The following is a 72,089-nucleotide window of genomic DNA, read 5'->3' as shown; positions in this document are numbered from 1 at the left end:
TTTGCCGACTGCCAGTGAATTTAACGAAGGTTTCAAGCCATATTAATCTTTCTTGAACATGACTGTGTCACTAATTTAAAGGCATGTAAATTGTAAATATACTTTCTTTTGTAACATAATCTAATTTTTAAATATTATTGGGGTTTTTAAGCCTGTGGAACACTGTGATACACTCATACCCACTAATTCTGTAAACATCTTACTAAATGCAGAAAAAAGGTTGGAGGCCAAGGGAACTGAGGCTAAAGACTTTCAAAAAGAGAGAACAGCGATGATGAAGGTCCCAAGGAAAATTAGTTACACAGAGATATCATTCAGCAAGGGACATTTGGCAACTTTCCTGATGGTATAAATATGTTTTACATCTAAGACTAGTGTAAGATGTCATAAGTAGATCTTCCCAAGAAATTCCATACATATATATATATATATATATATATATAGGGACTGGGGTCTCTTGGGAGGTGATTTTCACTTGTTATGAGTTATCCTTAATCTTGGATTTCCCAGTAACCCTAACAACGTCACATTAATACTACTACTACCAAAAAAAATGCTTATGAACTGGGAAAAAAATATTTCTTATGCCACAACTTCATCTGGTTTAGATTTATGAAGTAGGATTCTGGTAGAAACACATCATTTCAAGGCGGATACAAATCACTCAGCCCATCTAGTCTGCCCATTATCCCTGCTTAAAAGACTCAATGTCCTTTTATATTCAGGGTAGCCATATGCCTATCCACGCATGTTTATATTCCCACATCGTATTACCCGCTACCACTTCTGCTGGTGCTTGGTGTACTTATTTTCTTTTAGGACGTTTTGATGGTATTTGCTGGTTATCCCACTAGTGGATGCACCTCCATTCTTACAATCTCTTCAATATATATTTTTAAGGGTCCTGTAACATCTTCCCAGAACCCTGTATATCTCCATAGATATAATAAACATGATGGTCTAAGTTGTGGGCACTGAGCACATTTCTAAACCCAAGATATTATAAAAAAAATATTATTCCATTACATTCCATATCACACAGTTTATACATTTTACACAGGGCCGGCCCAAGACATAATGCCGCCTGGGGCGAAGTTTAAAATGCTGCCAAACCCCCCCCCCCCCCCGCGGCCAGGGGTCATTATCTAACCTTCCTCTCCCTCCCTATTATCTACCCTATCCCCCCCCTTTGTACGTCACTTACCTTGCAGCGGTCCTGCGGCGAGTCTCCCTGCTCTGCCGCGGTGCACGCTGCTTTACTGCTGAGCGCCGGAAATGACGTCATCTTCCGGCCCTCAGCATTACAGGCCGGCACCCAGACCAAGCTAGAGGCCTCGCAGAGGAGAGAGAGGGGCGCCGAGTGGGTACTGCCGCCTCTTCAAAAGTGCCGTCTGGAGCAATTGCCCCACTCTGCTCCATGGTAGGGCCGGCCCTGCTTATACATGATGATTTAAGGCACTAAGACAGACGTCTTCATGGAACCTCGTTTCAAGTCACAACTTTGAGATAACTCAGGTATAATTATTCTATCTATTAGAAAACTAGTTCTAGTTATTTGAGAAGCCAAGATGTTAAGGTGAGAAAACTTACATAGAATGTGAAGGGAACTGTTTTATTCTGATTGTTTTGGAAGAATCCCCCCAGACTCAGGGTAAAGCATACTATAAGTCCCCACAAGATGAGGATGGATGAAAAATGCCCCCAGTGAATGATGGAAAAGCGGCAGATCCTCTTTCAAATGTGGCCTTTCTGATCTTTAAAAGAGGCAAAAACTGGACAAATTACTTGCAATCAATCATGATAGTTTCAGTAATCCATAAAAGCAGATAACAGATATCTGACATTCATCCCTTGGTCAACTGATACCAATCAGCTCTGCCCAAAACTACAGCTGGGAAATAGAACAGGGAAGAGTGTATAACTGCTAAGGTGCAGCAGAGAGAAAAGGAACCAAAATATTTCTTAAGGTAAATAATAACATTAACAAAGCACTAAACTAACATGGAATGTCAGACAACAGCTTAAATGTTGCAAAAATGGTACTTGCAACACTTTTGTTGTCTAAATAATTTTAAAGATTTCCCCTTTTTGTGCACCATGTCTGCTTTATCAGATAATAATGCTAGAAAACTACATACATAGATTAACTAAAAAGAGAAATATAATATTTTCCAAAAGGAAAAATAAATTATTAAATGATTATATATATATATATATATATATATATATATATATATATATATATATATATACTTACTAAAAAGCACTCATCATACCATGAAGGCAATTGAAAACCAAAAACCAGGCCAAAACACCTTTAAAAGCTCACTTGAGACTTTAGGGGTAAGGAGTTTATTGTACTGTCTGGCAGTATATTTATATCATATGCAGGGTACGGACAATTAATATAATATAGGAATGCTGGGGATACTAATAAGATAAAAACTTGCTTGACTCAATAGATTTCGTAAGGTATCATTATTTAAACATAATAAATATAAAAAAAAAACAAAAACGTGTACCTTTTCTAGGTACTTATAACAATATGTATACAGTGGGATGTTTTCCTTTAAATCAAGTACAGTTATCTCAAAGATCAACAAAAGACTGCATAGATCAGAAAGTGCAAGGGATTTTACTGGCAGATGGCTCTTTCACAACATTAGTAAATAGGGTAATGTGTATTCTGTGACACACAGGAAGACACATGTCATACATGAGGCTCCAAGGTTAAGAAATGCAAAGGACATGTAGAAAAATATACATTCTGCCTTAAACCCGGAAAATATATATATATATATATATATATATATATATATATATATATATATATATATATACACGTAAATGAGCTAGTAAAGTGTGGCATAAGTTGTGCCGAACTGAGCCAAAACTTGGCCTAACTTGTGATGTTGGGACACAGAGGTCTGGAAGTTTGAGACTCACTTGCCATAGAGTGGTGATCATCAGCCAAAGCCTGAGCAAAATGAGATATAACCTAACATGAGCCAGAGCACCTTTACTTTTCTTACTGAATGGGTTAAATTAAAGGGGAAGTACTGCATTAAACTCAGGGTTAGATTTGCTAAGAGCTGAAAAGTCTTAGGGGAAAGTCCAGAGTAAACTCCAGCAATATTCTGTGGGGGCCGATGATTCATCAAGTTGAATACTAAGCTCCCAAGAATAGAAAATTACATTTCACTCTTTAGTTCTTTCTTCTCCACAGATGACCAACTGTCTGTCTGCTGGACAGATGCCCCCCAGTCAACCACAAGATGATATATCTTGTAATGTATTGCATCAAACACATCAGACCCCAAACCTTATGACACTTACTGCTATGTGCCCCCCACATTAAAAGATACTTTTCCCATCCTGCCAATGGATCTATCACAAAAAAGTAAGTGTATGATCTAGGCATTCATAAGAAATCCTGTGTCTTAATCCCATTAAAAGGTCAGGTCAAGCGTGTGACATGTGAATAAATACACTAAATATTTTATGTAAAAATGAACATCTGGGGCATTTTAGAATTTATGGTGGGTCATAACCTCATGAAATCCAAAGGTCTATGGGAAGTCATTAAGAATCCTGTTTATCTATCACAAGTGATGTGCTTGTTTAATGGGGTGATTTGTTTTAATGGTCTATTCATATTACCCTGAACTGTGATAAACATCAACCTCTGGCTGTAGTTTCTCACCCACAAGAAGACATTTCAACCACACAAGGTCCCCTGGAATTAAAGAGGTAGTTAATGGATGAAGCTAGGAAGTGTCACCCAGCTTGCTCCTGTGATATTTGTATATCTGTCATCTTTAAGTTTGAGGTCAGGTAATTATAAGACAAGAAAAACTGCTTTTGGGGTTTTATTGTGGAAAAAGGTTATCTGAAGGAACCAAAATGAATGGGAGTCATACCTTTGTGTGGATATGAGGACTGCAGCACTGGAAGATTTAATTCTAAAACCCTTCCATGGTTTTTGCAGATAATTATAAATTGACTTTTCATAAGGTATAAGGAAAGAAGAAAAGTGTTCCCCAAAGTGTAAAACTGTCCCAGTCATCATTTTAGCTGGGAACGCTTAATTGTCAAGTGACTCAAAGGCACGCACTGATAGGTTGTTGCCATAGAAAGTTAAGGAGCATCTTGAAATGTTTATGATTACACCTCCCGAGGAAAGAATAAGATGTCAGATCTGCAGTTTATTTATGTCTAAGTGGGACAGCACCTTTATTAAATGCATTTTCTCCTGAATTTTTGAGCTCTACCGTATCAATTAAAACTTGAGAAGTTATTTTGAATATTTTACCCCAAATTGTAACCCTTTCCGTCATTATCACAATCATGATTGTCTATACATATAGACATGATTGATTCGCAGTGCTAAATAACTGCATGGACACTTACTGTAAAAGGGACAGAGCAGATGATGAAGATGATTGTCATGATGGACAGGAGGATGAGGTGGTCAATCTCCTCTGACATGGACACTCTTTCTCTCTTATTCACCATCAGCGATCCAAATCTTCGTGTCTTCTGGCGTCTGTGCATCCTCACCAGGCTGACCATTACAACTACATTGCACGATATGACCGCGATGATCAGGATGAGCAGGAGAGTGGCGTACAAAGTGGAGTACACATTGCTGGTCCGTCCATTCACATAATGCCCCCGCATATTTATAAAGCACCAGGTCCCGGGGCAATACTGTATATACCCCCCTACACCCATGGATGGCAGGAGGCAGAAGAAGATGCAGAAGAGGTAGATCACAGGGAAGGTGATGAGACCACAGCGTTTCCTAATGTACTTCTCATAAAAGTAGGGATGCCCTATGGCCAGGGCTCGCTCCAGAGCCATAGCAAAGAGGACAAGCATGGTGGCAAGGCTGAAAAAAGTCATCGCGAAGGCAAAGTAGTGGCAGACACTGGCATCCATGGCACACAGAGTGAGGTTTTTGGTGTAAGAGACCAGAACCACTGGGCTGATCATGCAGGTGCCCAGCAGGTCAGTGATGACCAGTCCGGTGACCAGGATGAGGAATAGGGAGGTTTGCCCCCTCTTGCGACTTGCCAACAGCACCAGGGCAATCAGGTTCCCCACTACCCCCGCTGCAAACATCACGGCGCTGATGGCCGGACTCTCGTTGGGGTCCAGGTGGGTCTTGTTAACGCAGAAGTCATTGGTGGTCCGGTTGCTGGATCCTGCTGCCCCATTCATGCTCCCGGAGGAGGCAGAGCTGTGGAGAAAGCCCCCTTCCAATATCAGCACAGAGGAGCCCGACAGCTCATGGCAGGGACCCCGGACCCTGTGTGTGTTCGGCAGCTCCGGACAGATTGTGGCTGAGAGGCACGGCGTGGGGATGCCTCTGACGTCACGCTCACTACTCTCCACCCAGAGCCCACGGGGAGGGACTGCGGACCTGCCACATTCCCTTAAACTTCCACGCTTCACGGTCTACTGTCAGAACTTTGCAGATCATCATTCTAATCATCCAGGAGGACTCCCAACAGTGAGCAGAACCACTTCTGTGCTGTTTGCCTGATCACTCTCTAAACCGTTCACCACCTAGAGAGATTACTCTTATGACACTGAGGCTCCATGAGAGCTCAAAGATCATTAATGACACTAATGTCTGCCTAGCTTCGGTGTTATGATACTTTAATGAATTGGTGAGTAGTGGCTAGCAGAAAAGACACAGTGGGTAGGGTGGAAAGATGCAATGTTCTGCAGCCCTGAAAAACTACAATAAATGGAGTATATTTTTGGTACTTAATATGCCATATTCTCTAGAAATTCTATAAATAAATCTCAGATGTGGTTCTGATGTTAACAGCACTTTATTCATATTTTCTCTGTGTTATCAGGAAATGAGGCGCATCTTTATGAGAAGAGAAGTGGTTGGAATATCATTTAAGATCATCTTGGCTTCTCCTGACCTCAGTCCTTTTTAGTGTCAGTGTTGAAAAGTTCCAAAACAGGGTGACATCTGCAGCAACCAGTTTGATGACACGTCTCCCATGAGTCTAGAAAGCCGTCCTAATCTTTAATGTTTTTTGTGCTGAAATTTGAGGGGTCTTTTACCCCAAATATTTAGGAGCCCAATGCAACCAAGTCCCCTCCATATAATCAAGCCAAGATTTTAGTGAATACACCCCTTGCAACCTCCCCAGCTGCAGGTCATTGACTATTAGTTATGTCCGGAAATATTTGGACACTGACACAATTTTCATCATTTTGGCTCTGTTTGCCACCACATTGGATGTAAAACGAAACAACCGAGAGGGAATTGAAGTGCAGACGTTTAGCTTTAATTCAAGGGATTGAAGAAAAAATATCATTTAGGAATTGCAACCATTTTCATACATATTCCCCTTAATTCAGGGTCTCAAATGTAATTGGACAAATCAACACAATCGCAAAGAAATTGTTCATTTGTTGAGAATCCTTTGCAGACACTGACTGCTTGAAGTCTGGAACGCACGGACATCTCCAAATGCTGGGTTTGCTCCTTAGTGATGATTTGCCAGCCATTTACCGCAGCTGTCTTCGGTTATTGTCTTTCTGCCTTAAGTTTTATCTTCAGCAAGTGAAATGCGCGCTCGATCAGGTGGAGATCAAGTGATTGACTCGGCCATTGCAGATTATTCCACTTTTTTCCCTTAAAAAAAACCTCCTGGGAATCAACTTCGCTGAATTAGGTTAAATCTGAGCAGATAATATATCCCTATACACTATCCGGCTGCTTCTGTCTCCTGTCACATCATCAATAAACACTAGTGACCAGTGCCACCAGAAGCCATGCATGCCCACGCCATCACGCTGCCTCCAGCGTGCTTTACAGATGATGTCGTATGCTTCGGATCGTGAGCCATTCCAAGCTTTCTCCATAATTTTCTTTCCATACTTTTCTTCCCATCATTCTGTTACAGCTTGACCTTTTGTTTCATCTGCCCCCAAAAATATATATATTTTTTTAGATGTTTTGTCTTCTCCGGACCTTTTACCTGCTAAATTGATGAAGAAATAACAAAGGAATATCCCGCACCTGTCCATGAAACAGCTTTTGAGTCAATTGTTCAATTATTTTTTTCTCTCGAAAAAAGGGGGGCTACATATTTAACAGCTGCAATCCCTAAACCCTTCCTCCAATTTGGATGTGAATACCCTTACAATTTAAGCTGAGAGACTGCACTTTAAGCCCGTATTTAACTGTAACTTAAATTCATTTCGGTATTTCTCAGTAAGAAGTGGGTAGGAGCATAACTTGCCAACCATCACAATGTAGTCAGGGCAATCCTGATAACTGGACAGCTTTCCCAACCAGTATCCCTACAGACTGGTAACCCCCTGTTCCCAGTGAAACATGTTTAGGGTTAGGTAGGACTTGCCAAACTTGGGGTGCTTTGACGCAGTGGTGGGCGAAGCGATATATGGCCATATAGTGTGACGGAATCCCCAGTATTTATGCCCTAGATAGTTGTTTGCTGGGTGTCCCCTGATACCGCAACTCCCCAAATCTGAATTTATTTGCTTTTTAGGGCGTGCTTCCCGTCTCGTATTTTTTGGAAACGTGTTTGAGGCCAGGACTTATCATGAGTATACTGCGGTGTCGCATCGCTGCTGACCCCATACACCATTTCCACATTACCAGAGAAGTCTTGAAAGGTGGCAGGTGTGATAATACTTTTCTGCAGGTGATCGTACAAAATACCTTTCAATGATTTGCCCTGCTTCAGCGCCATGAACTCAGGAACAGACTCGACAACTTGTGCTGTGTTTTCTATTTTCTGCAACCATCTACGACCTGTAGGTGCTTCTTTTTCTTGTATGCTGGAATACCGGCCATTTGTTCCCTATAGTGAGTCTAAGTGATGGACCTGGAGTTTGTAGCGGGTTGGGGGCTCCTAACAGAAATCCTACTCACCGATAGAGCTAGTGATGCCCAATACTTTCTGGTCACTATTGATAGTTGTGGTTGTATTCTGTGTGCATACCCTAGAAATTTGTTATTTGAAATCTCTATAAAAAATATAGAATTTGTAAGACCTTTTTCAAGATATATGCCAGTTCCATAAATGTTCCCTCACTGTATTAACCTCAACCACTTCTGCTGGGAGGCTGTTTCACGTATCTACCACACCCTTATTAAAGTAAGACTTCCTTACATCACATCTACTTATATCCAGTTTTTATGTTAATGTGTTCACATCTTAACAAGTTTTTACTTGAAGATTTCTTTTAGAGCTGTGTAAAAAATGTGATACCCCCACCATTCCGGTACGTTTCTTTGTTTTTGATGGGCTGCTTTGTTATTATATTAGACTTGTATTCACTTGTAAGGTAGAGTTAGAGTGTAGATGTTATATTAAGAGGCTATGCGTGGAAAGACTTTTGAGCCCTGGTTTGCAGAATAAAATATGTGCAATAACACTTGTCAGAGTACGCTGTGCATTGCAATAAATGTGTCACTAATTGCATCCATTAGGGGCAGACGTTCCCCTCCGCGCCAGTCTCCTGGAGTAGTTTAAAAACTCAGCGTGAATGGCACTAATGGACTGGCAGGAAGTTAAATAGACTAATTTTTAAAGATGGATCAGGAATTAGAAATGTTTGATTCTGCTTTGGATAGAAAACAATACTATATGATATATCATACCTCCCAATAGTCCTGGCTTTCACAGGACAGTCCTTATTTGGGGCCAGTGTCCTGCTGTCCCAGTTAGCTGCCCCACTGGTCTAGTTTCGCAGGCAGTGGGGATCAGGGACCAGTGGGGGAGATCCTCTTATCTCCGCGGACTGACCCAGGGAGCAGTGAAATCAATGATTATACATGTAATTCCTTGGTCTTCCTGATGGTGCTGGTGCACTGGGGCTTCTTTAATCTGAGGTCATGTGACCCTTTCTTTACACACACAGGTTGACTCCTCACCCTTATAGTTTGGTGCTATTTTAAAGAAAAAAACTGTATGGTAGGAGGCTCCCACCCTCCTTACCTAAACTTTAGTTTTGCAACGTTGATGTAGATGCAGCAGACTTGACCTCCACTTCCTGCACCAGTCTGCCTCATCTACATCAACGTTGAGAATGAAGAATCAGGGCGGAATGAAAGTTCCTGCTCGTGTTGCCTGGGGACCGCGTTTTTGCCGGACCGCACTACCCAAAGCGCTCTGCAGTCTTCTGATCCGGTCTTCCAGACACCCTAGAAAAGGTAAAAATGCTAAACCCTGATTATAGGCCGCACTCCCACTTTAAAGATTTAAATTACGGGAAAAAAGTGCGGCCTAAAATAGGGCCAATATGGTATTTATATATTGTGTGGTCACATCAGCCATGTTTTCCAGGACACATCATTTTAACATATTGCTGACTAGGGCTGCCCTGCCATATGGGAATTATAACCCCTACCTTGTAGACGTCAAAGGGTACAAATAATTATACTAGGCTCTACAGGTGCCTAGTCTAAAACTAGAGGATTTAAGGATTATATGCAATACAAGGAGGGTGGTAGATAAGTGAAACAGCTCTCCGACGCCAAGTGATAGTAGAGTTAGTGGTAGTAGAGTGAGGCAAGTTAAACATGCATAGGATATGCATATGTCTATCCTGAATATAAGACAAGACCAGGGACTTAACGGGCAGACTACATGGGCCAAATGGGCAGGTTCTATGTTTCCAATGTTATTCCTCGTTAACCTAGTCCATGAAGCCAAAGAGATATTTAAACATGTTTGGATAGCGTTTGTTTAAAAAAAAAAAAAAAAAAAAATTGGTTTAAAATAGCTGCGTATAATTCATTTACCACGCCGCTAGCAGGGACATGGGAGTTTTCCTGGATTTTGAAATAGAATCATTTTCAGACACCCACTTATGATTCTTGCCATGCTCATTTTTCCCACAGGGATGCACTTATTCATTTACAAAATACACAAAAACTGGAACTCCCAATGTGATAAGCAGAACTTTTTTGTGGTTCCAAAAATGTAGTAATATTTTAATTGGCAATCGAGACAGGACAAGGCTAGTCTTAAAATAGCATTATGTATGGCTGGTTTCCCATTTTCTTTTTTTTGTGTATCTCACTTTAGGGAGATTTAGCATTTTAGTATTAGGGTATTTTTATGTTATTTTATAATCCATTGTGTGTGTGTGTGTGTGTGTCAGTGGCGACTCTAGAAACAGTATATAGGGGGGGTACACAAGATACCACAGTCAAACTGGGGGGGCATTAATAATTCCCACCATTAAATCATACCACTGAAAAAACATATATATATATATAGTCAAAAGTAATGTGCTATGGAATGATACTTTTGTTATTGGACAATACAATACTTAATCATTCAACATGGGAAGCCTGAAGCCACAATTTAGTACGACTAATCCTTGAAATCCTTTAAACAACACAATACCTTAAATTTTCCACTAAATGATTTCAGGGCCTAATATTAGCTCCTGCTGCCCATATATATTAATATTAGCCCCAGTTGCCGATTATATATTAATATTAGTCCCTGCTGCCGATTATATATTTATATATATATGTATATATATTTACTCACAGAGTCCATTGCACACCATTCCAAATATTCCAAGCCCGGTGCTAGTAACCAGCGGTTTCCATGTAAAACACTTTCAAAAAGATGGTCAGCACTCCAGGTCTTTAAATAGACAATTTCATTTTATTCAAAGTCAACGTTTCAGTCATTACTGACTTTCATAATGACTGAAACGTTGACTTTGAATAAAATGAAATTGTCTATTTAAAGACCTGGAGTGCTGACCATCTTTTTGAAAGTGTTTTATATGTATATATATATATATAAATATAAATATAAGACCCTGCTGCCGGTAGCAGGTATAGATCAACACATTAACACACAAACCCAGCTTTGCATGTATAGATCAATTGAAATTCACTTGTGATCTCAGCACTGAAGGTATATATCAAATAAACAGAATCAGACATACAAATCCTGTATTTGCAGGTATACAATAATAATATATGAAATGTAGCATTGCAGGTATAGATCAAATCAATACATGGAAACAGCATTGCAGGTATTAATCAACTGAACAAGACATACAAACCCTGTATTTACAGGTATACATAAATAATGTATGGAAACATAGCATAGCAGATATGGATCTACAGAATAACACAGAAACCCAGCTTTGCAGGTACAGATCAATTAGAATTCACATAAAAACACGGCATTAAAGGTATATTTAAAACCCCCTAAATTACAGGGATAGATCACAGGTTGCACACCCCAAAGCAAGCCCTGGCGTCCACACTGTCCACATAGAACCTGGCCAGCACCCAGATAACACACATACGATTTGCCATCTTTGTCCCATATACACCCTGCCTGTGCCATCTTGGTCCCCAAGGCTCAAACATCCTGCTAGTGCCATCTTTGCCCTTCCACAATTATACATCTATGATACACACAATCACATTAACTCATGCTCTCCCTCATTCAGACAATTCATCCATTTTAAGAAACTACGCCCCTTGGAGCTTCAAATGAGGGGCTACATGTATTTCGAGGACAAAAGTTGAGTGCACAAATAATGATGGAATGTGTCGCTTTGGCTAGAAAATGTTTTTTCTATCCATAGCGACATGTTCATTTGCGTCTTGTGCACTCCAGGTTTGTACTAGAAACACATACAGCCCCTCATTTGATGCGCCAAGGGGTGTAGTTCTTGCAAATGTGTACTTTTTGTGCCATAATTTAACTTCCTACATGAGCAGTAATGCCACGTCAAGGCTTCAACCCTAATTACTGACCACTACATGCCTTTCATATCTCCATTCACTCGCAGAAGCACACACCATACTTTCCATACATTCACTCACAGAAGCACACACACCATTCTTTCCCCTTACAATCCCAAAGAAATGATGGTAAAGGGAGAAAAAAAAAATAAAAAATCACTTTTACAGAAAAAATAAGTTTTGCAGTAAAAATGCAATGCGCTCCAGGGATAAGATGGTTATTTTAATAATATTTGCAGTTCATCAGGATTTCAAAAATTGCCTCCCTCTACCGTTGGCTAAATTTAACCCCATGATCAAAGGGATCATGGGATTAAAAATTAGTATCGGCCATTTTTAAAAAGGAATGTGACTTTTATTAGCGGAGATGATGTACCCGAGAAATGGAAGGCTGTTCTTTTCAAAGTCGCATTTCTCGGCTTTGGCATAGAGACTGTTCTCACGCAGTCTTTGCAGAACGGAACGTAGATGTATACGATGGGTTTTGACGTCAGGTGAGTATACAAGGATATCGTCGAGGTAGACGACTACGCGGGAGAGCAACATGTCTCGGAACACGTCATTAACGAAGGCTTGAAACACGGCAGGAGCATTACAGAGGCCGAAGGGCATGACCCTGTACTCATAATGACCATATCTTGTATTAAAGGCGGTCTTCCATTCGTCGTTTTCTTTAACGCGTACTAGGTTGTATGCCCCTCTTAGGTCGAGTTTGGTGAAAATCGTAGCCCCCTTCAATCTGTCATAGATCTCCGTGATTAACGGAAGAGGATACCGTTTTTTTACGGTAATGCGATTTAGTCCCCTGTAGTCTATGCATGGTCGAAGGGAGCCCTCCTTCTTGGAAACAAAAAAGAATCCGGCCCCTGCTGGTGAGGAAGAGGGTCGGATGAAGCCCTTCTCCAGGCTCTCTTTGATGTATAATTCAAGGGCCTCATTTTCGGGCTCCGACAGGGGATATGTGCGTCCTCGTGGTGGCATGGTACCCGGCAACAAGTCTATGGCACAGTCGTAAGGTCTGTGAGGGGGTAGGCGTTCTGCCTGTCTTTTGGAAAATACATCCAGAAAGTCCCAATAATGTTTCGGCACTAGAAGCTTGGGGTCTGTAGGCTTGATTTCCAGAACGAGGTTCACCCGTGTGCAAGGTAGAGAACACAGGCGGTGACAGGAAGGACTCCATGCAAGTATCTCGCCTGCGTCTCAGTCAATGCGAGGGTTGTGCAGCCATAGCCAGGTGAACCCCAGTATCAAGGGGGCATGAGGTGACTGTATGAGTTCAAACGTCATGGTTTCTCTGTGGGTTGCTCCAATGTACATAGTAAGCGGACTGGTCTCTTGGGTGACCACTCCCCGACCTAAGAGACTACCGTCCACAGCAGTCACCACAGAAGGAGTCTTTTTGGGACGTAACGGTAGCCCGTGTCGTACGGCCCATTGGTCGTCCAGAAACACTCCAGCCGCCCCGGAGTCTATGAAAGCGTGGGTGACCACGGAGTGGTCTAGCCACCTAAGCGAGACGGGTATTAACATGCGTTGAGGAGGAGAAATGTTCTTAATGCTTAGGGGTTCTCCTCCTTTGGCCCCTAAGCTCTTTCGTTTCCCGGACGTTGCGGGCATGTACGTAGGAGGTGATCCGCTTGCCCGCGGTAGAAACAGAGTCCTTGAGTTCTCCTTCGTGTCTTTTCCGCTTCGGTGAGGTGACGTATAGTGCCGATCTCCATGGGTTCCTCGGAGGGATGGCTAGGTGTGGTAGATGGAGAATGAGGACTGCTATGGGAGGTAAACAGCCGATATCGCCTGCCTTTGTCTTTCTCCGAGTGTCTTTCCTGAATGCGTTTGTCCACGCGCAAACAGAGGGTGATAAAGTCCTCCAGGTCAGATGGGGAGTCGTGGAACAACAGCACATCCTTGATCTTGTCATTGAGACCTTTCCGATAAGCGGCTCGGAGGGCGCCTTGATCCCACTGGAGTTCACAGGCCAGGGTACGGAATTCCACTGTATATTGGGCTAGGGTCTTATGTCCCTGTTGTAGCTCCAACAAGGAGGTCTCCGCTGTTTCTTTGCGATCTGGCGTATCGAAGACTGAACGCAAGGCTGCCATGAAAGCTGGGCAGTCATCCATCAGGTCAGAGTCCTGCTCAATAAGGGGAGAGGCCCACAGCAGTGCCTCACCCTTCAACAGTGAGATAATGAAGGACACCCGTTTGGAGGATGTACAAAACGCCCGTGGATGGTTACGGAAATGCAGCAAACATTGGTTCAGGAACCCCCTGCATCCTTTAGGATCCCCAGCATATTTGTCCGGGAGAGGCAAGCGAGCGGTAGCGCCTCCTTCCTCTGGGCTGGGATCCCTAGGTAAAAAAGACGGTCTGGCCGAGGGAGCGACAGCCAGAGACCGTAACAGTTCAGTCATGGTGTCCAGTTTGCTGGATAAGGACTGTAATTGCGAGGAATGGGACGTAAGAAGCTGGTCCTGCAGGTCCTGGCGGGAGAGGACGTTAGCCATTTCCGCGGGGTCCATGGTAAGGCCCGTTCAATGTGTTACGCCGGATCAGGCACCACAGGTGATGGACCCACGATGCAGAAATGGCGAGAATATCCGATAGACAAGCCGGGATCGAGACAGGCAGTACAGGAGCGTGGTCAATACAATAGCCGGAGTCGGGGCAGGCAGCACAGGATCAAGGTCAAATAACAAAGCCGAGGTCGGGACGGGCAGCGCAGGATCAAGGTCAAATAACAAAGCCGAGGTCTGGTACACGTGGAGATAAATCAATACGCAAGAGCACCCAGAGAACATTAACATGGACTCGTTGAACGGGCAAGGAAACAAGGAACCAGGAAGGTTTAAATAGAGCCAATGGCGGGAGAGCAGGTCAGATGACGTCATCGCGACCGGCGCAATTAGCGTCGTCGCGATGGCAACAACAAACCAAAACTTCCTGCCTGTGTTACCTCCGTGAAAGACGCGGAGGAGCCACACAGGCAGGGGAGGTAAAACAACCTCCGTGGACATGCAGCGGCGATCAAACACTTGATCACCGCCGGCATGCCCGCGGCGGTTAACTACAAGGTCCTCTCTGCCTGTGTTGCCGCTGCGAGCGACGCGGCAGTGCCACACAGGCAGAAGAGGTACTGGTCGGGCGCCGCGAGCATGTAGCGGCGGATCGTTTCTCCGATCGCTGCTGATATGCTGCGGCAGCCTGAACAGGACTGTCAGTGACCGGGAGGCATGCCTGCTCTATACGCACGCCCCCTCGTGTGCGTGTAGAGCGCACGGTAGTACACGAGGGGGACGTGCGCGAGGAACGCCGTGGGACCCCGGCCGGACAGGTAGGTGTAACAATCCAGACACAGTTCTTAATAAGGTGACGAATTTCCCACGTAACAGCACCATAGCAAACTATGTCAGAATATGATGGAATTTGCAAATGGCGCGGCCTGTTAGTCTTCAACATTTACATGATACATTATAAAATAATGAGGAATATACAATAATTATTTTAAAAAAAAAAACCCAAACGGAATCCTGAAATTCTTTTGTGACAGTCTGAATAATTTGAGGAACATACAAACCAGGTGTTTTAACTAATTTGTCTTTTTATGTTGCCTGATGTAATGCCTCTGAATGTGTTTGATCTTTAACCTCGTGGATAGATCTACACTGACTGTTTTGCAGCTGTCTTTTCTGGAGCACCTGTAGTTGATATTTTAATGAGAAACATAAATATAGTTATAATAATTTGAAATAGTATTAATCTTTTAGCTTTATTTAGGGTTTAGCTGGCAGGTTGGAAGAACTTTTGTGATGCTTAGGGAACCCCATCATTCTAGGAGTCCACATTGGGACATCTGTGTTGGTGAGAGGTGGGAAAATAAATTCTAAACTGGGTATACTTATAGTTTAGAATAAGATGCAAGAAATGCTTAAATAATTACACACTTATCATTTGTTTCTCTTTGAAACCCCACTGCTGTATCGGTAATGTAGGTTAAAATCCATAAAAATCTGGTTTTATCCCAATTTGCTCCAATAAACTTTGTAGATATTTTGAAAACGTATCTAACTTATTCTAGTACTAAAATGTTTTGGTGGGATTTTCCCTTCTTTGTAAGAGTTTTTTTCTGTTCTAACACCATTTCTTAATAAATGAAACATGCAGTTGTAAATTGGAAATTCCCGTCACACCACTTAGAATTTTTGGTGACACAAATTATGTTATAAGTTTAACATATGGCATATGTACAGAAGGGCCGGCCACCCTGTCTGCAATTTCCGTCACAGCCTGACGTAAGTAGGAATTCATTTAGCTCAGTCAGGTGGTCTAGTGGGAAACTTTCCTGACTTGGAAAAATCTGACGATTGTAATATTTCTTATGTTATTATTAGAGATGCTTGGATTCACTTTATAAACATGTGTGTGTGATGAGTGGCAGCGAAATAGGCAGATGGACTGGAAAAGAGACTTAAATATAAACATTTGATCCTCCAGGTCTTTTGTCAATCCAGACACTTAACATATTAAACATAAAGTGTCTTATTTGTGTCTGGCCAAGGCAATCCTTGGTGCGCACCTTGCCTGGTCAGGTTGGGTTTCTCTTATCTAAAACTAGCGTTTTTGAAGCTTAGATGCGATGTAACAGAAGGCAACAGCCTGTCAGCAGAAGTGGTAGAACTTAATACAGTATAATACAGAATGGAAACATGCATGAAATAGGCATAAGCCTATACTGCATCTAACACAAGACCAAGGATGAAATAAGGTTTGAAGTTTCTACAGTAGGAAAAATTAGGAAGCGAGATGGCCGAATGGTTCTGTCAAATTCTGTATTTCTTGGGGTGCATAAGGATGCACGATAAGGGAATGGATCTCATTTGTTCTTGAGTTTCAACATTTGCTACTCATGGAGATCTAGTGTTGGGAATCTTCTTTCTCCTATGTACCTCTGTCTGACTATGAAACTGGATTCTCCTGATTCACATTTTGAAGAGATGATCACCAACAGCAAGTCTCTACAGCTAGTAGCTAATGATTGTATGGCTCTGCACCCCTGTTCCTAGCTTGAGACACCAACAGTCCTCCAAATTTGGACAAAAGAAGCTTTTGATGTAGCAATAACAAAATCCACAGTATTAGAAACAATACGTACCTTTCAAGGAAAAAAATCAACGATCCAACATAGCAGCCCTCAATCAAGCCTGCACTCTAAATGATACTGATGGCTTAATTAACCCCATTAATGCATTGTTCTTGTAGTGCTATGTTGCAGCATGACATGAATCTGGTACTTAGACCGTTAACCAGATGCCTTGCAAAAGTAGTTTCTTGGAACACATGGTAGTCTTTTATCCGTCTGGATTATATTTTAATCACACTGGCATAAAATGCCATCTCTTTTATCTTTAGATAATCACAAACCAATCACCGTCTTATTATCCCAGTAAATATTTCAAAGTTTGCAAATTATTCACTGAGTACAGCTACTATAATACAGTATTAATGCAAATGAAGCGTACAGTTGGCAGTTACTTGAATTGATTGAAACCTATTGACTTGGATAAGGTCAGTTCAATATCGTAGATGAAATGTAAGGAATATGATTAGTCCATAACTTGGCCACTTACCAACTACTTGTGAAATGACACAGGCTTGTGTTGTAACTTCCTTTTTGTTAATGATACTGTCTCTTTAGAGTTAGTAATTTGTTTGCTGAAGTTATCCTCTCTGAACTGTGTCTGTGGCAGAACAAGTACTCTAAATCTCCAGATCAAATGCAGGCCAGCAGCCATAATAACTAGTTTCATAACGTACACGTGCAATTATTTCCCACTGCATCCATAGCGAGGAAATGAATTGCTTAATTATTCCTCTAACTTTTAAGAAGAGAGGATTAAACTCACCAACACTGGGAAATACTTAAAAATAGTGACTCATAGACATGGAAAGACAGCTTCCGACATTCCAGCTGTTGTGGTGCTCAATTCAAGCCAAAAGTGGAGTCATGTGTTATTGGAGGCCTTCGACCAAATCCTACCAAGCCACTGAACTGGACTTTGATGCGTCAGTAATGGTTTTACTTATACATGGGGTTTGTACAAATGCGTAGGGCACGTGAAGGCAGGGAATGGACAGAACTTGGCAACCTCCGCCTCTAAGGCTGCCCCAGAAGCCTGCTAATTATTTTCATGGCATTCATTCGCAGTCTCAATTTTTTTGGAATGTAGTCTTACGTGTTTTATCATCAACTGGCCTTGTGTGACCCACTTAAATAAAAGATGAAGGACCAACACATTTGTTTAGCCAGTTGAATGTGTATAACTAAAGCATGGAAGTCCGGCACACCTGACCAAGCCCTCATCGGTAGAACGATAGACTACAATTTTTAAATGAGCGAGCTTACAGGAACCATTCAGAAAGATTTGTACGTAAGACTGTTTTTTTAAGGATAATTACAGATCATAAAACACGTAACACTCCATATTTGAACATATTTTTGGTTTCAATAAAATTCAAGGGCAATTAGAAAAACAAAGAAAAGCCTCTGTTATATGAAAAACAGGCGAAGGTTTTTCTTTTTTTTCTTTTCTTGAATAGCACTTTTCAAAATAGTTTATATATTTTTACAAATAGGACCAACATTGTAACTATAACTGTAACTCCTACAAGATGATATTGGCCAAACAATGCATTGTTCCTTAACCCCTTAACGACAATTGCCGGTCCTGGCACGACACGGAAAAGCATGTGCTTTACGACAATTGACGTGCCAGGACCGGCACGTCTTTAAACGGGTGCAGAAAGCGATCTACTTTCGCTTTCTGCACCCAAAAAGCGTTGCTGAATGCCTCGACCTCGAGGCATTCAGCAATGCCGCGATCGGCACGAAGGGGCCATCTCTGGCCCCTCCACGGGGCGTCAACATCCGCCATACTTTGTATGGCGGCGGACGCCCGTTTTAAAAGCGTTTAGGAGGCGATCAACGATCGCCTCCTAAACTTAAATGGTGTCGCTGGAATGCCTCGATCAGGAGGCATCCAGCGACACCAAACACTTACCTTTCGGTGGGCTGTGACCGCTCCGGAGAGCGGTCACAGCCGCAGCTGCCGGTGATCTTCGCCATCAAGGAAGATGGCCGCCGCCCTGCAAGAGAAACAAGCAAGTTTTAAAAGCTTGCTAGACGGTCTCCAGACCATCTAGAGAACTCTGGCTCCACTTGCAGGTCTAATCACATTGTGATTAGTAAAAAAAAAATTAAAAAATAAAATTAATAATTAGAAAAAAATAGTAAAAAAACAGTAAAATGTAAAAATCATTTCCCACTGATGTCACTATCAGGGGAACCTCCAAGTTGAAAAAAAAATGTTTACATTTTTTTTTAAAAAAAGGCAACAAAATATAAAATATATATATAAAAAATATATTTTTGTGAGCAAGTCCTAAAATTAGCATATTAGCTTAAAACAATTCTCGCATGGAAAGAGTTAAAATACTGGCATATTAAATGCCCGTGGGGTGTCTACTTTTAAAAAAGGTATGATTTGATGGGGTAAATTGAATTGGCCAGGTTCAACAAGGTCCCAATTAACACCGGGGGAAGGATGGCCACACATCTAATTTCCAATTAGAAAAATGCACACGTACCAAATGTGGCCTTTTAGTTCCCCCCAAAAATGACAAATTCATGCATGTGGGGTATCACTGTACTCAGGAGATGTTGCTGAACACATATTGGGGTGTCGTGTGACAGCGGCATATACCAGGAGCTGTAAATTCATACATAAAGTAGGTGTGTGTGGGAAAAATACACACACAAAAATACTACTGCAAACTTTGAAACAATGCTGGTGGTAAAATGTGTGCGTGCAAAGAGTTAAAATACCAGCATTTAAAATACCCTGGGGTGTCTAGTTTTCAAAAATATATGGTTTTGTTGGGCACACTGAAATGGCCCGGCTCAAAGATGTACCAAATAGGGCATGGGCAGTGGATCCCCAAATGCCAAAGTTCAACATTGAAAAATGCGCATGCCCCAAATGTGGCCCTTTTGCCCCCAAACAGCCAGGCAAAATCATTCATGTGAGGTATCACCGCGCTCAGGAGATGTTGCTGAACACATATTGGGGTGTTTTGTGATAGTGACATAAACGAGAACATTTTAATTCATACCTGAAGTAAAATGTGTGGCAAAACAAATGCAAAAAAATGACTACCACAAAGTTTGACAAAGACTGGTGGTAGATATGGTGCATGGAAAGAGTTAAAATACTAGCATTTGAAATACCCTGGGGTGTCTAGTTTTCAAAAATATATGACTTGATGGGGTAAATTGCATTGGCCAGGTTCAAAGATACCCGAAATGGCACATGGGGGGAAGAATTACCAGATTTGGAAAAAATGGCTTTGAAATAGCAAAACGCTACCTGTACTTATTGCCCCATAATGGGTAGAAAAAAGCAAAAAAACATAAAAACATTGGGTATTTCTAAACTCAGGACAAATAGTAGAATCTATTTAGCAGGTTTTTTCATTACCTTTTATAGATGAGTAAAAGATTTTTCAACTAAAAGTTAGAAACAGTCTTTTTTCTAAGTTTTTCACCATATTTTATACTTTTTTTAGTAGTAAATAATAAGATACAATCAAAACAATGTCATCTAAAGAAAGCCCTTCTTGTCCTGAAAAAAACAATATCTAATGTGTGTGGGTTCAGTAAACGGGAAAGAAGAAAATTACAGCTAAACACAAGCAGCGCAGAAATGTTAAAAAGGCCATTGTCACGAAGGGTACAAAAAGTAAAATCAGCCTTTGTCACGAAGGGGTTAAATAGACATTCTGTCTTCAAGCTTATAAAAACAATCACTTTCAGAAGCCAGCACAATGCCAAAAGTAGATGTAGTAATAAAATACATAAGGCATAACTGTCCTGCTTACCCGTTGTACAGCACCACAGGATATGATGGTGCTATATACATAATTATGACAATAATAATAAAATCAGTAAACATATACTTGACTGCCACTCTCCCTCTATTTAATCCGTGCTGACATTGAAGCCCTGCTCCATCCCGGAATCGCGGTCTACTATGATTATAGACATGTGTGCAAAATCCATGGTGGGCTTACATGCACGGGAACCATTAAGGCAGTGAACCCTGAGTAAAGCGAAAAGGCTCCTTTCGCTGAAATATTTGTTGCCTTAGTTATGAGTACAATAAATAAGAATTAGAGACACACCTAAAATTCTGTTAAGCCTGATGAAATTAATAATGTTCGAGAACCATAATAATAAAAAAAAACATCTTATGAGAAAATAGAGAAAAAGCTTTCAGATTTACTTAACTGTCTCCGCTTCGTACCCAAAGAATGTAACATTAAATTAAACACAGATGATAGTGATTTGTGAACTAATGAAAGTACCGCAACAACATGATCAAGGAAGAACTGGAACATACGTAATTACAGGAAAACTTAGTTTTGCATGGTTTCTGTGGACTGTTTGGAAATGATTATAAGCTGAATCTGTTAAAACAATATAACCCATAAGGATTACAGATCACAAACAGTTTTTCACATTCCATAAAAGCAGCCATTGTACAGAATTCCCAAGCAAGGCATTGGCAAGTTAAATTTAATTTAGAAAACAGCAGACTCTTTCTATTTGGTGGGATTTTTTATAATAGTTTTATTTGCCCCTTGCTAACATCAAGAAATATTTAAATAAAACAATACAAAACATCTTTTAAGTTTTATTGAGTTAATTAACTCTAAAATTGTTTTTATAGAAGCAGATGTTGTTTTAAAGTTACAGCAAACCCTCAAAATATATAGCCCATATACCAAACGTGGTGTTTGTGCATACGCATAAAAAAAACCCTCATCATATCCTAGTGGTTTTCAGGATGTGGCTGCTCAAGGGAAAAGTGGTGGAAATCAGTACAAGTGGAGGTCCTTATTGCTGGACCACCACATAGAAGTCCCCTTCCTATAGTCAAAACAGGATGTCATTTTGACAATGGGAGTGGGTGATGATGAAGCACTGCTTTAATTTTTTCTTGTGGTGTCCTAGGTCAGGCCGAAGGTTGATACCCACAATGAGTACATCATAAGAAAAGACACCAAAAAAATGTCGACTAGCATCAACTAATATAATATATACAATATGTTCTATATAATATATATATATACAGTATTGTGTAAAAGTTTAAGGCAGGTGTAAAACATACTATAAAGTAAGAATGCTTTCAAAAATAGAATAGTTCTTTTATCATTTAACAAGCTGCAAAGTGAGTGAAATGAAGAAAAAAATCGAAATCAAAACAATATTTGGTGTGACCACATTTTGCCTTCAAATCAGCATCAGTTCTAGGTAGCAGGTTTTTAAGGAACTCGGGAGGTAGGTTATTAGAGACAGATTGGAGAACTTACCACACTTCTGTCCTGTCTTAACTTTAGAGAGGAGACCTGTCAAGGTCCTACTTGTGCACTGATTTTCATCCCTATTTTATATATATATATTTATATTTATATATATATAATGACATTGTAGCCCCTCACACTGCCAATACCTTTTTTCTTTCCCTCAGTAAGGTTGATCCTGCTGGAATAAAGTTCTAGAACTGCCAGTGAACAGTTCAGCTGATCAGCAGTTATGGGTTCCTACCAAGTTAAGCTGAAAACCAAACACCTATTGAAACAGTCTTCAAATTCTCACAATTGTGTGTCTGCCAATACAGAATCCACTGACTTTCATCTGTCAAGTTCAACTCAAGTTCAATGTCCCCCACATTTTAGCAACATAATCCAGAAGTTTAGAATAATGTACCCTGATATGCGTTCTCTTCCATTCTAAATAACTTGTTTGTATTGGTATTACTACTGTAATTCATCTTTAGCCGTGTGAAAGCTGTAGGTTTGTATGATGTTATGACGCATTTCATTGGAAGGTTATATATTCTGTTACAGCATGTAAAACTCTCATGCTCCTCAAGGCATTCTGTTGACAATAGGGTATTATGGGAAGCACATTTGGAGAATCATTATTCTATTTAATAAGTTTCCTTTTTTTGCCATGTGTCAAATTTCTAAAAATATGTACAGACCCGTATCATAACAAAATACAGAGCTTAGTCAAAATAAAGCAGGTGGGAGCTGATCTATAATTCATTTCAGGTTTTTTCTGTAAAACTGTATGCCGGAGCCAGCGGGGTTTGTCTTCTGCCAAGACGTCTTGTTCAACACAAAAGATTCTCAAGCATTATGAATTATTGCATAGTCTGGCTTATAGGCTTTATACGTTTATTTATCTTTTTTTTTTTTCTATTTTCCACACATAATATATTTCCACAAAGATAAAACAATAGTTTCCACCCTAGTCAGGCAGCTGCTATTGACTTGAGCTATGCCGAAAACAGTGTTAAGAGTAACCTCTCCTCTCCTTTTATGATATTTAAGTTTTAAGCCAGTCCCTGGCTTAATTAACCAAGCCAGGGACTGATTTATTCTTCCACTTTCCAAGTACTACGTAAAGGCTCAGGAGAGGTAAGGAGGAGAGGAAAGGAGACCCTTTACCTAGTAAACTATGCCCTAAAACTTCCAGCAAACAGAATATAAGAAGTGACATGCCACGGATTTAGAATTAAGAATATCATATTCCATACTCTCAACAGATTAATTTACTAAGAAAGTATAGGAATTTGAACCTGTACCTGTGAGTTTGTTTAACATTTATATTAAACACTGGTATTGTACCAAGGGTCACAGAAGTTTATGCCCCAACCCTCGGCTGGCCTTGATAGCTTGCTGAATTCATAAAAAAATATAACAATTCAACAAGAAAGTCGGCAAAATCCTTTAATAGCCTAATGCATAACCTTCCCTAAGGACTCTCGGTGAGGATCTCTTATGATTGCTGTACTTGAGTCTAATTGGCAGGAAAAAAAACACAAGTACTACAGAAGCAGACAAGCACAGAAAAAAGATTACCTGATACAGAATAACAAGAGAATACAAAGGAGCTCTCTTCTGTGCCTTTTCTGTTTAAACACACAAACTTCCCAGTTATCTGGATCTCTCTCCCCCTTCTATCCACACATGGGGTAGGGCTAGCTCCTGACAGCCTAAACACCAGTCCACTGCCCCAAAAAAGAGACTGACCCAGGTCAAATTCCCAGCAATGATGTATTCTTGCCTAGGCCCACTAGTTGTGTGTCAGTCCCACTGGTACAAAGCCCTTTCCGGTGTCCCGCTGCACAATGGGCTGGTTACCCAACTGGCCTATTAATGTTAAGGACGATGTGCCAGTAAAAGGCACACATGAACTTTTATTGCACTTGGTACCCTGACTATTTCGGGCTTAGGGTGGCTGCACAGGTGGCTACATCTCTGTTCTCAGGTATGTCTAAACATGAACATTTTAATGCCCTGTTTCACTCCCAATCCCCAAGCCAGTTCTTAATAGCCAACACATATCTTGTACAATTTGCATTCAACACTACAAAAAATCTTCATATGTAGCTTTTAAGGACAAAACAGAACATTTCTATAGATTTGACAGAATACGGAGAATTACACAATAATGTTATATTATGCCCTCAATAGTTAGTTAGCTTCTTCATTCTAGACTAAATCCAATCTATAATTTCCTTTTCTGAGAACTATATTAGGAAGTATCACTTAAAATAGGTTATATATTACTAAGAACATGCTCGTTTTGAGTAGTTATTTGGAAAACATTTCTCGATGGTGTGTCTTTGAGGCAAGGTTTTAGATGATGCTGAAGAAGCTGATGCTGAACATCTTTCTGTAAATCTTCTTGTAAAGTCCATGGAGAAAGATGTGAAACTTTGATGCCCTGCAGATGATGAAAATCCAAGGGTCCACCATTGAGTTAACTGACAGCAGTCTTAAAACAATAAGGTCATAATATTCATTTTTTTCAATCATAAATGTTCCCATGTATACTCTCACCTAGAGAAGAGAATTTTAGAACATTAATAAAGCCATTAGAAAAAAAATTATAGCTTGTCAATTAAAATATTTAGTAATTGCAATGTTGTGACTTATTAAGAAAAATACTCTTCCTGTTTAGAAGGACCTGGGTCAAAGTTTACATGATTCTTCCAGGAGATCATTTCTACCATAGGAAGCACTCACTACCCTAGTCATACATTTCTGCAATTCCCAACAGTTTGCAGAGTTAATCTTGCTTGCAATATCTAACCATCCTTTCTTCAGAGGCAGTCTGGTCTGGGGGGCAATTGGTCCAAAGGTCTTCACAAAGGGCCAGTATGACCTGGACCCGGCTGGTCCAAGTCAGACCGGCCCTTTGTGAAGAATTTTGGGTTGTTGCACAGAAATAATGCATTGGTTGAAGTGAGGGAGAGAGGGAGTATGTATATATGTTGGAGCTAGAGTGTATGTGTAAGAGTTTGTGTGTGAGCATAAATGTGTATGCGGGAGTGTGTGTTAGCATGATTGTGTGTTCGAGTGTGTGCTAGTGTGAGTCTGTAAATTTGTGTAAGTGTGGGGGAGTGTATGTGTACGTAAATATGTGTGTCAGTGCATATGTGAGTTACCGGAGGGAGGGCCACTTGGCTTTACCTGCCCCCCATGCCAGAAGGTACCAGCCCTCCTCTGTTCTCTTACATGGAACCATAGAATTTGGCAGCAGATAAGCATTTTTAAATTTCCACACTGCACTAGCCTTTACCAGTTCTGATGGGAGGCTATTCCATTTATCGGTCACAGTCTTGGTAAAATAAAATGTCCTTACATTTCAGATGTGGTGAAATGGGCCCAAATTAATAAAGAGTTAAATACATTTTTACAGTCAGGTTACTATGACACAGGAAAATATAATGGATATTGTAGTTTGCCACTACATTAATTTTTTTATATTAAAGGCAGACTAGGCACATGTCGGTAGCTCACAATGAAGAGCAAATAGGTATTACTTCTGCCAAGTTACATAAATACCTTATCTCTGCCTACAGGGTCTTTAAAAAGTTACTGTTTTCTAAGCAGAATGGTTTAAAGACCTGGTCCTAGAAAATCATACTAGTTAAGCATGTTATCATTAATAGATAAGTATGAGACGTCTGCCAATAAATTAATAATGTCATCTCACCGATGATCACAAGGAGATGACATGGTTTGTCCAAAGTGCTATCGGTTCCTGTGTGTTCTATTCTTGTTTGCACACAAAGCTAATTAAAACAATATTTGCCATCATGTTTTACAGATGGCGAAATTAAAATCCATATAACTTTGTGTTGAAAAGAGAGAATAATTATATCTGCTTAAGTCAGTGTTATCCATGTGTTGCTTTTGGTAATTTAATGTCAGGCCGCCTCTGTCACTGTAGCTGTTATGGAAAGCAACTTCCATGATGCCTAACCAGCTTAGGAACATTTTATATCTGATCTTTCCAGCTAGAATAGGGATACGCTAGAGTTTATGGCATTTTTACCAGCTTTAAATATGTTCAGGGCTATACTTAAATGGGTCGATATTTAGATCTGTAGAGCGGCATCTGTGAGGATGAACAAAGTCATTTTTAACATCTGATCCCACGCGACATTGAGGCTTTTGGTTTTTCCCACGAATAAAATTCCTGGCTTGTCCTAAGCATAGTTGGGTCTAAAATGGTTCAGATTTATTATAGTTATTATATTAAGTTATTATAGGTATTTGCTTAGAAACACTCAAACTTACTGTACGTGAATTTAATTTATTTTTTTTTAGCTTTATTTGTTTAAAGGTTTATATAGTACATAGAAATCACTATTTTATTGCATATATAGGTAATATTGGACTAATGCCTTTCATACAGCAGACAAATTGTGCACCGTGAACCATAAAGTCAACAGTCATGTTTGAAAGACACGTGACTTATTTCCCAGAAAAATGGCTTTGCTTCCTTTGGGGAGACCATATAAATCTCTGTTGGCTCAGGTAAACAATAAGAAAATAGGCACAGAACCTCTGTGAAAGGTAAAACAAGTAGATCATGTTATAGATATCTTTAGAAGATTAGGCTTTGCAAATGGCAAAGGACATACTTATCTTTCCTGGTATGGATGGGATGAACTATACATCATTTATTGACTGTTCAGCATAGTACTGATTAATGTTTGGTCAGCAGGCTTGAGATGTACTTACAGTTAGGGGTACTGAACAAATAGCAAATACAATTATGATGATTGCTATTAGGATGAGATGGTCCAGCTCTTCCATGCCTACTTGATTACCATCTTCTTTTTGTTTGTTTGTGACTTTGTTATCCATTCTGCATCTTTGGTTTTGACTTTGGTGCATCTGGTAAAGGCGTTTCATGATTAAAATGTTAAAGAATATGATGGCGAAAACGAGCAGTCCCATGAAAGTGCCATATGCCACAGAGTATGCCAGAGCACCCGGAATGGAGGCGTCCGGTGTAAGTTGAATAAAACACCATGTTCCAGGGCAATATTGTTCATATTTACCGAATCCCAGAAAGGGCATGGAACAGAAAATAATCCTGAATATGTTGATTATAAGAGGTACCCAAAACCCAACCTTTTTGGTGATATACAGTCGATAGAAAAAGGGGTATCCCGGAGCAATCCAACAGTCAATAGCCATGGCTAGCAGAATAAGTGTAGGGGCCAAGCCAAAAAATAACATAAAAAACCCAAAGAGGTAGCATAGCTTACGGTCATCAGCCATCTCCACCAAGGTCTGATTTTTGGAATAAGCAGCCAGCACCATAGGACAGACCAGGAATTTTCCCAACAGATTCATGAGTCAGTCCACTTACCAGAATATAGAACACAGAGGTATTTTTCTCCTTGGCATGAAGCTTGTGTTGCCATAAGACAAAAAGTCTCCAGCAAAGAGCTGGGCACCACTGAATGGTCACTTTGGACAAATTGGTTGTTAGTGCATGGATAAATCTCCATGTGACCTAAAGATATAGTGTGGCAGCTGCACGGACGATAGGGGACACAGAGCCAACAGCTTAGAACTGAATTTATTCTGCTCTCTTAAGATGATTCAGTCATTTGTAATTGCACAGGCTGGAAGAGGTGGGGAAACAAAACTGATATTAAAAATGAACAAACCATAATAAGACATATCCTCTTATTGCCATTACTGTGGACAAATGCCAGGGAAGTGGTTTATAATGAAGACTAAAGTGACTTGTTTTCTTTGTAGACCATGAATAACAATTATGCCAAAGTTATTGCAACATCAAAAAGTATTAGTCAGAAGATTTACACTCCAAAAACCCAGAGCTAATATCAAACTAATGATTTATAAGAAATAAAATAGGGAAAGGAACAAAAATATACAAAATGGAAGATGGTTTCCACATTTTCTGCACAAATTAAGGCATAATAACATTGTTAAATACATTTGAGGAGCATTCTATGACTAGAGATACAAATGGGAAACTGGACTTAGGGTGCTAAAAGGAGACGTCTTGGTTATTAGCCTTAAGAGCATGACCTGTGTCAAGAATCCTCATGATCCAAAGTTTATTGGGCACAAGAAGTGATATTGCCTTCAGAGCGCACAACCACTGTGTATATATGTCACTTGATGCATCAACAGAGTTTTAAGGAAGTCATGTGTCTAATATGTCAATCATGTTATTTTGGTTTTCAATCAGAGCAATTTGTTTAATGCCTTTTAAAATGTAGGTTTGCATTCACAAGCTTCCATAAAGTGTAACTTAAAAAATAATTGTAATTCTTCCCCCCGAAGGCTTTCAGAGCCAATCAGCTCCTGTGAAAAGGAAAAAATTATCAGCGCGGGAAATCATGCAGTCCTATTGTTACGTTTGCACAGGTGTGGAAACCAAGATGCAGGAAACAAACGGACCTGTCTCTTCTTAGTCAGAGAGTCCAGGTTTAGGAGCAGAGAAGTAAACGAGGTCAGGAATCAAGCCGAGGTCGGTACCAGGTATCAGGCAGAAAATGGTCAAAACAAGCCGGGTCAGGAGCTGAGAGGTTAACGTGGTCAGGAATCAAGCCGAGGTCGGTACCAGGTATCAGGCAGAGAATGGTCAAAACAAGCCGGGTCAGGAGCTGAGAGGTTAACGTGGTCAGGAATCAAGCCGAGGTCGGTACCAGGTATCAGGCAGAGAATGGACAAAACAAGCCGGGTCAGGAGCTGAGAGGTTAACGTGGTCAGAATTCAAGCCAAGGTCGGTAACAGGAATCAACATAGACAGGTAAACACCAGGTAGATACAGCAGCTAGTTGTAAAAACAACTGAGCACTGAACTGGTGTCAGTGCTCTGCTTTTAAACCTGCCGCCCTTCCAGATCCCGCCCCCAACTATGATGACGTCCAATGGACGTGTTTATCCTCCATAGGGGTAGAGGATTGACAGGGGGGCGTGTCCTGTGACACCGTGGGTGTCCATCACTGTGCGGCGGTTCATTCTTGTGAACCGCCGCGGAAGAGGACCCTGTGCCGCTGGATCGTCCCGGGAGGGGTAAGTACCGAGTACCCGCCACTCGGGGGTATTTGGGAGATGTACTCCTCACCGGAGCGCAACGCCACGAGCACCCGGGCGACGCGTCCCGGACGGGGCTGTGACGCCGCGGGTACTCGGGCGACGCACTCCGCACGGGAGCTCGACGCGGTGAGTCCCCCCGGACCGTACTCCGGCCGGGATCGTGACACCTATGGCCATGCCATTGAGATGGCTGTCCCCAATAGTGGAGTAGCTTGTGTTACCTGTAGTCACTAATACATTGGTTAATTTGGTCTTGTAAGTCATAAATATTCAGTCGATAGTAGCTTTTTAGTAATACCCAGATGTTTCACTTCACGTTATTCAGTGGGACCACATCTTTATACCATTGTCTTTGTAGATGAAAATTAATAGATGGATTACTGCATGCGCTACTACCTCACTGTCTAGATGAAGAATTGTCCTTTCTAATTGGGCCAAGTGAACGCATTTGTATGTAAGATCTGCAAACAACCCAAAATTTGAAATGACCACAGAGGGGGTCATTTGTTTTTCAGAGAGGGTAAGCCTTCAAAAAGACTTTTTTGTGACATTGTGACCTATGTATAGCTCTTTATGTAACTGCATAAGGTATTTATAAGAAGAGGAATGTATCCTATTTACACAATGCAATTTATAAACATATTTCTGTTGGGTCCCAGAATGGTGGCTGTCACTACTAAATAGGGACACTTGGGAGGGTCTGTTTGCATCTTGTGAGAGCAGATTATCTCCCAAAGCTACTCTTCTAAGGAATTCATGTAAAAAAATGTCATGTTAAACAGCAGTGGTTTCTTGTATACATTATCCTGTATCAGCAGTTAAAGTGGATCTGTCATCCACAAAAGTGTGGATAACCAGGTCTGCTGTAACATTATGACCACCTGCCTTATATTGCCAACGTAACAGCCCTGACCCATCGAGGTATGGACTCCCCTTGACCTCTGAAGGTGTGCTGTAGTATCCAGCACCAAGACGTTAAAAGCAGATCCTTTAAGTCCTGTAAATTGTGAGGTGGAACCTCCATAGCTGCATCCTGGTGACAATATGTTCTCCAGATAAGCGACGTGCATGTACTCGGCCATCCACGTGATGTAAAAGAAAACGTAATTCATCAAATCACGCTACATCCTTCTTCCATTGCTCAGTGGTCCAGTTCTTACGCTCACATGGCCATTTCTGCAGTGGACAGGAGTCAGCATGGGCACCCTAACTGGTCTGTGGCTACGCAGCCCCATACGCAACAAACTGCGACGCACACTGTGTGCTGACATCTTTCGAACCAGCATGAACTTTTTCAGCAATTGGCAATTGGAGCTTGTCTGTTGGATTTGACAACATCAGGCCAGCCTTTGCCCCTCCATGTGCATCATTCTTTGGACCACTTTTGATAGATACTGACTCCTGCAGACCGGGAACACCCCACAGGAGCTGCAGTTTTGGAGATGCTCTAACCCAGTCGTACAGCCATCGCAATTTGGCCCTTGTCAAAGTTGCTCAGATCCTTACAATTTTCGTGCTTCTAACACATCAACTTTGAGGATGAAACGTTCATTTGCTGCCTAATATACCCCCCCCCCACTGACAGGTGCCACGATAACAACATTACCAGTGTTATTCACTTCACCTGTCAGTGCTCATAATGTTATGGCTGATCGGCATACCTGGGAACTCTCCAGGTTTGACTAGGAGATTGCCGGGTGAGAGCTGCTCCTCCAGTTCTCCGGGTCAGGACCCGAATCCTCCGCTCCCCACCCATTTTAACTTTAAATGGAGGTGTTTCCCGCTGCCGTCAGCGGGAATGCCCCTGACGTCAGCGGGAACTCCCCCAACGTTAGCGGGACCGTCATTGTGCAGTCCTGGCTGCGTCCCGGGTAGCCGGAGCCGAGAAGTTCCCAGGTATGCTGATCGGTGTATATAAAAGGCTATACTTGCTATAATTAAACCATCTATATTTGTTATTTAGTATTGTTTTTATTTTTTATTGTTTTTGAGTTTAAAGTTAATCCAAATTATATTTTCATAATCCTCAAAGGCATAGGCAGTTCCGTTCATGCAAATATTCCTTAATTTCTTACTGTCCGCCAAAGCAGGAAGCTGCAACCCACTTCCTGGAATCTACCTGCAACGTTTATGCTGTTTATTCCCTGACTCATACCTGGGGACTCAAGTAAAGTACGGCTTATCCATGTCCGTGGCTTCAACAGTATTTAGTCAAACTCCTGATGTATCCTGGCCTAGGCCACAGAGATAGAGGCGGCTCGGGGTGCTGCCCTAGGCCCGACCCAGGGCAGCCCCAAAGGTAAATATGCCACTGCCTGACTCTCTTGTCCTCACTCACCCTTAGAAAAAGCTGCCTGATCAATATCCATTTTGAAAACTGGAGGTTCCCATGAAGTACACTTGTGAGGCTTTATTACATATGCATTGTTTATATCTGTAAACAAAATGATTTGTGTCAGATCAACCTAAAAAATCAAATAGTACACATGATGCCCTTAGTGGACCCAACTGCTAATAATTAATCATTCCTGTACAAATACTGTAGCTATGTGTGAAAATCCTGCTCAGATAAATATCTATTTCCAGCAAATCCAGAACAAATATTTTGTGGATTTATGCAGGAAAGAATGTGGTCAGTGGGAAGATTTTTTTCCATACTTGGTGGTCTTCTGAAAAAAAATAGTGTGGAATAAATGCTGCCCAATGAGTATAAATATGTAGATTTTTAAAAAAAATGGTACAACACATTGTCTTAATCCTCACGTACGAATAAAATGCCCTTTCAAACGGCATAAACGTTTTCTCTTAATCTTAAAAAAAGCAACTGACTGTCACAGCTTTTAGCATAAAGCAACTACATTTGTGAATTAAAAATACCTCTAGATCAGGGGTGGGCAATTAATTTTCCCATGGGGCCACATGAGAAATTGGAATGGTTTTAGAGGGCCAGACCTCTACAAACTACAAACTCCGAAGCCTTGTCCATTTTGTTAACTTATGTGCTGTTTAATAAAGTTATTCAAGCCTACGTCATTGGTAGAGGTGCTTGAATAAGTAAGGCCTGAATAACTATTAGCACAGCACAGAAGTGAACAAAATGAACAAGGCTTCGGAGTGCATACCGTATTTTTCGCTCTATAAGACGCACCTGCTGATAAGACGCACCTAGATTTTAGAGGAGAAAAAAAAGGAAAAAATATTTTGAGCTAAAAAATGGGCTAAAATATTTATTACAATAACTGAATAAGCTATGAACACAGTAAGACACACGCAGTAAGACACACACAGACACAGTAAGACACACACAGACACAGTAAGACACACACAGACACAGTAAGACACACACAGACACAGTGAGACACACACAGACACAGTAAGACACACACAGACACAGTGAGACACACACAGACACAGTAAGATACACACAGACACAGTGAGACACACACAGACACAGTAAGACACACACAGACACAGTGAGACACACACAGACACAGTAAGACACACACAGACACAGTAAGACACACACAGACACAGTGAGACACACACAGACACAGTAAGACACACACAGACACAGTAAGACACACACAGACACAGTGAGACACACACAGACACAGTAAGATACACACACACACAGTAAGACACACACACACAAACACAGTAAGACACACACACACAGTAAGACCTCCCTCCCTAACCCCCCTTCTCAGTATCTCCCCTCTAACTCCCTAACCCCCCCTTCTCAGTATCTCCCCTCTAACTCCCTAACCCCCCCTTCTCAGGATCTCCCCCCCCCCCGCCCCGGTCACTTACCTTAAACTCCTGTGTTGGAAGCGTGAGGCGTTTGTCTCGGGTGCCGGCGCTTCACTGCTGATCGCCGGCGTCTGACGTCATATGCCGGCGCCCAGCGTAAAGCGCCGGCACCCGAGACAAACGCTTCCAACACAGGAGTTTAAGGTAAGTGACCGGGGCGGGGGGGGGACACCGGACTCATTGGTGAGTCACCAGGACACTCTTTGCGGGCCGGTCCGAGCTATTCAGCGGGCCGGATGTGGCCCGCGGGCCGTGCTTTGCCCAGGTCTGCTCTAGATGATGTTTTTGTTAGTCAATCGGAATTTTAGAGATATTTAGTTTCAAATTTAACCTCATGGAAGCTGAGATTCTCAACATCCACCTTTTGATTAATCATCCCTCTCTTGAAGTTCTCTCCCTTCTCCTCGTCCACCCCTTTAAAAAGGCTTCCTGAACCAACCATAATCAATCAGCAACATAACATTAGGAGAGAGATAACTTAATGAGTAAGACCAATCATGTAGAACATGAGAGCAGGAGGTTACGATGCCTCTCTATACTCTATACATATTAGATGGCTTATTATTAAATACATATTGCCTATTTTAATTTGGAAACAAATAACGTAGAATAATTTAGACTTAGGAAAAGAGAGATTAGTTTTAAATGGTAACATTTTCTGTAATATTCTCAGATATATAAGTTTTTATATGTTAGACACAGCTATGCTATTATTATTTTTTTTATTTTGTTTTTTAGATACTTATCTAGAATTGACGAAGAAGTCAATTTATTTTAAATTGAATCATTTCCTTGCTTGATGTAGATATGTATATTAATGTGTGATTTTCTATTTCATGCGTCATAAGTTATGGAGATGTTTGCATTCATAAATGCTGTGCAGGAGGGGTACATTTTTATATTTGAGAGTCTGAAAACATCCAATGATATTACCATAATATCATTAGTACTGTAAAAAAGTGATGAAACTGCATTTATATACATTTAGAAATATAAAACCAAGGGGTTAAATATGGTGCAACACCTGACATATTTCTCTTAACCATGTGCAAACTAACAAGCACAATATCGCCCTACACAGCCCTCTCAGAAATTGCCTATTTATGAATTATTATTATTTAGTATACTTATAAATTCAAGAAATCATTCTCGATTTGGAATGTTTGCAGTTTATCTGTTACAAAGTATCTTTCTTAGCATTCTAATCTGATTTTACATTTATTAGTTTCCTGAATGTAAACGCTGTGTTACAGTGACATCTAGAGTTCTCATTTGTAGCAATGATGTTACAGAAGTTTAAACTCACTGATGTTCCTACTCTTCTAAAATACATTTTAATGAGGAATCCCCAATAACTGCTGAGAACGCCATAATCTACTCAACAGCCCAAGTTCACCTTCTTGGTCTTGTACTTGTTTATCTTCTCTCCTTCCCACACCACAGTTACTAATCCTGCCTTTACCTGCTAAATATCTCACAAATCCATCCTGGGCAGAAGTCACTGCTAAAAGACTAATTCATTCCATTGTGGTATTGGATTATTGCTACTCTCTGCTAACTGACTTCACCTTGTCATTCGTTTCACTTCTCCAATCCATTCGGAACACTTCTATCAGACTATTCTTCTTATCCTATTGCTCTTCATCTGCTGCCCTACTGTGCCAGTTGTTCCACCTACCCCCCTATACCCTCCAGAAACTCTGATGCTTACTCAAAGAGCTTTTAACAGTACTGCACCCCCATTGTATCCGCCATTATATTTGAATACACTCCCTAACCACCCTCTTTCTCCCCATTTATTACTTCTCCCCTCAACTGTTATTACTTCTTCCCACTCATATCTCTGGAATGTTACTTATGCTGTACCTATCCCCTACCTCCTCCATTCAGACTCTCCCCTACTTATTCAACGTTTAAATGATCACTAAAACCCACCTATTCTCCTATTCTCTTGTTACCCACAACCTGTATTCTGGAAGGAAACCGTCAATCCCCCCTACCATTGAGATCTCAAGGTCACTGACTATATGTGACCTTCACTACAATGAAGTCATCCTTGCCCAAGCAGTCCTTTTCAGCAATAGCATATACCCCCCAATCTCCAAATAAATCGTAGGATTGCAAAAACATAGCCTTCTTCTTCTTCTGTACTGTTTAGGTTGTTAGTAATACATAAGAAATGCTTTTGCCAACTAGCCAAGCTCTTCTACACCAAACTCACCCAACCATGTCTTTATGGACCTTGCTTTGTGCAAGGTTGCTTTGGGCGCAGTCATGCGGGAATAGAAAAAGGCCTTCCACAAACTGTTCCCACAAAGTGGAAGCATGGCTTTGTCCAAAATGTCTTGGCATGTCCCCTTAAGATGAGTTGGAACAGAGATTCCGAACCAGGCCTTCTCATCCAACAGCAGTGCCTGACCTCACAAATGCTCTAATGGATGAATGGGCAAAAATTCTCACAGAAACTCCCCAAAATGTTGCGGAAAGTCTTCCCGGAAGAGTGGAAACTGTTAAAGCTGTAAAAGGGGGACCAACTACTTATTAATGTCTATGTATTTAGAATGTAATGTCATAAAGGTTCCTCTTGGTCGTGTCCAAATACTTTTGTCCATATAGTGTGTGTGTGTGTGTGTGTGTGTGTATATATATATATATATATATATATGTGTGTGTATATATGCGTGTGTGTGTATATATATATATATGTGTAAATATATGTATATGCTACGCCATGTATTTTCTCAGATACTTTCTGTTGAAATAAACAGGCTTGGAGGAAATACCCAAGATTCAAGATAAATTCCACGTTTCATTAGAGATGTTAAATAAGAAAAATGTCCAATTTTTTTTTTCACAGGGCAGGATGTTGCTATCAGATCCAAATAATAAAATACAGCTGCCACAAAACCAACACAAACGGGAAATTTAGACTACATCTTTCTTGAACACAGAGCTTAGCCTTGTCCGGTATGAGTTAATGTACACGTAATCACAGTGCTCTTTACACTAAATCCTGGGAAACCTACGTTTGTGATAGTTCATGTGAAAATTATAATAAGTTATTTAATAACTGGTGGTAAATGATTTAGTTGCTTAAAGAGTCGTTAAACAGAAAAGTAACTTTGGCTTCTCTGATAGAAGCATGAATGAATTTTTCATTTCCCCCCTGGAATTTTGAGAACAGTCTTATCGCATTGTTGCTTCCGCTGTCAGTTTTGGCTTAAAATCGTGTTGCTCGCTGTGGGAGAGTGACTGTTAGCAACCTGGATCACTGCTTGATCATCATGAGAAGGCAGCTTTTCATTTCTAAAGAACAAGCTACTTTCTCAACTATTTGGGGCAAAGGCAATTTGGCGTTTCATCCAAAAAAATACCCTAATTGGTGCAGTGGGAGCGTGTATTTCCAATCTTATATCTCTGTTCCATTGTACCCTAGATTTTACTCTAGCAATATATATATATGATAACACCTATGATTAGGCACACATTCCTTGAGTCTGTAATTAAAAGATACATACCACGAATAAGGTCAACAGACATGCTATCTGCTATACCAGACCTGGGCAAAGCACGGCCCGCGGGCCACATCCGGCCCGCTGAATAGCTCGGACCGGCCCGCAAAGAGTGTCCTGGTGACTCACCAATGAGTCCGGTGTCCCCCCCCCGCCCCGGTCACTTACCTTAAACTCCTGTGTTGGAAGCGTTTGTCTCGGGTGCCGGCGCTTTACGCTGGGCGCCGGCATATGACGTCAGACGCCGGCGATCAGCAGTGAAGCGCCGGCACCCGAGACAAACGCCTCACGCTTCCAACACAGGAGTTTAAGGTAAGTGACCGGGGCGGGGGGGGGGGAGATCCTGAGAAGGGGGGGTTAGGGAGTTAGAGGGGAGATACTGAGAAGGGGGGGTTAGGGAGTTAGAGGGGAGATACTGAGAAGGGGGGTTAGGGAGGGAGGTCTTACTGTGTGTGTGTGTATCTTACTGTGTCTGTGTGTGTCTCACTGTGTGTGTGTCTTACTGTGTCTGTGTGTGTCTTACTGTGTCTGTGTGTGTCTCACTGTGTCTGTGTGTGTCTTACTGTGTCTGTGTGTGTCTTACTGTGTCTGTGTGTGTCTCACTGTGTCTGTGTGTGTCTTACTGTGTCTGTGTGTGTCTTACTGTGTCTGTGTGTGTCTCACTGTGTCTGTGTGTGTCTTACTGTGTCTGTGTGTGTCTTACTGTGTCTGTGTGTGTCTTACTGTGTCTGTGTGTGTCTCACTGTGTCTGTGTGTGTCTCACTGTGTCTGTGTGTGTCTCACTGTGTCTGTGTGTGTCTTACTGTGTCTGTGTGTGTCTCACTGTGTCTGTGTGTGTCTTACTGTGTCTGTGTGTGTCTTACTGCGTGTGTCTTACTGTGTTCATAGCTTATTCAGTTATTGTAATAAATATTTTAGCCCATTTTTTAGCTCAAAATATTTTTTCCTTTTTTTTCTCCTCTAAAATCTAGGTGCGTCTTATCAGCAGGTGCGTCTTATAGAGCGAAAAATACGGTATGCACTCCGAAGCCTTGTTCATTTTGTTCACTTCTGTGCTGTGCTAATAGTTATTCAGGCCTTACTTATTCAAGCACCTCTACCAATGACGTAGGCTTGAATAATTTTATTAAACAGCACATAAGTTAACAAAATGGACAAGGCTTCGGAGTTTGTAGTTTGTAGAGGTCTGGCCCTCTAAAACCATTCCAATTTCTCATGTGGCCCCATGGGAAAATTAATTGCCCACCCCTGTGCTATACTATTCTATTTTTAATTGTAAAATGGTTATTCTAATGCCCTGAATAGCCCTGCTTTTAATAATTAGCACCAACGCACTCCCACAAAACCAATGGGAGAGGTTTTTGCACATGTGTGTAGGGGGTCTCATTCAGGGACAGATTGGCAATGATGGGGCTTCCTGATGGCGTAACGTCAGTCCATCACAGGATATCCACCGCCGCACGCTACAGCAGCAGATCAGGTGAGTGTTTGGTGCTGTTGGCCAGCAGCCCAATAGCCATTTGCCCAAATGACCATTCCATGCCTCGTCTCATTAGACTGCCTGGAACGCTCATACAAGCCAGCTCTGGGGCTGACTGGCAGCGGACTTCAAGTAGGAGATGCTTTCCGCGAAGGAACTGGGGGATAAGGAAAAGCACCAAATGTGTAGGGGGTGTTTATGCATTTTGATGAAAAATAAGATGTATAGAAGGTTCCACTCAGTTATTATATACACTAAAGTGAATATGAAGGCAGAAAGTCAGACACTTACTTATCTCAGCATAACCTTACAATAGAATGGATCGGTACATACACTGTCCAACAGTCATCTGATACCTGCTATGTTAGCATGGTGCCAGGAAAGCTAGATCAGCTGACCTGTCTTGGGTTTAAGGGTTGTCATCATCATATATATTGCTAGAGTAAAATATCGGGTACAACGGAACAGGGGCAGCCTGGCCCAGGGGGGCAATTGCATCCGGGCTAGTCCATAAATCTTTGAAATGGGCCGGCCATGTCGGGTAATTTAGTTCAACATTACATGACCTTGTGGTAAAAGTGCAGCTGCATAGTGTGTGTCACGGAGCTGGCTAGTCCGACCGACTACCTCCGCTGTCTTGTGCTCCCTTAGCCTGGGACAACACACTTTCCCCGGTTTCCCAGTCACTAGCCGAGACTCAGTGTAGGGTAAAACCAAACGAAGACTGATTTATTTTAGACACACAGAGCTGGATATATCCAGCAAAACACACATTAACATAAAACAAGATATTGGGACACAAACCTCCCCCTTAATCTGCCTCTCAGAGACAACAGGGGCAGTAACGGGATTAACAATACAATAGGGGGGAGACTGATTTATACAACATTAAACATCAAAGAATGGTGGTCACTCCCTGGTGGCAGATCCTGGCTGTCTGCCGGAGATAATCCACTCAGCCAGTGATGAGATGATACTGCTGGGGGTAGCCACAGAAGTCTCTACAAACCCAGGGCCCATAGTCAATAGGGAGGAGGCTGGCAGTCAGGCTTCTCCAGTGGCCCCAGTGATGGAGGCTTCCGTCACAATTCTCCCCCCTTCGAATTGGACTGACATAGGATGAGACCCCAAACGGGTTGACTCCGTAGTCAGTCAGTTTATTTGGCCCATTAATTCCCTCCCAAAATTGGTGCTCCTGCTGCTGCTGGGGAGATGGGCCGGCTGCGCCATCTCCCGGGTACCGCTGGGGAGTGATGCCGCCTGCATCCCCTCCCTGGTGCTCCTGTTGCCATTGAGGAGAGAGTTCCGGTTGATCCGGTCCTGGAATTAGGTTCTGCTGCTGGGGGGGCGGGTCGGCCGCTGTATCTCCCTGAACTCCTGCAGCTTTGGTAGGTGCTGGGCAGAGGCCAGCGATGCTCTGCCTGGTTGCCAGCACTTCAGCTGGGGTTAGGGAATCTTGTGGGTCGGCCTGCCGCTGGGGAGGGAGGGCCGGTTCCTCTGCTCCCGGACATGTGAGCTGCCGCTGGGAAGATGGACCTGCTGTCACATCTCTCGGTTCCTCCCACTGCCGCTGGGGAGGAAAAACAAGTTCCTCCGCTCCCGGACATGTGAGCTGCCGCTGGGGAGAAGGGCTGGCTGCCACATCTCCCTGGATCCCTGTAGTCATTGCAGATGTGGGGCAGAAGCCAGCAGCGCTCTGCCCTGTTGCCAGCTCTTCAGATGGGACTAAGAGATCTGGGCAGACTGCCCAGCATTCTGAGGCCCCCGGTGTGGAGACTGCAGTGTTATCCACCCCTCTTGGGTTGACATCCTCAGATGTAAAATCAGTTAGATCCACAATCTCTGGATCTGGTTGTGGAGCACAGTCGCACAGCTCCAGTATCGGATCTGGATTATCTGCCCAGTATCCCTCTGACTCAGGGGTGGAGACCGCAGTCCCATCCACCCCGCCTGGGTCAACACCCTCAGCTGACCACTCAATCACATCCACAAAATCCATACAATCCCTGGACACTGGGGCATTCTGTTGAACGCGGTCAAACAGTTTTTTATACGCCTTCTCCAGTTCCCACTCCTGCGTAATTAAAAAGTCTAAATCACTTTTAAGTCCTAGTGCATCTGGGAGGTCCCACTCCCTGAAATCCCGGATGTCCTCAATCCGCCACTCCGCTGTACTGCCGAAGTCCGGATCCTCCTGAAGACTATCCCATAATAATCCAGGGCCACCAAAGTCATAGCCCTCTGGAGAACAATCTTTCGCAGTTCCCCAATATGCTTGCTCTGTATACCACTGCAGAGCCCTATAGTGATCTTCCAGCTCTACCTCCTGTTGGACCAGCTTGTCCAATTCGGATACCCATTGCTCCTGGGGTTGCTGTCCCAGGAAAGACATCCGTAGTTCCCGCTGGTCTCTAATCTTTTGTTCGGAGCTTGGAAGACACCGACCCCGGCGTATAACAGCCCTCTGCCATACTGACCGTCGAACCACTTGCCTCAGGTTCTGGTATTGTTCTGTAGGCAAAGCAGTGGTGTAGCAGGAGAGGATGACCCGCAGCAGTCCCTGGAATTCGGATACCACATCCATGTCCTTGTCAAGGCGACCGAAGTCTGCCGTCCTGTCGGTCAATCCCGGTAGAAAATAAGTGTCCCTCAGACTAAGAAGAAATCCCACCGCTTGCCACCAATGTCACGGAGCTGGCTAGTCCGACCGACTACCTCCGCTGTCTTGTGCTCCCTTAGCCTGGGACAACACACTTTCCCCGGTTTCCCAGTCACTAGCCGAGACTCAGTGTAGGGTAAAACCAAACGAAGACTGATTTATTTTAGACACACAGAGCTGGATATATCCAGCAAAACACACATTAACATAAAACAAGATATTGGGACACAAACCTCCCCCTTAATCTGCCTCTCAGAGACAACAGGGGCAGTAACGGGATTAACAATACAATAGGGGGGAGACTGATTTATACAACATTAAACATCAAAGAATGGTGGTCACTCCCTGGTGGCAGATCCTGGCTGTCTGCCGGAGATAATCCCCTCAGCCAGTGATGAGATGATACTGCTGGGGGTAGCCACAGAAGTGTCTACAAACCCAGGGCCCATAGTCAATAGGGAGGAGGCTGGCAGTCAGGCTTCTCCAGTGGCCCCAGTGATGGAGGCTTCCGTCACAGTGTGTAAGAAGCTTTAAGGAAAGGTTTTGGTGAAGGTATGAGAGAGAGGGTGTGTGCATGTGTGTGTAACTGAAGGGGCACTCAGCTCAATTAAACCCCTTAATGACAAAGCCTGTACATGTACGGGCTCAAAATGCATTGTTATTAATGGGTTTAGGGACCGCCCATTGTCCTTAAGGGGTAAAAACCAATGCGGGAGGAAAACCCTCTGTATATGACATGTTACTTAGTAGCTGTGTATAACATGCATCATGCCCGAAGTGTCCTAATAAGGAAAAATACTATTTGTTTTTGTCTAGGATGTACTTTTGCCACCATAGAAAAAGGAATTGGCTGTAGTTAGTGAACTTTATTTACACATGGAGTCTTATTCCAAAGAATAATCAGACACATGAAGTTACAAACTACAGATTCTAGAAGTGATAAAGCAGCTGCCATCTTGGATCTGATCTCTAATTAATTTTGAGATTGTTCAAAACCCTGAAACTCAAGTGAACCTTGGTCCCTGTTATCTAGATCCAGAGGTTTTTATCTTCTGCCAAGATTTCCTGCTTGAGGTAACGGATTCTAAACTTTTATGGATTACCTCCCAGTCCGCTGTTTTCTAAGGGGAATTAAAAATTATAGAGCTGTATTATGCGGTATTTCAGTACAATTATGTGGGTGTGCAACATGAAATCTGTTCATTATGGAATTAAAATGTACTGGCAAATGCATTAAAATTGGGGAAATGTATTGAAAGTGGTGCTTTGTGGGTGTGAATACACATAGAGAAAGCTTTTAAGCTTTTATGCAGATTGCATGGAGATGCAATCCAGCAATGTAAATAAAATATTGTTGATGCATGCATCTGCTAGCAATTAGGCCAGCACAATATGGCAAAAGGCAATGATGTAAAGTGGGGTGAACTTAGGGTTACTGGTGCTCGAGTGCTCTTTTTGTTCACCCCACCCCAACTGACACACACACACACACATAATAATATGCAGACTCACTCACTAACAGCATACACTAACACACTCACTCTAACACCATACAATTACACCTACGCACACTTGCTCTCTCCACTTTTCTACCAGGCGTCACTAACCCTAGGCTCAAGGTGGACATCACTTTGACATATACATTGTTTGTATTGATAAGTTTTGTAACGGGTTCACCAAGAGAGCTGCAGTAACTCCCAGAGATCGCCCACATGTATCCTCCTGTTGTCCCCGGAATCACTTCCAGCACCAGCCAGCAACTGCAGCTGGACCTGATAATTAGTCTGAGTGGTTCTGAATGGCAAGGGCGGCCACTAGTGGCTGGAAACATGAAATGAATGGCACAAAGTTTAACCAAGTCCATACAGCAAAGGGTGAACGTTACAGCCATTCTGTCAACAATGTTTGACTAGTTACATGTTTTATTATAGTATCAACTGCATTCTCAGGATGGTTCAGACTTTAATTCGTGAGTTCTTACGACCAGATGATATTCTGTCAGAACTGAGTTTATATTGCTAAGCAGTCCTAGTTTTGTGAGTTTACAATTAAACTATATTATAATGTTGCATACGTTATGTGTACATGATAAGTGTTATTTTATGTACTTATCTGAACAAAAATCAAATGTTTTTGAAAGCATTGTGACATTCCACTATAGATTCTGAAAAAAAGTTTAAAAATGCAGATTAATTTATTTTAGTTAAATATATAGTTCAGGTGAATCTTTATAGTGATGTAATCAGGGCCGGCCTTAGGGGTGCGCGACCTGTGTGACCGCACAGGGCGCCATGGTAGCAGGGCGCCTGCCCGGGACTTAACTTAAAACATCGTTTTTTTTTAAAACTTTATTTAACATGAATGATGTTAAATAAAGTTTAAAAAAAACCCGATGCTTTAATCTAAGTCCCGGGCAGGGGCGCTGAGCAGTTGCTCGTGATGTTCTCAGCAACTGCTCGCCCCCCTTACTCTCCGTGACTCCGTCGCGGTGCCGGCATCTCATGTTGAGCGCCGGACTATTGAAAGGGCAGAGGGGGGGGGGGTGTAGTTTGAAGGGGTAGTGGGGGGGGGCGCCAGAGGAGTAGTCCGCACAGGGCGCCACAACACCTAAGGCCGGCTCTGGATGCAATATACAGTTTCACCGAGGTGGCTGTATGGGTGTAATTTATTGGTTACTGGCCTTAAAAAGCCAGGGCCAATTCTTAAGCCTGTTCTTGGTCACTGATGCGCTGCTGCTCCAAAGATCTGGATGAAATGTGTTTTTATTATCATTATTTTTGTTGTTCCAGTCTTACTGGATTACTGTTGTGAAGAAGCTGCATCTGAATATTGTCCTTGAAGTGAATTTTTCTACAGAGACGATGTATATGAGTGTGAAATTTGGATGTCCTGCAAATGATGAAAATCCACGGATCCACAATGGAATTCATTGATAAAAACCTCAGTACAATAAGGTCAGCATACTCGTTTTTGTCATCTGTAAATGCTCCGATGTATACTCTCACCTGAGGGAAAGTTAGAACAAAATCAGTATAGCAAATATATTAATGGGCATTATTTAATAGTGAGAAAACAACTTTGATGAGAAAATTTTACATACAGTTAATGCGTGAGGTCAAAAATATACAAAATGTGCATCAAATATTCCTTTAGTCCTGTTGTCTTTTATTAGATTAATTAAGCAAATTGTAACGTAGAACTATACGATTTACTCAGTAAAGTAGGAGTTGTCCCTTCATAATGGGTAGTGGAGTGCCCAAGAGGGTCACCCCTGCTGCCTGAAGAAGGGGTGAACATTTCCAATCTAACAAAAAATTCCTGGGAGCTGGAAGACGTGTGTGACTTAATTTAATGAATAGACCCTAATGGTTCCGAAGGGAAATGGTTTTAAGGGAAACAGATGTATTCATAAAAAGGTCATCAGACATAAAAAAATGATTACATGGAGAGCACCCCAAGTTCAGTTAAAGTTGATTCTTTTCACAAAAACTGCAATGAAAGTTTATTTTGGTATCGAATCATTTCCAACGAATGGCATGTATTTTGTGTACAACTCCGCATAAAAGGTTTCCTAGGAAATGATCAAATAATCCCAAGGTAATCTCAAAAGAAGCAGGTTAGGCAAATTATTATTCTCCGTACTTATCTACTTATTCATAATAATCAAACGTGTTTCCAAAATTCTTACTCATATTGTCGGATGATAGAATTGTTTATCTCTGTGTTCACAGATGTTTTTAAAATGATTTAGGAAGTATTTTCTTTAAAAAAAACAAAACATTTTTAATGTTTCTTACTGCTAAAAATGGAATGTATTGCAGCAATCTCTTGTCTTTCTCTATACAATGTAATGATAATTATACATATTTAATCATGCCTTATCGGTCAATGCAAATTTTAGGGTAGTCCATATGATTGCAAGTTGGCCATTGGAGTAATTGTTTTGATGTTTTTATGTGTATGCATGTAATTTATTCTAATGAGACAACTATTTTAGGAATGGACAAAGATTTACACTACAGTAATGGTGTCATTGAGCTGCTCATTGTATAGGAAGTGGGGTCCATCAGTCAAGGAAATCTCTATAGCTGACCCCATTGGCCAAGGAAACATGAGGATTTATCTTAAAATATAGATATTTCCACTTTAGTTTGCATCGGCCCAATGCAACCAATATAATGCGATTACAATATAGCTATTAAATGGGTCCGTAGAAAAGTTTGTATTGTGAACTACAAAAACTCGTTATTGGGTCACTTTTGAATGGAAGGCCTCAGATTGCGTGTCATACATTTGATTCAAAATGCCAAATAAGTTCCATGGTTAGATTTGAGCGCTAACCCTGCTTACCTATCCCTCTTTACATACTCATTGTTTTAATATCCCAATGATTATGTATGACAACTGGCTAACCTAGCATTTGGCAGGTCAGTACATGTTCATGATCAAAAGCTTTTGACCCACTTAACTCTTCTGGTGTTCTACTTTCTGTGTTCATAATGTGAGGAGTGTAAGAGTATATCACAGAGCTCCATAGCAATACAAATGTGTTTAAATTGAAGTTGATGTTAGTATAGATTTCTATGTACTTAAAATAATTTTGTTTTATAACTAGCGTGATAATTTATTCACAAATATGCGTCAAGGCTCTATCCTTGGCCAAGCCACTTGGCCTCTATGACCACTGGGTGTCATTTGCATGAAGATCCCTTTCTAAACCTTGGGATTAGAACTCCCTCCATGAATATTATGCCCCTAGTGTCTACATATATGGATGGTTATAGGAGGAGGCACTCTTTAGTATAGTGACGCCTGCTGGCAGACAGGAGTGTCATCTATATTGGTCATTGGGCTTTTCAACCCCAAGCAAACCAGTTAGATCCTTGACATGTTACGCTTCCCAGTAATAAACTGACATTTTATAATATATTCTTAATTATAGGTTATATGTTTATAATATTTACTTTGATATGGTATCTTCAATCTCATATGGCAAATCAATCACAATACGCCCTTGTTACACTGTGTTCTTAGATGACCCAGGTGAGCTGATTGTGGACTAGTCTTAGGCAGCTGTTTAAACATCATACTTAATGATACCTTCATCACAGACATATCCGATGCTTACATAGCTAATAAAAGGTGTAGAAAGCAGCTGCTAAACATGAACTTAGTTTAAATTGTTTTCTTGTTTTTATTTGAAGTTTTTAGTTGGCAAAGAAGTGACATTCAAAATGTATAGCATATATAGTGTTGGAGACGTAACGTACCATTTGCACAAGGCACGGCATAATTTTCATGTTCAGTAGCATAACCAATGGACTGAACGGAGAAGAACCAACAAATCTCTGTCAATGTGTGTCTCAAGATAAGTGTACAATACATAGATCTATGTCTCCATAAGGTTATGTCTTAGAGCCTCCCAGAGTAAGGTGTGTACATATATAAAGATAGCAGGGGTTCCCAATGTTCCCCAATGACCACACTCTGGGGTGTATTCACCAAAGAGAGAGTTGTCAGGAGGGTTTGAAGTCTCTCATTTGCAATTCATTATAAAGGGGCCACATTTGCAAGAAGGGCGGAGATGGCCCTAAATAAGGAATAAGTCAAAGGGTGAAGACTTCTTATTTTATACAGGGACAGTCAAGGTTCTCCTGTAGCAGAATCTCAGTGGGTTCGGACCTTGATGTTATTTATATATATATATATAATATATATATATATATATATATATATATAGTGACGTCAAGGATCTAAAACACAACTCTCCTGCGAATTCTCCTGACAACTTTCTGTTTAGTGGATAAACAGGCTGTGTTTGCCTAATAGACAGGATGATGTCTATCACATCTGAAGTCTGGGGGACTGTTTTTCTTTCTTGAAATTGTCCCTTTTGTTAAGAGAAATACTGATCATAATAGCCTAAATTTACACGGAATTTCATCCGATATGAGTGCCAAGGATTTCATTTATTGTTAACATGTTTCAAATAACGGTAAACGGAGACGGGTTTGTTCCAAAGCAAAGATGACTCTCTGGTAACTTTCACAAACAGCAGGCTATTATTAAATAGGAGAAAAAAAAAAGATTACCAGAAAAAGAAACTCACCAAAAAGTTTGTGCCTCACAGGCAATTCTGTTAAATGACTTAATAAGAAACATGATTGTGCTGTACAGTTAACATGGGCTGTTGATTTTTGCATCATAACACTTTATATAAGGTTCGCTAGCCCTTTCTCTTCTATGCTATCCATAGTGAGGTTCATGGTTCATCCCATATTTATTTATTTAGATAAGGAGGTGAACATTTCCAGTAAAATATATTGCCGAACCTTTCCAAAGAAAATGAAACGAGAAAGTGATTGAATATATTAGACAGGGTGGATTATGTTATATTAAAGTCACATCCAAGATAAGACCGCAATGTGCTCCTGCACTGAAAGCCATCCTTCACATGTGTTATGTTAACAAATTACACTTTTTGAAGGAGAAATGAAGTACTTGTGTATAATATGCCTCCACCAGATTAGGTCACTGGTCATTAATCATTGATCAGATAGCAATTTATTTGGTTATTAAATATATATGTAATCACTATCACATCAAGTGTAAGTGACAAGTTAAGGCCACTGACATTGGTGATTCAGATCAATAACTTAAATTACCGTATTTTTCGCTCCATAAGACGCAGTTTTTTTCCTCCCAAAGTAGGATGAAAAATCAGCCGCGTCTTATGGAGCGAAGATGCAGGCAGGGAGGGGGGGGGGCAACGATATACCGTATTGGCTCGAATATAGGCCGCACTTTTTTCCCCCACTTTAAGACTTTAAAGTGGGGGTGCGGCCTATATTCGGGGTCTAGCGCCCGACGCCCGGGACATGCAGTCCCGGGCGCCGGGCAGGCAGCGGGGTTAGGATACAGATCCCCCGCAGCGGTGCAGGGGACCTGCATCCTACTCCCCGATACGCTCAGACAGCCTCCCCTGCCAGCACTTCCCACGGGGGGGGTGCCGGCACGGGAGGTTGTCTAAGCGCATCGTGCGGATGCGTTTTACCTCTGCACCCCCCGCGGACTTACCGGAGCAGACTCCCGGGTGTCTTGCGGGGTCAGCGGGGGACGTCTACGCAATGCAACTTCCGGTGCCGGATGTGCCGCACCGGAAGTTGTATTGCGTAGATGTCCCCCGCCGGCCCCGCAAGACACCCGGGAGTCTGCTCCGGTAAGTTGGGGAGGGGGGGGCAGAGGGGGACAGTGGCAGCGTATCTCGGGGAGGGAGGACAGTGGCAGCGTATCTCGGGGAGGGAGGACAGTGGCAGCGTATCTCGGGGAGGGAGGACAGTGGCAGCGTATCTCGGGGAGGGAGGACAGTGGCAGCGTATCTCGGGGAGGGAGGACAGTGGCAGCGTATCTCGGGGAGGGAGGACAGTGGCAGCATATCTCGGGGGGCGGGGGGGGCAGAGTGGCAGTATGTTTTTTGGTGCTTTTTTAAAGAAGAAAAAAACTTTTTCTTTAAAAAAGCACCAAACTTTTAGGGTGCGGCCTATATACGGGGGCGGCCTATATCCGAGCCAATACGGTACTCACCAAAAGTGTCCCGGACAGTCTCTGTCTCGCTTCGCCGTCCAGGGGAGGTCTTCATCTGGAGACCGCCGCCTCTGTCGCCGCCTCTCCTCTTCTCTGGTCCGTTGCGACGGCTAAGGGCGGACTGGATGGAGAGGACGGGGGGATTTGACGCAAGCGCCGTGTCACGTATGGCGCCGGCGCATGCGCAGTACGGCGCTTGTAGTCCAACTATACTTCCCATCATGTCTGACCAGCTTTTTTCTGTGCAGGCATGACGGGAGGATGATGTCCTTTTTTTATAGCCCATTTTTTAGCTCAAAATATTTTTTCCTTTTTTTTCTCCTCTAAAATCTAGGTGCGTCTTATCAGCAGGTGCGTCTTATAGAGCGAAAAATACGGTACCACTAATTGGTGATCTGATAATAATCACTTAAGTGACAAAAATGTAAAAATATTAGGTGCTACATAGGAGCACAAGATTGATTGTGACGTGGTCAACACAAGCCCGTGGGGACTGAAGACAAAAGCATTAACCCCTTTAATACCACAATCACGTCGTCCACGTTTGTGGAAATGAAGCAATCCTTCTCATGGAATGATTGTGCAGCAAGGGGAGGTCAGGGTTGGTCCCCACACTCAGGTGGGTGCCTTTTGCAGCTGGGATTCGTGGGGTTAATGCTGCACAATTTTTACTTAGATATAATACACCCCTTGCCTTTTCAAAATCTTAAAAGAGACGTAAATTGTGTGCATTACACGCTAAGGTGTGACAGTAATTACATAATTTATAACTTTATTATAACTTTATACATTTATAAGAGTTATTCTCCACTTCCAACATCCACCAAAGATATGGCCAGAGCAGTCCATGTTACTTTCCCATTGTTTCCCTTGATCCATCTGACAGCCCAGACAGAAAGGTGTAACATGATTCTACATTGTTTTAGTAAACTAGGTCTCTTTTGTGCTCCGTAAAGCTATTAATACAAATATATGAATTTGAGCCAGCAATTTATATCGTGAGATGCAGCAACAAGGCAGCAGAGTCTATTTATATACCATATAATATATATATATATATATATATATATATATATATATATATATATATATATATATATATATATATATATATATATATATAATGTGTGTGTATATGTATATGTGTATATGTATGTGTATATATATATATATATATAATGTGTGTGTATATGTATATATGTATATGTATATGTATATATATGTGTATATATATATATATATAAATGCAGGTGCAATAATTAAGATTAGAATTATTTGGTATGTGACAGGTGTTTTTTAAGATCATTGGGGAGGTCTGTATGAGGCAACTGTTTTGTTAGTCTGTCCGTGTATTAACCATTTGGGTTCCATAGGTTTGAATTTCTAGACTTTTTAAACCACATTACATTTATCTATATGAATACAAAGACTATACTACTGTCAGTGTTTTTCCTTTTAGTAGCAAATACAATTCGGAATTGCAATCCTTGTGGTTTATATCCACTTGCCAAAGTCGGATCACATAGTTCATTCCCAAACAGTATTTTCAAGAACCGCAACCATGGTTAAGTTTATGCAATGTGGAAACTGGAAAGGGATTTAAAAAATCCCCAAGTTTATTTTGTTTCCTTGGCATGACAGAGAGGATACATTTTTCCTCCAAGATTTGCATAAATTGTCTTTTAGGTTGCCCAACAACTGGTAATGTATGACATTGTGAGATATAACTATATCCTTGACAAAAATGTTACAATATGTTCTATCTATTACTTTGAATGTTACTATATTAAATCTCATGCATTAATACTGTTCTTGTTTAAATTTAAAGAGGCACTGACATCACAATTAATAACTACATTTATTAGAGTTAACTGCATTTATTGCAGGGCAAGAGTGTACATTACAAAAAAAAACTGAGGGCAATATGGCAGTGCTGGCAGTAACATTCTTTCCCCAATTGGAGGATTGGGAGAAGACATCACCGCAAGTGCCGCTTGAACGAGAATGAAAGAGTGGGAGTGAATGTGGACCTAAGAATTTCGGATGAAAATTCTGAGCTTTTTGCTTAGTTTTTGTTCAATTCTGGAGGGGGGTGGTTTGTCCTCGTTTTTGGGGCAGTGTACGAAATGTGATTTTACCAAAATTCTGTAAATTTGCAATTCGTCAAAGTTGCCTATGAAAAGGACTGGCAAAAATTTAGCTTGGAATAATACACATTATGTCCAAACATGCATGACTCCTAATGAACCAGATCATAACATTTAATATGTAACCAAGGTGTGTAAAGAAATAGAGAAACGATAATAAATAGCATGTAAAGACTAGTCAGCTTCTTATACTTCTGCCAAGAGTTTCATGGTGTGTGTGGCTGTTGAAATGCTCTACTATTCACATTGAAACCTGGCTGAACTGTTGTGTAGTCTCTGGAATACTAATTATCCCTGATCTCCTGTGTGGGGTAAATGAGTTGGGGTAAATTCAGTGGTGGAGCTGGAGGAGGTTGCACTGGGCATGGCAGCCACCATGTTTATAGCTCTGCATCCCCAGCACAGAGCGACCAAAAGGCAAGAAATATCTTTGATTTTGTGGGGATTATCTCGCTGTCTGATGTCAAAGACCCTTTTCCTCAGCTCCGTTCATGGTTCTCTGAAGTATATTCACTAACCTGCAAATTTGCAAGGAGACTTGAGCATCAATAATGCATTATAAAGGACGAATCCCCATGAGCATCTACAAAAAGTGTTGAGATGACCATGTATAATGCAGAATTAAATCAGCGAGACAACTTTCAAGAAATCTTGCCACCTTCTGGCCCTGGTACAGCTGGTATAGTAAATGCATGACATGGGCTGCAGGGGAAGGCATACAGCTATGTTTTACATCTCTCCCTGCTATAGGGAGCTAGGGAAGCCAACCAATTTTCTGCTTCCATCCTACACTTTTTCTCAGAAATTATATATATCAAGTGGTTGGTGACTGACAAACTATAAGTAAATATAACTTTGGGGCAGGAAAAAAAAGCTAAAACAACGAATTCATAATTTGTTTTATGAGAGTGCAAAGGCAAAATGTTCTAGCCAATAAGTTATTAATTAGGCTTTGTTTTTTCATTCATATGAAAATTGGCACACATCTTATTGAAACAAAAATGACTTAATATTGTTTGTGTTCAGCTGATATTTTCAGTAAAAAAATTTCATAAATGATTAAAGTGAATCTGCTTGTTTTTTAAATTATTTTCCATAAATTTCTGGGGTATCTCTGTAGGAATAATCACCTTAAGTGGCTATAAATGTTTATGTGAATGAATGTACTGTGGCCAAACACAATGTAACTAGAAACTATAGAAACATTATAGAAATATAATGGCAGATAGGAACCATTGGTTCTGCTGGTATTTCCTGATGTAAAAGTCAAACCTTAATCTTTGTCTTGTCTTGTCTTGGATTCATGATAACTTTGTCTATCCCATGACTAAATTCCCAAGTTGAATTTTGCCAGCCGGGCCATGGATGTTGGATCATTTGACACAGAAGCATACTTCTTAAAAGTATCTCTGTTGTTTTCATGTGTTTAAAACGTAAAGGAAATCATTACAGGTATTCAAATATTTGTTTGCTTTACATGCAACTAATTTTTGTATAGGTGGAATAGTGCCTATATTATTGTGAAAACATAGAATAAAAAAAAAAACTAATTTAAACTCGAAATGAAGATGGTCGTTTGGAAAAGCTATTTACCAATTTGCCATTTTTTTAGGACTGTTTTCAATTAGATATGTTCTCAGAAGTTCCTCATATATGTTCTTGGTAAATAGTGTATTTCTGTTCATACAAATGGTATGTGTGTGATGCATTTTACAAAAACAATTGTAATAGTGTGATATTTTTGTCAGGACATAGACGTACTTACCGTTAGGGGTAAAGAACAGATAGCAAATAAAATTGTCATGACTGCCAGGAGAATCAGGTGGTCCAGTTCCTCCATCCCTGCTTGCTTCACCTCCTCTTGCTTGATAGTTACTTTGCTAAATGTAATGCCCTTTTGATGTTGGCTTTGGTACATTCGGTAAAGGTGCTTCATGACTGCAATATTGCAAGATATAATGGCTAGAACAAGGAATCCTGTGACAGTGCCATACAGCATAGAATAAGCAAAGGCACTGGCATTTGAATCCTCAGAGGTCATTTGTATAAAACACCATGTTCCAGGACAATATTGTTCATACTGACCAAATCCCAAAAAGGGCATGGAACAGAAACCAGTGCTAAAGATGTAGACTCCAACTGGCACCAACAAACCAACTTTTTTGGTGATGTGCACCTGGTAGAAAAATGGGTGTCCAAGAGCAAGCCAACAGTCGAGAGCCATGGCCAATAGAATAAGCATTGGAGCCAAACCAAAAAAAGTCATAAAGAAGCCAAAGAGATGGCAGAGAGATTGGTCATCAGCCATCTGCACCAATGTCTGATTTTTGGAATAAGCAGCCAACACCATGGGACTAACCAGACACTTCCCCATCAGATTGGTGATAGTTAGCCCAGTGACAAGCATATAGAAAACGGAAATCTTTTTTTTCTTTACATGGAACTTGTGTTGCCATAAGATGAGAAGAGCAATTAGATTCCCCAGTAGACCAGCACTGAATAATAAACTGCTAGGAACCACTGAGTGGCTACTTTGGATGAAACGGCTTCTAGTGCATGGATAAATCTCCATGTGAAATCTGAAATGAAAGGTAGAAGGGGCTCCACAACCTCTTCAAAGAGGAAGAGTTAAAATAAATGTCTACAGTATAAGAACTCCATTGCTCAGAGTCTTTATGTCAGAATAGTTCAGCTCCCACGGATCTCAGGTTCGTAAAGGTGCAGAACAGCATTTGATACGTAAAATAAACATGCTTTAATAAGGCGTATCCTACTCTGTTATTACCGTGGATTAATGCCAAGTAACTGGAATTGTACGTTACAAAAAAGGAAGCATTGTAAATCTAACCAGACAAGTTTGGCACATCTTTTATAAAAACTGAGCTGCTACATTTAGGATGTCTTATGCTGACATTATGTCTATGTTCTTGGGTGTAATGAGATCAGAGTGCTATATACAATGCAACATTGTTCTGTGTGGTCTGTGTGACATATATATATGTGGCATAAAAAACCATCAAGTGGTATATTATTTGATAAGGCTAGTTCTGTAACCTTAAGGAACAATGAAGGGTTTCAATAAATGTTGGTCCTAGATGTGTAGATTTTAAACCCTTTGAAGGGCAAGCACATTATTAACATTTCATTTTATTGAAGTTCACAAAATAACACATATGCACGATAAATGGTGTGAAGATATATGGCATTTTGCACTAAAAACACTCTGTATACCGTCTTCTGGATAATGTAGTCCACAGTATAAACGATAAATAAAAAAGTTGTGATAAACAAAAAAAAGTCTTTATTTTAGCAGATTTGGTACGACAAATAAAGGAGATTGCCAAAGTGTTCAAAATGTCCATACATATACATTATGTGCCGTTGATTACAATACACAACGATAAGATGCAGTAATAAACAGTCAAGCAATATAACAGGTGTCAACAAACCAATTTCTATCACACCTCAATGAAGTGCACCGCTGTTCCCATAAAGGCAATATGTTCCCGTCAGTTCAACCAGGAGTCCCAGACACTACGAATTCCTAAATTCTATTTCTAAACTGTAATTTGGAATAACTTTTTTTTCTTCCTTCCATCTAAATGCTATTTTGTCATTCTTTGCTCCTGGCTCTATTTAACATTTTGTTGTGAATAGCTGACATTTAGACAACTTTCAACGGAATATCTAATAAATAGTAAGTGTTGAGCCTTAAGCTTTTTAAATCTTTATTGATGGTGCCTTCTTGTCTGTAGGAGACAAGGGGGGTCTATTCACTAACTTCTGAATTTGTCAAAGCTAGAACGCATGGGTGCTTAAAATTAGATCACTCCATTAATTCAATGTTTTTTGAGCTTTCACAAGTTGTCATTAAGTTTCAATTGATAATACAGAAATTCAATTAATTGTATTATACTTATTTATAGAGCCCGCCCTTACAGGAGTACCGGTGGGCACTTTGACAGGTGTGGCAATTTGCCATCCCAAGGGATGTTCTTTTGGAATAGAAATGTGGAGAAGGAGAAGCTCCAACCGCTGGAGAGGGAGTACCCAGAAGCTCCACCCTTATGCAGAAGTGCACCAGGAGGCCACGTTCATAGAGAAGCCAGAATAAGACAAAAGACAAAAGAACAAAAGGCAAGAGAAGAAGGGGAGCTACGGGAATTGAAACAGGGACACGGAAGTGATCAGCGGAGAAGGTAGGAAGACATTGGTGAGAGTGAGTGAGAGTGTGATAGAGCATGAGAGAGTGAATTTATTAAGCATTCAACATAATGGATGTGGAAGTGGTTTTGGTTGGTATGGTTTGGGGTGCAGCATTTCATCTTTGGACCCAGGCAGCACAATGTCTTGGGCCAACCCTGATTATTTTATCTGCTGATTTACACTGACGACAATTGATGTGCCTGGCATGTCATGGCAATCAACGATTGCTTTCTTCACTCAGCTGGTGTTCCTGTAGCAACACCAAAAAAAAAATGCAGGGGCCCAGTTAAAGTGTATTAACTGTATACAATTATGGCGACTTAGGAGGTAATCAAATCATTAAATCAGAGAGAAGAAAGCAGCTAAACACGAGCACCACAGAAATATTACAACAGCCATTGTCAGAAATTAACAGCTCATTAAGGGGATAAAAGACTTTAAAAAAGGGGGGGGGTCTATTTTTTCCTAATGTTCTGTTTTTTTCTAAGGAGTTACCAGTCATAAACTGAAATATTTATTTGCAAGGTGTGTATTTACAATCCACCCAGCACCTTGAGCTACCTGGTAACATTATTTCCTTGTGATGTTTTGATTGTGATCATATGGGCTGCCAACAGAATACAAATATGTCTTGTCACGCAGCCCAAAAAAGAAAAGATACATACTAGACTTTTAGAAATGTGATGATTTTGTCAGTTCATACGAATCACTGAAAATGAAACCCCCACAAAATGGATGAAAACAAAGAAAAAAAACTTGGAATTTTCATCCAAACTCTGTGGGCTCTTTCACTCCCACTCTCTGAATGTCTCCCTACCTCCCCGTCTCGCATCTTCTTGCCCTTCATCTTTTTTCTTCTCTTATCTCTCTTCTTTCTTCTCCCTTCTTTCTTAGTCCGCATCCCCGCAGGCATGACCTCCCAACAAACTTCCACCAAAGTGACAGAGCTTTGAACTTCGGTGAAAATGGCTGAACTTCCGGTGAAATCCTTTCCCCATGATTGGAGGCTTGAGCAACAGGATGTCACCAGAACCGCTGCAATTCTGCCCCAAGATAACCTTGTGTGATCTTCCTCCAAAATGGCGGAACTTCTGGTGACATCCATTTTGGCTGACGTTTGTGAGAAGGTTATGTCCGCGGAGATGCGGATGAAGAAATTAGAAAGATGAGGAAAAGGGGAAGGTGTAAGAGAGGACAACAAGAAGATACAGAACAAGAAGATGCGAGACACAGAAGCAGAGCTGCGAGACACAAAAGCGGAAGTGGTTGGCAGAGAAGGTAGGGAGACATTAAGAATGCATGAGAGAGTGAACGGAAATGAGTGAGAATCTGAGAGAGTGTGAGAGAGCGTGTAAGTGTGTAGATGTGTGCAGAGCCGGCCTTAGGTGTTCTGGCGCCCTGTGCGGACTACTCCTCTGGCGCCCCCCCCATCCCAAAAAAAGAAAGGAATAAAAACTTGTAACAAAACCACTTCATTGTCTGGCTTAGTAGTAGGGATGCACCGAAACAAATTCTGGACTGAAACCGAAAGTGCAGCATTTACCTGGCCAAAACCGAATATGACCCCCCACACACCATAAAAAAATCTAACACTTTTATTTAAAGTAAGTAACACACCAAAATAGGACAAAACAATTAAATAATATTATATATATATATATTAACAGCAATCACATTCCTATCATGCCCAGGCATACCCAGATTCCAGGATTTACTCACAGACTTGGCATGATAGGAGTATGATTGCCCTATCTACCCCTTCTCACTCTCTTCTGCCTTATCTACCCCTTCTCACTCCCTTCTCCCTATCTACCCCCTTTCCCCTGTCTCACTCCCTTCTCCCTATCTACCCCCTCCTAACTATCTACCCTTTCCCTCTTTGAAGTTCACTTACCTTTCAGGAGTCCTGCGGTGGGGGTGCAAGGCCTCTGCCTCCCAGCTCTGTATGGAACAGTATAGAATGATGGGAGTTATGATGTACTTTTAGAGCATAATTAGATAATGAAAGAGACATTGGAAATGGTACAGCATAACACCCATCACTCTCACACACTTACCAATCCACACATATACTAATCCACACGTATACCAATCCACACATATATACCAATCCACACATCTATACCAATCCACACATATATACCAATCCACACATATATACCAATCCACACACATACCAATCCACACGTATACCAATCCACACGTATACCAATCCACACGTATACCAATCCACACATATATACCAATCCACACATATATACCAATCCACACACATGCCAATCCACACACATACCAATCCACACATACACTAATCCACACATATACCAATCCACTCTCACTCTCACTGAATGCTTTCCTACCTTTCCTCTTTTCTCCTTACAGCTCTTTTCCTTCTCTTCGCTCCTCTTCTTCAGTTCTTCTGTCTTCTTCCGGGTCAGAGGGCACGAACAACGGTGGGCGCGGCTTCAGTGTTGTGCGCCGGGATCTGACAACAAACCCCGGCGCACAGCAGCTGTTGCCGCGCGGATCACAAGGGAGCGGTATCGGAGGTCTTTAACAGACCTCCGGCTCCCTTGAGTGATTTTAAGCCGGGTTCAAGGGAGATCCTTGAACCGGATTAAAATCACTCAAGGGAGCCGGAGGTCTGTTAAAGACCTCCGATACCGCTCCCTTGCGAGTCTGCTCCTCCAGCGGCGGACATTACCCGCTAGGTACGCTGCTGGCGGCAGCGGTACGCTACGTTGGCGGCTTCGGACCCCGCGGCGGCGGACCCCGCGGCAGCACAGGTCGCACACCCCAAAGGCCGGCCCTGGATGTGTGCGTCCAAAAACTAACGTGTAAATGGGCCAAAAATGATTCAGACAAATTTTTCAGTTTGTTTTTGGCACATTCATGCATACATTAACTAATGGGGGACAAACAAGATCAAAGCAAACGGGAAAAGCCTGAGGAAGCCTTAGGAAGGGACAGCCATAGCATCTCCATCATAGTTTTACACATCCTGTCAGGGGTAGGAAGTTAGGAATGGCATCCCTGATGGCCTAGCATGGTTTCCCTGTCTATCTATTTAAGGAGTTTAATTAGGGATGGGGCTTTACCAGGACACTTCAACAACTTTCTAACCTAAAAACATACAATTAACACCAGGTGACTGCGTTTAATTAAATCCAATCAGTGAAAAAAATTTTTTTTAAATAAATGAACACTGCCTAATAGGTGTGTTGAACGATGTGCGAGTCTCACATGAAAAATTATAAAACAGAAACCAAAAATAGTGCAATATGTACTGTATTAATGTATTACTGTGGAATAAACTGATGTATCAATCATTATAAATATTTAAAATATGTTCTGTGTGTCTAGCAGATTGCAAACTGTAACAATGTAATAATATAGTTGCAATGTGTTTCATTCAAAGAAATGATAAAGTTCAAAGTCATTATTTAACCCATTAGGTATCAGGGTTTTTAAAGTGTAAATCCATTTAATTTCTACTTTTCCTAGTCGATTAATAAAACCCTCCCCAAAATGTGTTCACTTTGGAGATCGCTATAAAATTTAATTGTCCGGGGTCACCATTGTGATACTTTGCGAAATGGGTTGATAACACTATGGCTTTGAACACAATTTCATATATTTCTTATGTGTTCTTCTACCCGTGTGTGTAGGGCTCTCGCCGTAAGTCCCACATACTGAAAACCACAAGGGCAGTTTAAAAGATAAATAATATTTTCCGTATGACACGTTAAGGGGTATTTAATATTATATTCTTGTTTAGTTATAGATGAAGATTTTTTTTTTTTTTGTTTTCTTATTATGTTGATTCATAGAATTCTTTGTTGTCCTGCAAGCCAAACAGGAATTGCACCTTTGAAAACCATTTAAATCCCTATTTGGAATCTCTTTATATTCCTCTTCACTAATAAGATGACTTTTGACTAGACTGTTTTTTAGTCTTGGTGCGCCTCTAAAAACTACTTTGGGTTGTGGTCCAAGGATTTGTTCTAAATAAGCGTCTGTTCTGAGTAGATGCCAATGTTTTTGTATCACTTTTTTTATTTTTATTCCTGCACCATTGTAATCCAACGGGGTCTCTTTTAATTTGGATGTTTCATGTTCATCCTTCTTGTTGAAGAGTATATCATGTTGTTCTATTTGGCCTATTTTTTGGATAGTGTTATCTAAAATTTTAGAGTCAGATTTTTTCTCCACAAAGGAATTTCTTCTATACCTTGCTGGGAGCTCATACTGTTTTTGTCTGTACAATTTTTCTTCATTCTTAAAAATTGTCCTTTAGGGACATTTAAAAGTCATGGTGGATAGTGACAACTATCCAAAAGGAGGAAGCTGTTCACATCTACTGATTTAAAATAAGTTTTTGTTTTGATGGTAGAATTCTCTATGTATATAGTTAGGTCAAGGAAATTTACTTCGACCCGGCTATATGATGTAGTAAGTTTTATTCCCCATTGGTTGTTATTTAATGAATTAATAAAAATATTCAATTCTTCGGGGGAGCCATTCCAGATGAATAAAAAGGCCATCAATATATCTTTTATATACTATTAAGTTCCCTTCTGGGCCTAAGTGAGGAGAAATGAAGGTTTGTTCCCAGCCCGACATAAAAAGGTTGGCATAACTGAGGGCAAGATTTGTGCCCATCGCAGTGGCTCTTAATTGAAGAAAAAAACTGATTGTTAAACCAAAAATAATTATGGGTAAGTATCATAGGTATCTCCTGTATCTTTTAAATAGGATTGTTGTTTCATCACTATAGGTTGCAACAATATGTCAATGTATTCGGATAAGCTTGAAGTTATAGAATTTATTCCGGAGATAATTGGCCTCCCTTGGGGATTCTTTTCGTCTTTATGAATTTTTGGCAGCTGATAGAATACAGGTATAATTGGATAATTTACTAGTAAATAATCATATTCATTTTTTGTTAAGATGCCTGAGAGCAGACCTTCATTAAGCATTATTTGGAGTTCTATTTTATATTAGTTGGATCTGAAGTTAATTTTTGATATGTATTTATATCATTTAGTTGTCTCATAGCCTCTCCTATATAGTCTTTTTTATTTAGAATAACAGTGTAAATAGGTAGCTCGACAATATAGAGGGTAGGACCAAATGAGAACTGGTATTGAGATGAGGTTGTGTACCCTTTACAACCTAAAACAAATGAGTATAAAGACTATTACTGTTCTCTAATGAGGTCCCTGAATGGTATGTTAGAATACAGCTGGTGGTGTTGTGTGTGGTGATATAGAATGTTTGAAAGTATCCAATCAGTGGAACCGTGTACAGTGGTTTAGAAACATAGATACATTTATTAAAACAAATACAAAAGTAGGGTCAGCTGCACGGCCCTTGCAGCTAGACTCTAAAATAAATTGCATAAAATAACTTTCCTATAAGGTAGGGTATCTCGTTATAATAAAAATTTAAAAATAGATAAAAAGTATAAAATGGGGAAAAGCTGGTTATTGAAATGACACAATATGCTCAAGGTAGTTGATTATTGCATCAAGAGATAATGTCTTTCTCATGTGAAATATGTACAAATTTCATATAGTTGGTTTCTATAAATATATCGGAGACGAGTAGATGACGCAATAGTACTGCTGTTTGTTATGTAAAATATTTCAAATATAGTCCGCTGTGAAAAAGAGTATATCGTATTATTCACAGTTTGTCGGTGATAACGCTTATCAGTGTTCGGTGTGCCTTCTGTGAAGACTTCCTTAGTGATCCTTTCTGTGAAAATGTTTCTAGATACCGTGTGTCTTTATTGTGATTTTTCGGGAGAATTAAATATGGTGCTGTGCACCTCTCACCGATCTTCTTATGCTGTGTCCCGCAGAGCTCTTACCCTGTAGGCTCTATCGACCGTGCCTAGCTGCTGCCGAGTTAGCGGATGGCTGGCAGTTGTGGGCGCAGGGAGGGAGAGGTCTGCTGATGCTTGTAGTAGGTTGATGGAGGTCCTTAGTGTCAGCAGTGTTAGCCTCGTGCGTGATGAGCATGATAAAGATTTAAATAAATAAATAAATAATTATAAATAAATAAATAAAATTGTTGATTTAACAAGTCAATCTTACTCGGTCCGGAGTGCCGTGAGCAGTATTGATATTGATGCAAGTTATGCACAGGGGGAATAGCAGGCTAAACGCGTTTCGAAGCGCACTTGGCTTTTTTTTCAATAGCTCTGTTAGTGAGGAAAAATGTGGGCCTTATATGTGGATCTGAATGCACATGATTGTATATTTTGATAATAAGGCCCACATTTTTAATTTCCTCCCCAAGGTAATATGGAGCATAGTTACATAGAATGAATGTTATAGGATTTCTATGTACTCTTTGTCTTCCTCTAATTATTATTTAAACAGGTGATTAGTTGTAGAACTTGTTCTGTATGTCTGAGCTTGTAACATAACCTACAAGTGTTTTGACCTAAAGCCTGCTCTTGGGTGTATGGATAAACGTGTTTTTGTTTTTTTAATTTGTGTAATTAGGTGACCAGTGAAGCCTAGGCCTGGTCAAGTCCCTGTCAGCTTGCCATTTACCTACTTTGCTGTTGGTTTTCGTTTTTACACTACTTTCTACTGGTTCATATCCTACCTTTCTGATTGTACCTTCAGCGTCTCCCTCTCTTGGAACACTTCCCCTCTCAGTTGGGGTACCCCAAGGCTCAGTTCTAGGACTCCATCTGTTCTTACTTTACATTACATCACTTGGTAAACTCATCTCAGCCTTTGGCTTTCAATACCAGCTGTATGTCAATGACATCCAGATCTACCTTTCATCTCCTGCTCTCTCTCCCTCTGTCTTAGATCGTGTAACTAACTGCCTCCCCTCTGTCTGGATGTCTCACGCTTCCTAAAACTCAATCTTTCCAAAACATCTCATCTTCCCTCCAATGCTAACATTCACTAAGCAGCTTTCCTCAATGTCAATAGTGCAATCATCTCCCTGTCCCCTCACACTTGCTTATTTCTCATATCCCCCATATTCAGTCTGTCTCAACAAACTGCCATCTTCATCTTATAACAATGCCCACATTCATCCCTTCCTAACACAAGATGACACTAAGGCTCTTGTCCCTCCTTGACTATTGTAACTCTCTTAGCTGGTCTCCCTCTTACCTGTCTCACCCATTCACAATCCACCATGAGCGCTGCTGCGAGACTTGTCTTTCTCATCAATTGCTTTACTAGCGTCTCTCGCCTCTGTCAGTCTCTTTGCTGGCTGCCTCTGCGCTTCAGGATTCATTTCAAAATCCTCACTCTTACTTTCAAAGCTCTTCATAGCGGTTCACCTACTTGAGTAATTGTGAGGGCTATGGGGCTAGGTTCCCACACAACGACGTTATGAGTATATCTGGGAACTTTCTAAATCAGCTGATTAACCATTAAATAGCCATGAAGATTCGACTCTCCAAATGTATTAACCAAATTGGTCTAATTCTGATCCTTAGTGACCTAGATTTAAGTCTTCCTTCTGGGACCCCTGAAACGTAGGGTCAAATGCTGAAAGTTCTAAGGTACGGCTATGACATTTGGAGCTGATCAATTATTTTCAATGCTGGATTTTATTCCAAGTCGATCTTGATGCCCATAGCATAGTTTTTCTCTGGCAATCAGAAGCAGATGAGGATAGCCCCAGCTAACTTTTAATGGAGAATGAAGTAGGAATAAATTAGACAAGAGTGTTTGGGATCTGGCTGGGGACTGGGCATGATCAAATGTTGCTCCCCATGCCTTGAGACCGACGATAGCCCTGGTGAAGTATACCAATTTATTGATGGTATATACGACTGCTATAGATGGTGAAATTCAAGCTGGTGGCAGAGAAGCTCAGGCTTTACTCAGGCAGGACTTACTGATTCAGTATAGCATGAGCCAAACATATTTATTTAGTACTAATAATTTCCCAAAGAATGGACACAAAACAAAAATGCTGATTTCCTATTCAAACTGATTGTCCTAGCATATATTGCTTAGCATGGCCCCTAGACCATTAAAATACACTGTGAGGCAGGGGGGATTTCTATGGCACTCGTAATCGATCACGGCCCCAGAGAATGTGAAATCAGTAGGACTAACAAACACTTCAGGCCTTTATATCCCCAAACACAAATCCATAAAGGATGGGCTAAGGTTGCCATTTGTAATCCAAGAGACTATGAACTTTATTTGTCTTTTTTCTCTCTGTCCCGTGCTCTCTTGGGTTTTCAGACTCAAAATAACCACAAGATGGAGTAGTAGCACTAAGCATACGTCCCATTTTATAAAATTGAGCAGCAGCTTTTTCGCTTCTCCCAAGTGTAATATTTATTGGTTCTAAACTCATGTAACTGTGTTTACACATTAGAGTAAAAATATGTGAATAATAAAAACACACCCATGGAAAAAAATATATTTTTACTTCCTTTTCTCAAGAGCCACATGATTATTACTTTAATTAAATTATTTTCCCCTGCTACATTGTTGACTGTTCAGGTCAACATTTATAAAGGAGATAAGAAGACGAGATAGTCTCCAAATCAATTACACATGTTAATGATCAAGAAGCCCAAGCTTCTGTGCAGAGAATAAGAAGTTGAGTTGGCACTTTCCATTGCTCATTTTAATTATTAAATATTTGTTTATTGAGTGTGCAGAACACCAAATTGTAGAATTTGGTAAAGGTGATAGATGCGCTTTAATAATTTAGAGTATCAGTATTGTTTTACTGTGAAATTCCACAAATGACCACTTGGGGCATCCAGGATAATTTAAGAAGCTGTCTGGGCTTTAGGTGGTATTTGTAGCATGGATACATTTATCACAACTGGCTACTCTGAGCCGGACTGGCCCACCGGGATACCGGGAAATTTCCCGGTGGGCCAGCAGATCAGTGGCAAACTAACATTGAAAACAGCCGCTGAGTGGCTGCGAGCGGGATTGGAAGCCTCCTCCAGCGCCAGGGGCGGGCTGGGCAGGGGACAATTGCCCCCCAGGCTGCCCGAAATCTAATCTAAACGGCCGCTGCGTGCTGATGCGGCCGGCCAGCGCTACTTTAATTATTTATTTATTTTTTTATTTCATATGGCAAGCCGGACCGAATTAATTTTTTTTAAAAAAATTATTAAAGTAGCGGCGGCCGGTGTGAGGGGTAAAAGCTCCGCCCCCTCGCACTCAGACTGCTGGAGCACCGGATGTCGTGTCAGTGACATCCTGTCAGCATAGAAAATGGCAGCCTGCAGCTACCAGAGGACGGAGGTCAAGATGAAAAAGCCCCAAAGTAGAAGGTCAGTAAACTAATTTATTTTTTGAACAAACTGTATAATATTTTTTATGTAAAAGCCTTATGCCCCCCTATATGCCACTCTGCCTCCAGAAATGCCTTATAGCCCCTATATGCCACTCTGTCCCATGATATGCCTTTTAACCCCCTAAATGCCAGAGTGGCATATAGGGGGTCAAAATGCCTATCATGGGGCAGAGTGGCATATAGAAGGGTATAAGGCATATCAGGGAGGCAGAGTGGCATATAGGGGGGCAAAAGGCTTTTCTCTGTAGCTGTTCTCCCCGTGTCGGTTCAAGATAGTTTCGAAAGGGCTCTTTAGAAAGCTCAGCCATAGGCAAACATGGGGTTTTTCATGGGCACTGCCATAGGTACAAGCATGTGTAGTGTCTGGTTGGGGAGATCAGACACCTTTTAACTGCCCTAACCGTGCACTGAGGAGCCTGATTGGGCTATCTGCCCCTGGTTTTGTACCCTCCTCTAAGCACAGCCCTAGGCCAAATTGTGACACCAGCAGACATATAGAGAGTTCACACTGGTTCCCATCTTTTAACATTTTACTTTTATTATAGCAGTGAAGTACATCTTAGCCAGACTATGTAAAGAAAAATCATTTCTCACACAAAAGAGGGCTTCTTAAATGCATAGAAATATATTACTTTAGGATTTTTACATTAAAAAAATTACCTTTTATCTAGTATCTAGCTTTACTGGGTGAATTTTGTCTTATCTTGATATCATACCCACAACGTTTTAGGTGTTAAAATCTGTCGTAGGGGGTCATGATTCAGACTGCCCACAAAAGCGCCCATCTGCATTGGACAGCACACAAAAATTAGGGCTGTCTCATAAACACCAGGATTGTTAGGACTCAGGGAGTATGGGTATCTCGCAGATCAATACTTGGATTCTTCATCTTGATCTGCCGCTGCGTGTCTTCACATGCTGTGCCTTTTTTAACTGTTGCCTGCAAACGTCAGTTGAAGAACGTCTTTTTGGCTGGGGAAACCGTTATCAATATGAAATTTTAAAGAAACCCCAGAATATATGGGTGCTTTTTAGGTACAGGAATAAAACAGAACCCTTTGCTTACAAGGTCCAAGCATCCCGTGAGTAGACTTCTTCAAACCACATATAAATGTATAAAGAGAACAAACCCAAGTTACATTTACGAACAGGAGATTTTAAAAGGATATCGGTGTTCAACTCAAGTCACAATTATTCTTTTATTCAATTAGTCTGTGTGAGGGAAATAAATTCTTATACAGTTTCCATCCCATATAATCATGAGACCAACTTAGATTTTTAAACAATATTTTATTTGCTGATTCGCACATACACTGCGAGTCTTCTATTTAATGTCCTTGGCCGTCTTCTTGGCCGTCTTCTTGGACTTCTTGGCCTTCTTAGGGGGCATGCAGTCAACCGCGTCTGTCTGGAGATATCTTTTAGCGGGAAGGACTTCAGCCACTTTTCCCGTTTTCATTATTTGCCAGGCCTGGAAGGTTGTCACAGGATCCAGAGCTGCTAGAAACGCAGGATCTTCCAGGATCTGTTCTTCTTGGCCCTCTGTGATCTCCGGTGTTCCGATGGAAAATTGGGCATCAGTAATGTAAAAGTCTCCGCAGGTCATGCATTGTTCAAATGAACCGGTGGTAATACGTAACTCTTCTGTCTGCTCCACACCATTAATAGTTATGGGCAGTTGTTGATCATCGTTCTCTCTTGATTTTTTGCTGTGTGTCTTCAAGTGAGCGTTTAAAATCCATAGCTTTTTGAAGCGCCGCCAGCAGATGTGACATTGGTGGGGGAAGAACTCCCCGTGATCACAGGGATCCAGTGGCTGGAAAACCAGCATATTGGATATTAACGTAAGAAAACAAAATATACACAAGTTTCTTCAGACTTCTACTGAGAATGAGAATAAAGCTCTACACTTTCAGGCAACCAAGTGTCAAGTGACTTCTCCAGTACAACGTGGGGTTATGACATCAGAGCTATTGTGATGACACTGGAAGTTTGTTGCCTTGGGATATACTGATAAAGATGTGCTGTACAAATTGTGATAAATGCATACTGATAAAGATATAAATAATGTATAGTAAAAGGTACAGTGTTTTTATTTAATATATTTCAGTAGGTATATTTATGGATGCGCAATATCAATGTTATGATATTCATTTAACTCAAAGAAAAGCAGGATCTTTTCTTACACACGTTCACATTCATTCTAACACACACTTCATTTCCCCCACTTACACATGCATGCTCTCACACACAGTTATACTTCCATTCTTACACACACACAATTACACATCCATGCCAACACACACAAATACACATCCATGCTCACACCAGGGCCGGACAGGCCCACCGGGATACCGGGAAATTTCCCTGTGGGGCGGCAGATCCGTGGGCCAGACGGCCAGCAAACTAACATTGAAAACAGCCGCTGAGTGGCTGCGAGCGGGATTGGAAGCCTCCTCCGGCGCCAGGGGCGGGCTGGGCAGTGGGACAATTGCCCCCCAGGCCGCCCGAAATCTAATCTAAATGGCCGCTGCATGCTGATGCGGCCGGCCTGCGCTACTTTAATTCTTTTTAAAAAAAATGTATTTAATATGGCAAGCCTTTCATGTTTTGATATCGGTTCTCAGCTAAGAGTGCTACAATTTTGAACTCTGTACTTTATGGAGCAGATTATGTTCCGCCGCTCACCATTCCTTAAAATATGTTACCTTGCCTTTGGTAGGCATAATGGAATCTAAGTCTACCTGGGGTCAGGTAGGGGACCCACCATGGAATTTAGTTTATCCACATTTATTTTTATTTTTTTTCTTAGAAATTATAGATATGTAAGAATAACTAAGCACAACTTTTAATATTTTTTTGTTAACTCTATCATAAAATAAATGAGGACTGAGGATAGTGTCTGGGATTTAGCGAGTTTAGGAATGTGCGATATGGAATCTCTATTAATACTGTCATAACTACAACCATCCATATAACAGGAAGTTCCTTCTCCCCACCCGTTTCCGTCCTTTCTAGGAGTCTTAGCTCCGAATGAAACACTGACATCCTTTCTCCTGAATTCTGGCTATGTTCTCAAAAAAGTCCAGCTTCGGAGCAGTAGCACTTGGAGATGACTTCACAAAGCCGTGTATATATTCCTGTCTACACGGAGAATCAGCTAGCTGGAAAATTATACAAGAACTTTGTTTGACTTCAAATATGAATAGTCGGAAAGTGAACCAACATATACATTAAAAATAATTTTGACAGATAAACAGTAAACATTTGGCACTGCGGTAGCAATTGCCCAAAAAAAATTTCCTAGAGAAAAACAGAATCTCTTCAATTAAAGTCTTATTAGCAAGTAATGACACACACAATGACCACTATAAAAGCATCTTTTGATAATAAAAGTTCATTTATATTTTGTATAATCTTCTACATTTTAATGCAGAGGAAAGGGCTCAGTATATATTATATATGCAACGCATCAGCTTCATAGGTTGTGCTATTAAATTCAATGGGTGTCTTTAAAAATAGATTGTACTCTTTTTAAATGTCGCAAAGACAGTGATAAATAAAAAGTTGACCTTGATAGACTTGAGTGTTTTTGCAACCTAAAGTACAATGTTAAACATCTTAACAGAAGGCTAAGTAATACTTCCAGCATCATGTTTAATGTTCCCGACATTCAAAAGATTAACTGTCTTTACCTTGTTGGCCATTCCCACCTAGTGGTACTGTATCTTGAATTCTGTACTCAGAAAATAGATTCTGGGTAAAATGAAAAAGGTGAGTAATGTATAGTATGGCATGCAAAGAGTAAAAAGAGGAAGCCATCATTTAAATCCCAAGCAAAGAAGAGTGGCGTGTTTTACAAACGTACAATATTGGGAAGGTAGTGAACCATCTGCCAGACTCACCATATTGTTTGAAGATGTGGCGCGTACAGTAAATTTACACACATCATTTATAACATCTGCAAAGTAATTTTATCCAGGCTACCAGAAAACACTTTCCTTAAGGAGAACGTTTCACCGGTATCGCTCTATAAACAGAGTAGAATTGTTACGTATTGTTATTTCAGGTTCCAGATTACAATTTTTCTACAGTTTCTCTAGAAAACTGATTTAAAGTGGACATGTCATTCACAAATATATGAATGGCAATAAGAATATGAATGGTAGTGTGTGGCCATTATATCTTTTGCTAGAGACATCGGTTGTACAGGTATCAATGAAAAAATAAATATAATTAAACTGGTAACATTGGAGCATTCTATTTGCTGCATTCTGATGGGCTAACCCTTCATAGTTGCTTTTTGCTGGTCCTTTAATATACTTGAACTGACCCTTAATAATGTATCAATATTGAAGACAATACAGCTACTTGGTGTAAAAACTAGGAAAGCTTGAGCCAATGGCCCAGCACATAAAATTAAAAAGTAATATTAATATACCAGTGTGATATTGGGAGATATACTGTACCACTGTCAGTGTCTGGCTCAGTATATAGTGATGGGAGTTAGGGTGTATCACCGTCAATGTCTGGCACAGTATATAGTGATGGGAGATATACCATACCACCACTTGTGTCTATCGTGCTGTAATGGTAAGATATATACTGCACCCCCCTCGGTGTCTGGATCACTGTACAATGATAAGAGTTATATTGTTGTGGTGGTGGAAGTTGTGGTATACCACTGTCAGGCTCAGTATAGATTTACATATATTGATGGATACTGTACCACCATCAGGCTCGGTATATATTGATGGGAGTTATGCTGTACAACCCTCAGTGTCAAAATGTGAATAAATCACTGGGTTTGGGGAAATTTGTTTTACTATTATTTTTTTAACTCTGCAGTTCTAATATCATTAATTTCTTCATTACTTATTTACCTGCTTTTCTCATATAGATATAGTGGGGGGCACAATTTTCTGCTTGCCTCGGGCGCAAAAGGAGATATCTACCGCTTTGGCCCTCTCCCTCAGCTACTTCTTTTAAAGGATGTCAGTGTTTCATTCATTTCATTGTTCATACTGAACATGATCTTTGTTTTCCTGTCCAGGTCAGCTTATTTTAGAACCTTTACTGAGGACTTACCATTGACCGCCAAGAAAGTGGCATTATTTTGAGTTATCACCAGATATGCCTTTGGTGTAGTTTCCTGGAGGACAAAACTAGCCACCCTTACCCAAGATTTACTTGTCTATAAAGTGATACATGATATTACTATTATTGTCATAATGGATCCAACTGCGTCTTGCAGCTGTTGGAAATATACAAAATATCTCACATATATTTAAGAGGCATTGCCATGGAGGCCTGCATAAATGTTTCCAAGTGGGTGCAAAGGCATCCAAGGGATAATTCCAGGGTTGGATTTACGTTCATGGTTCCCCTTACCATAATTAATATAAGGGCTTACGAAGGCCTGCATACAGAAAATTGCTGAGGATAAAATTCCAGATGCAGGGAGGCGCAGTCTCTTTTCCTACCTAGTATCGCAGATGAATGTGGGTCTCTTTCAATTATGAATGTGGGTCTCTTTTTATTATGAAGTTCATTCCAATTTATATTAGGTGAAATTTAAACTAACAGCACTTGTTTTGCTTTTTTTATTGTTACTAGAAATAGGTAAGGGTTGAAACTGCTCTTAGTTAGTGTGCATTGTATGTTTGGCTTCGGTATATCTGTTGAACTTGACCATTCACTGTCCAGGCTAGTTATTGTGTAGGAATGTTTGCCATATTCCCCCAGGTTAGTTGACAGTTGTCTTCCTGTCCATACAACTGGACATGCAAATGTGTCTAGTATGTTATATCCTATAGGTCATATGTTAAGGGCAATATAGGTGGGTGTAGGGGCAGTGGACAAATAATCCACTTACAGCTTTCTGCATCACGACATGGAGAAATTATAAAAAAAAGGAGAGGAAAGACTAGTCTGATTAGATTATGATGGAGTCCAAGGTACCAATAATACAGGTGCTGCCCTGTCTTCTCCAATCCCATGAATAAATATTGAATAGAGTTATAGATGGGTTCTGGTAAGGAACTTACCAAACCATGAGTTAAAGTAAGATATATTGTGTCAGTTTACTTACTTAGGGAGAAGAACACACTCTTTAGGAGTAGAGACAGTCTCAGAGGAGTAATAAGGAAAGCAATATAACTCATTTGTGGACACTTGATATCAGCTTTTCCCACTCAATAAAGTACACAACTACTACTAAATACTATTAGCTAAACAAATATTGATCGATTAGGAACTGGTCTTTTATGCACAGCGGAACAGTTTGGAAGGTGATAAAATAGATCACTAATCAAGTTAGGCTTTAGAACTAATAAACCGATAAAGAGACATTTAAACAAATCAACAAATCACGTGAGGCAGATTACTGGATACCCTCAGGATGGGGATAAGGTGGCTCATGGCAGGATCGGCTCTCCTCTCCTTGAGGAAGGTGACCAACTAGAGAAGCACCTACCTGGTGATTGGCACAGGCAACTCGTCTCAACCTTGGATGTATGCAGCAGCCTGATGTCGATCCTGGCAAGCTTTGTCACCAACAGGGCATCTGCGCTCCCACTCCCATCACGCTTCTGCTCCAGACAGGAGTGAATAGTTGAATCTATAATAATTATTGATCGTTACTCCACACCATCAAGTATGTTTTATGCATAGTTATCCATTGGAAAAAAAAAAAAGTTTGGCCCTTCATGATGCATATGGAGGGTACAGGGTCAGCCCAAGATTGCCTGAGGCCAAGTATGAAATGCTGCCCCCCCCCCACCAAAACCATGGCCACATCCATTATGTTATATTATGATTCATAAATTCACTCTCTCGCACCATGACTCACGTCCTCACACTCTCATTCACGCCATCTCTCTCAATGTCTTTCCACATTCACCTTCTTCTTCTTCTCCGGGCACACCCTCTCTCACGATTGGAGGAACTGGGGAGAGGTTGTTCCCGTGGCACCGCCTTTTTTCGTACCAAGTCCACAGAGAGGCCAGAATATTGCAGATAGATTCACAGAGAGGTACAAAACTATTCTCTTTCTCAATGAATCTATCTTGAAAGAATATGCCTTGGGATGTCAAATTGACACCACAGTCAAAGTGCCTCCTGGGTCCCATGACCCATGTAAGGTAGTGAGCTGAAAGCCAGACATAGAGGCATCTATGAATACTTAATTATTTTCAAATATTAATTAAATTATATTTCATAATAATCCTGGAATGTTTATTTAAAAAAATACCCTTGTCTGTGCTTACAATACGAAAAATGAAATTCTAAAAATATTCCATTGTTTCAAGCAGAGATAAAATATACATTTTTACTATTACCGCTCCCAAGGCACTTGAAGGGCTAAGGGTAAAATTCAGGACAAGCAGCTGGCCAAAGAATTTGACACTTTGACACTTTCAGTGTCCCCAACTGCAGCAATCATGTAGCTGGGTGCTAATATGAGCCTATGATTTCCCTCTGACTATTTTCAAATATAACATATTGTTTGAAACTACTTACTCAGTTTGTTATGGTTTGTATGGTGATCTGGCACACTGGGCAAATACCGGCAGGCTACTTGCCGAAAAAGCCACACATTCACCAGATCTGCTGCTCCAGCAACATATTGGTGACTGCAGTGTGCAGCCAGCGTCCGCATATGAGCATGAAAAAGATCATCAGGGAGACTTAAAGCACCTTCAGAGAATAAGGAATTGATCCACTTAAGGTTTTAAATTTGGCATCTAATGTGATATCTGACACACTCCCTCTCCTGTATATATATATATATATATATATATATATATATATATATATAAAATGAAAAAGGGTGAAGCCGTATTAGTCCAGTAGACACGTTGTCAAAAAATAGAGTATTGCAGAGTATGTGGTGATACCTTTTTTATTGGACTAACATAATATTAATGATAGAAAGCTTGTCTTTTTAATATTATGTTGGTCCAATAAAAAAGGTATCACCGCATACTCTGCAATACTCTATTTTTTGACATTATATATATATATATATATATATATATATATATATATATAACTATTGGTCTCCAGAATATCCCTGTCT

General features: G+C 40.9%; 2 protein-coding genes across 2 annotated transcripts in view; both read right to left on the bottom strand.

The window, feature by feature from the left end:
• The window catches only part of LOC149279464 (prostaglandin E2 receptor EP2 subtype-like), an 18,467-nt gene extending 6,067 nt beyond the window's left edge, over positions 1–12,400 (bottom strand). Inside the window, exons 1-2 of the mRNA XM_089501170.1 lie at positions 12,165–12,400; positions 4,411–5,242 (exon numbers count right to left, since the gene is read on the bottom strand). Coding sequence (XP_089357296.1) covers positions 4,411–5,242; positions 12,165–12,400 — 1,068 coding nt within the window. The remainder of the gene's footprint in view (positions 1–4,410; positions 5,243–12,164) is intronic.
• A 25,681-nt stretch (positions 12,401–38,081) lies between these two features.
• Positions 38,082–53,060, bottom strand: LOC149279463 (prostaglandin D2 receptor-like). The gene is made up of 3 exons (XM_089501169.1): positions 52,254–53,060; positions 43,553–43,762; positions 38,082–38,255 (listed from the first exon to the last, which is right to left on the bottom strand). The coding sequence occupies exons 1-3, from the start codon at positions 53,058–53,060 to the stop codon at positions 38,082–38,084; spliced, it is 1,191 nt and encodes a 396-aa protein (XP_089357295.1).
• Positions 53,061–72,089: the final 19,029 nt, after the last annotated feature.

Source organism: Sceloporus occidentalis, unplaced genomic scaffold (genome assembly GCF_023333645.1).
Source record: "Sceloporus occidentalis isolate IW3139 unplaced genomic scaffold, rSceOcc1.0.p SCAF_165, whole genome shotgun sequence".
NCBI classification, from domain to species: Eukaryota; Metazoa; Chordata; class Lepidosauria; order Squamata; family Phrynosomatidae; genus Sceloporus; species Sceloporus occidentalis.
The sequence above is the reverse complement of the archived record's forward strand: the minus strand, read 5'-3'. Positions and strand labels throughout refer to the sequence as shown.

Coding starts and splice junctions, on each gene's coding strand:
- LOC149279463 (XM_089501169.1), bottom strand. CDS start 53,060: ATGGAGATTTATCCATGCACTAGAAGCCGTTTCATCCAAAGTAGCCAC. Junction 43,763..52,253: donor TCTGTTCTTTACCCCTAACG/GTAAGTACGTCT, acceptor ACTTTCCCTCAG/GTGAGAGTATACATCGGAGC. Junction 38,256..43,552: donor TTCTTCACAACAGTAATCCA/GTAAGACTGGAA, acceptor CTTATCCCCCAG/TTCCTTCGCGGAAAGCATCT.